The sequence below is a fragment of the Lepidochelys olivacea genome, assembly GCF_965140295.1.
Source record: "Lepidochelys olivacea isolate rLepOli2 genome assembly, chromosome: 14".
NCBI lineage: Eukaryota > Metazoa > Chordata > Testudines > Cheloniidae > Lepidochelys > Lepidochelys olivacea.
The window spans coordinates 28,954,319-29,025,446 of record NC_140424.1 but is presented as its reverse complement, the minus strand read 5'-3'; the positions used below and the strand labels follow the sequence as shown (position 1 = coordinate 29,025,446).

General features: G+C 48.2%; 2 protein-coding genes across 4 annotated transcripts; both read left to right on the top strand.

The window, feature by feature from the left end:
* The first annotated feature begins 3,660 nt into the window (after positions 1-3,660).
* Positions 3,661-8,749, top strand: LOC311531243 (uncharacterized protein). Of its 2 annotated transcripts, none has more exons than XM_084648492.1 (5): positions 3,661-3,845; positions 4,568-4,656; positions 6,299-6,395; positions 7,087-7,200; positions 7,419-8,749. In XM_084648492.1, the coding sequence occupies exons 2-5, from the start codon at positions 4,633-4,635 to the stop codon at positions 8,498-8,500; spliced, it is 1,317 nt and encodes a 438-aa protein (XP_084504618.1). In that variant the 5' UTR covers positions 3,661-3,845; positions 4,568-4,632; the 3' UTR covers positions 8,501-8,749. The 2 variants fall into 2 exon arrangements, with proteins under 2 accessions (XP_084504618.1, XP_084504617.1); XM_084648491.1 differs by having other exon boundaries at positions 7,416-8,749.
* Positions 8,750-35,059: 26,310 nt separating this feature from the next.
* Positions 35,060-43,710, top strand: LOC311531258 (uncharacterized protein). 2 transcript variants are annotated; one of them, XM_084648532.1, is made up of 3 exons: positions 35,060-35,500; positions 36,773-36,889; positions 38,793-43,710. In XM_084648532.1, the coding sequence occupies exon 3, from the start codon at positions 39,277-39,279 to the stop codon at positions 39,871-39,873; it is 597 nt and encodes a 198-aa protein (XP_084504658.1). In that variant the 5' UTR covers positions 35,060-35,500; positions 36,773-36,889; positions 38,793-39,276; the 3' UTR covers positions 39,874-43,710. The 2 variants fall into 2 exon arrangements, with proteins under 2 accessions (XP_084504658.1, XP_084504657.1); XM_084648531.1 differs by having other exon boundaries at positions 38,790-43,710.
* The last annotated feature ends 27,418 nt before the right edge of the window (positions 43,711-71,128 follow it).

Here is a 71,128-nt window from a genome sequence, read left to right as displayed (position 1 = left end):
ACCAGAGCTGCCTTCTCCGGCTTCCGGGTTGGGGATCCTGCCTTGGGAGGGTATTGGCTCCAGGGTGATGAAAAGGTCCTGGCTGCTGGGAAGAACGGATTCACCACTTGCCTGCTGTGTGTTTGCCTCCTCCTCCTCTTCCTCATCCACAAAATCCTCCTCCCTGTTGTGTGAGACTCCCCCCTTGCAGGTGTCCATGAACAGTGGTGGGGTAGTGGTAGGATCCCCCCCTAGAATGCCATGCAGCTGATCATAGAAGCAGCTTGTATGGGGTTCTGACGTGGAGCGCCCGTTTGCCTCCTTTGTCTTTTGGTAGGCTTGCCTGAGCTCCTTGACTTTCATGTGGCACTGCTGTGTCTCCCTGTTGTAGCCTCTCTCTAACATGCCCTGTGAAATTTTGGCAAATATATTGGCATTTCTTCTTTTTGATCAGAGTTCTGCCTGCACAGATGCTTCTCCCCATACAGCGATCAGATCCAGTGTCTTTCTTTTGGTCCATGCTGGAGCTCGTTTGCGATTCTGGGGGGACTGCATGGTCATCTGTGCTGCTGAGCTTGCCACGCTGACCAAACAGGAAATGAAATTCAAAAGTTCCCAGGGCTTTTCCTGTGTACCTGGCTAGTGCATCGGAGTTCAATGTGCTGTTCAGAGCGGTCACATTGGAGTACTCTGGGATAACTCCCGGAGGCCAATATCTTCGATTTGCGTCTGCACTAGCCCAAATTCAACCCAGCAAGGTCGATTTTAGCGCTACTCCCCTCGCTGGGGAGGAGTACAGATGTCGATTTTAAGAGCCCTTTAAGTCGACGGAACGGGGTTGGTTGTGTGGACGCATCCATTTTAAAATCGACCTAACACGGCTAAATTCGACCTAACCCTGTAGTGTATGTAAGCAGTGTCAGGATGAGCTCCACCCTGACATCTGGTGGTGAGGTGTGGCAAGTTGTGGAAAAGAACTTCAGGGGCTGATCTCATTTGCATAGGCACATCCACCACGCCAAAAATGTAACCCTTCTGCCCGTCAGAGTTGGCAGCAACAAGGGCCGGGTTCAATATCTAGGGGTTCCATTCCAATAACACAATGCTAGACCAAAGCCGCCATCCAACACAGACAGTGGGCCCCCTGCAGCTAACTTACCCCTATTCTGCACATCTGAGAGTGAGTCTGAGGAGGAAGACACAACCCTGGTGTATCCTGGGATGGAGACAAGATTTCAGTCTCGATCAGCTGAACCAAACGAGAGTTTTCCCTCTTCCGCCCTAAACCCAATGGCGGAACTATTTAGGCCCCTTTCTGATACCCCGGTGCTGCTGATGAGACCCCCCTGTGATGACACACACAGGTTATTGGACAATGGGGACAGACAGGTAGAGGATGTCCTGGGCACCTTGGACCCTCCAGCGTTAGCACTAGGAGTGCAGGGGCCTACGCCAGTAGCCGAGGGACCCTCCAGGGAAGCCTCTCCATCCGTCACTCAAGAGGATGTTCCCCTTACTTCGGCAACAGAGATTCTCAATAGACGAGACAGGGTGATAAGACCAGTGAAACGGTTAACTTATGATGCACCTGGGGTGACTAGTGAGGAGCCAATACATTTAGCACACAGGCTTGTGGAAGCTAAAGTGGGCTTCCTGAGGCCCTTTGGAGGAAACCAATGAGTTGGTATAAAGGGAGTGTGATTTGTCGGGACGACATAGTCCCGGCTGGGGGGAGGATGTAAGCAGTGTCAGGATGAGCTCCACCCTGACATCTGGTGGTGAGGTGTGGCAAGTTGTGGAAAAGAACTTCAGGGGCTGATCTCATTTGCATAGGCACATCCACCACGCCTAGAATGAGACCATAGCTGCCCAAATGGTCACTTTGGCTGCCGTGGGATCCCCAGTGTCTCTGTTATTGGGGCAGGAAGAATAAATTGTTATTACCCTGATTATGGGAACTGTGCTTGGAACTGTACGTGGCCTTTTGTTATGATGGAGGGATTCACCATCAACTAAGTAGCACTCGCTAGGCAAGGGCCATGGGTTCCAAAACTGTGTGAATGGAGAGAGGCTGGGGACAAGTATTAATACTTGGTGGCATGGGCCCCTTGGTGAGGGCCTTACATGCTGATTGCACTTCCTCCTCTCTCCACTGTGGAATATCAGAGCTAATTTTGATTTCATTAGAAGTCTAGTTATAGGCTGCTGAGCTCACTTTGGGCTGACAGTGCACCAGCACTGGGGCTCCCCTACTATAAGCTGAATTCACCTAAGAGCTGAAATCACTGAGTGTTGTGTTAAGTAGTGGGGGAGCCTGAAGATATATTGTGGAGCAGTTTGCGGGACGGCTGGTGAAGCAGTTTGACGCGGAGCAGTGTGTGGATGGCAGGAGCTGCTTGTGGGCCGTGGAGCTGAGTGAAGGAGTTCGTGGGGCGGCTGGCGGAGCGGAGCGCAGCTGAGCGAAGGAGTTCGTGGGGCGGCTGGCGGAGCGGAGCGCAGCTGAGCGAAGGAGTTCGCGGGGCGGCTGGCGGAGCGGAGCGCAGCTGAGCGAAGGAGTTCGTGGGGCGGCTGGTGGAGCGGAGTGCAGCTGAGCGAAGGAGTTTTGTGGGGCGGCTGGCGGAGCAGAGCGCCGCTATGGAGCTATGGGGCGGTCAGCTTCAGATCACGTAAGGTGCCTCTTACCCCCGTCCCATTTCCACCCAGGTTGGGAGGTAAAGCTCCGCCGATAAACTTTCGAACTCTGGGGCTGCCCTGACCAGGGACAGAGACTTTTGGGGCATTGGACTTTGGGTGATTTGGGGTTGCTGGACTCAAGAACCAAAGGGAAAAGGGCATGCCCCAATTTGCCTGGGGTGGGGTTGTTTTGCTCATGGGTTGTGTTATGAATCCTGTTGGTGGTGTTTCCCCAACATAATGCCACATTGTTTCTCTCTGTTATTAAAAGACTTTTTGCTACACTCAGACTATGTGCTTGCGAGAGGGGAAGTATTGCCTCTTGGAGGCGCCCAGCGGGGGTGGTATATATTTGTCCCAGGTCACTGGGTGGGGGCTCGAGCCGGTTTGCATTGTGTTATTGGAATGGAACCCCTAGATATTGAACCCGGCCCTTGTCGCTGCCAACTCTGATGGGCAGAAGGGTTACATGTAGACCAGGGCTCAGAGAATCAATATAATCCTTGGATGTAGAAGCAGGGAAATACTGAGTAGGCACAGACAGGAGGTATTGTCTCGATATAGGGCATTAGGGAGACCATTACTGGACACACTATACACTTCTTGTGTTCTCACTTCAACAAGGATGTTGACAACCTTAAAAGGGGAAAGAAAAGAACCACCAGTATTATTATAGGTCTGGAAAACTTGCCGCAGAGCGAGAGACTTACAGAGATCCATCGGTTCGTTTTATTCAAGTGAAGGTTAGGTGGTGACTTGATCCTGGTTTATAAGTACCTACATGGGGAGATTCATGGGGGTTCTTTATGCCAGCAGAAAAACGCCTCTTGCATTGAATTACTCTCCAGGAAGGGGGGGGGGGGAAGGGAATCGTGACTCATCTAGTGCCACTAACTGTGACCACCAGAGGGCCCTGGCTATTGTCGGATACTGACTAAGGACAGTTCTTCCAGTGGGTGTTTCCCTGTCTGAGGACACCAGGTTTGAGCTTCCTGGGTCAGAGGCTGCTGGTGCTGCCTCCATTGTGAGCCCGGATTCCTTTCCAGGCTGAGCCGCTGCTGCTCCCCCAGCGGGGTCTGTGTGGGGAGAGCCCTTCCCCAGCGCCCCTCTGTGCCCAGCCGCAGGGACTTTCTCCCGGAGCTGGAAGCAGCCCCGGGCTCTGCCGACACCAGCCCCTGAGCCGGAGCCTGCAGGTGAGGGGAGAGACCCGGGGGAAGGGCTGGGGCCGGGGGGGGAAAGTGACTCTGCACCAGCGGCCCCTCCTCGCCCCAGCTCCGCTCCCGGGGGGGCGGGGGTCTGCGAGTCCCGGAGCTGCTGCTCCCCCCCCGCCCCCGGCTCTGCCCCCCGAGCGCCTGCAGGAGCCGAGCCAGCGCCGGGAGAGCGACCGGGCCAGGGACCGAGTCTCCCAGCCCGAGGGGAGGGGAGGGGAGGGGGCAGGAGGGAGACAGGGGCAGCAGGAGCAATCAGTGAGGAGGGAGGTCCCGGCTCCCAGCCCTGCCCAGCCCAGCCGCGTTCCCTGCAGCACCCCGGGGCAGATTGACTTTCCTGGGACAGAGTGAGGCGCAGGGAGAGGAAAAGCCAGTTCCTGCCTCTGCCTGGTCCCCGCGCTGCTGGGGGGAAGCGCTGCCCTGGGGAGAGTGTCAGGAGGATCCCCCAAAGCGGCTCCTTCGATTCTGATCTTTTCCAGTGTTGGCTCAGGGACTCTGTTACTGGGGGCGTTAAAATGTCTCGGTGGGGTTAGTCCTGGTGGGAGAGGCCGGGTCGGCGCTGGAATAAGGTGGCTGAATCCTGTTCTCAGCACTGCAGAGTCCTGAGTGTCTGTCTGCAGGGAAAGAGCCTGTGCTGAACTGAAGAGCTGTGAAATGCACCAAAACCCCTTCTGAAATCTCTCCACTGGCCCTTCTCGCCCTGACAGGCTGCAGAACCACGTCCGCACTTTGCTCCAGATCATCCCCATCTGCTGGGGGACGGGGAAGGGACATGGCTACAGCAGATCCCGCTCAGGTAGGGGTTCTATCCAGGGGAAGTGGGTTGTGGCAGGAGAAGTAACCACCATATGGAAGGGGGAGGGTTAGTGCATTGAGTGAGGAACTTCCCCATTGGGCTGTGTTTAAGCTGAGGCAGTGTGGCCTAGTGGCTAGCATTCCTAACTGACTCTCAGGAGACCTGGCTTCTGTTCCCAGCAATGCTGCTGGTCTATGGCCTGTCCTTGGGCAAGTCACTGCCCCACTCTGAGCCTAAGTTTCCCCTTTTGTAACGTGGGGATAATGATGCTGAGCTCCTATGTAAAGTGTTGTGGGGGCGCGTAGCATAAATTTAGATGGAACAAAGGGGCCAAAGAGGTTTACGTAACCCAGTCCCTGTCTAACGTTAAACAAGGGTCAGGGCTTGGTGTACAGAGACCACAGCCTTTATTTGACCGCGGCACACTCACCACTAAACACCCTTTGAACCTTCTATTAAAGATACAGCATTTGACATGTAAAGCGCTAAATGAAGCTTTCGTTTTAATGACATCCCGTGTTCCCTTTTGCTTCAGCTGGAGAGGGTTTTAGAAGGAAAAAGCCACTTGTCTCGCAGTCTCTTACCTGATATCAGAGATGGTAATAACAGTCCTTTAGGGGGAAAAAAGGAGAAGTTAATTGAGGTGGGCTGGAGCTATTGTTAAAGTCTAATCCTATTTCACTGGGATTCCATTGGAGCCGGTACAGGTGGTGATGTCATATGGGTCCCTTTCTCTGGCCCGGGCCGGTCAGGACAGCTCTCAGGATCAGGACGAAGAGTATCCCGGATCCTGGGAAAGGGGCGGGAGGGTGGCCAGGGTGGTGAAGCTCACCCCACTAGCCTCTGTCTGTTCTTTCTGACTTGTCCTCACAAAGTCTCGTTCTTTAAGGAGACACAAAGGGAGTGGTGGGTGGAACAGCCCATCCCCACAGTATTTTGTCCACCAGTTAGGCCCAAGATCCAACACACCAATTCTGGTTCATTAGTTTCCAGCTCCATATCACCCATTTTTAACCAGCATTAGTTTCAGCAGCCATTGGATTACATCAATGTGGCATTTTCGGTTTAGACCAAACCAGTCTCAGTCTGGTTTCCTTGCACTGGTTCCAATCACCGTTTGTTATTACAGGTTTTTGTGAAGCCGTATGAACTCACGCTCACCTTTAGAGTGAATTTGCAGGCCCAGTTCTCCCCACAGAGGGTGAGGGAGGGGGCAGGGAATGGGACAGAGGTGCCCAGCTGTTCAGAGAAAGCCATAGGAAGTGGCCTCCGAACAGCCAGTTAGGTGGTGGCAGGAGCTTAGAGCCCACACGTGCATTGTCTGTCAGGCCAGCCAAGGCCCAGATGCAGCCCCCAAGTGGGGGAGGCTGGAGAGCTGGGCGCACAGGGGGCAAGAGGGAGGCGGAGTCTCTCCTGTGGAGCAAGGGGAGGTCCTGATCCAGTAACAGTGCAGGGGCAGGTCTGTGTGGGTTGTGGGAGGGGGTGATTAGGGACCGTCCTGAGAGGCTGGTGGGCAGGGGATGTAACCCAAGGCCTGTGGGAGCTGCAGCAGATGGTGAGGGAGGCTGGAAGAGGCCGTGGCTGAGCTAGTGCGCTTGCGTCTGGGCAGCAGGCACTGAGTGGTGGATGCTTGCTGTTCCAGGGGTCGGTGACCTTCGAGGAGATGGCTGTGTATTTCCCTGAGGGGCAGTGGGCTCTGCTGAATCCATGTCACCGAGTTCTTTACAGGGACCTCCTGGGTAAGGATTCCTGTCCCCTCAGGTATCAGGAGCTGGGTGTCCCTGAAGTGCCCAGGGCGGGTTCTGTTCTGGTCCCTTAATGTTCAGGAGGAACAGCCCCATAGTCCGCAGACCCCATGTGGGAGAGACTGTCCCGACACAGGACTGGAGATCCGGGACTTAATGATGGTGCTGTTCTCTCTGTAACCCGGGCTCCCAAGTGGGACAAACTCACTGTCTCCCCCACTTCCCAGGGCAGATTCCACTTCTGGGGCCTCTGCTCCATCAGGGATGCACATGTGTCTCCTGACTCTGCTCTGCCTGAGGCCCCACTGGCCAGATTTTTCCTGGTAGGTAGCTGCCTAAAGATGCAGACAGGCACTGAGTGAGATTTTCAAAATTTTCTCAGTGTCTAACTTCCATTTTGCTTCTACAGAATCCCACTAGGCCCCTGTCTGCAACTGTAGGTGCCTAAACCTCTTTAGAAATCTGGCCCAAGTTCCCTGTCTGTGCAGAACCCTGAGCTCACTTCAGGGGACACAGCATGTCTCTCCCAGATGCTGGGCTTTCCCAGTGGGCTCCGGGAGCATTTCCTTGTCTGTTCATATGAAATCTCCCTGCAGCAAAGAAAGGGGCTGGGCACCCTGCAGCAGCCTCCCCAACCTATAAACAGAGAGTGTATGTGAGCCTACTTGCTTTTTCCCCTGAGCAGGGTTTCCTGTTCCCAAGCCGAGTGAGATCTCCCGGCTGGACCGAGGGGAAGAGCCGTGGGGCCAGGATCTCCAGGGCTCTGAAGAAAGGGGAATCCTAAGAAACGGTCACACAGGTGAGGGACTGCTTTGGTCAGCTCCTAGCCCAGTTTTATGTCCTCATGGCAGATGTCACGCATGGGATTCCAACAACCCTGTCTGCTGCCTGGCTTATCCCCCTCCCCTCTCTCCTCTGGGGAAGGATTTGGGGGGATTTGGAACCTGATTTGTTTCACCTTTTTTTGCCTCAGCCTCTCTGAGGACTGACTGCTGTCTGGATTCCCTGTCCCAGCAGGAGACAGGACGGGCAGTGAGAGCGAGGAGAACTCTCAGCTGGAAGGTCCTGAGCTAGAGCAGCCACACAGGAGGATGTCGGGAAGAGCTGAAGGGAATGTTTCCCAGAGCGCTGAGCAGGGAGAAGGCTGGGAGAATCAGCACAGACTGGAGAGGCAGCTGGGAACCCAGCCAGGGAAAGGATTGGATGAATCCTGTCACAGGCCCGTGGACACCATCCACCAGAGAATCCCCAATGAAGAGAGACCCACCATCTGTGAGGAATGTGGCAGAAGCTTCAGTCGCAGCTCAAACCTGATTGTCCATCAGAGACTCCATGCCGGAGAGAAACCCTACAAATGTCTGTACTGTGGGAAAAGCTTCAGCCGGAGCTCCCACCTGATCACCCATCAGAGACTGCACACGGGGGAGAAGCCCTACAAGTGCCCCAACTGCGGGAAAAGTTTCAGCGACAGCTCCACCCTCATCACCCACCAGAGACTCCACACCGGAGAGAAACCCTACAAATGCCCTGACTGCGGGAAAGGCTTCAACCAGAGCTCCAACCTCACTTCCCATCAGAGAACCCACACAGGGGAGAGACCCTACAAGTGCCCCGAGTGCGGGAAAAGCTTCAGCGTCAGCTCCTACCTCATCAGGCACCAGAAAATTCACACAGGGGAGAGACCCTACAAATGTGAGGAGTGTGAGAAGAGCTTCAGTCAGAGCTCCAGTCTTATCAACCATCAGCGAGTGCACACCGGAGAGAAACCCTATAAGTGCATTGATTGTAACAAATGGTTCAGGAACAGCTCGGACCTGATTAGACACCAGAGAACCCACACGGGAGAGAGACCATATCGGTGCCCCGACTGTGGGAAAAGCTTCAATCGCAGCTCGAACCTCATGACGCACCAGAGGATCCACACAGGAGAGAAGCCCTACGAATGCCCTGAGTGCAGGAGGAGTTTCACTGTGAGCTCAGCCCTGATCAAACACCAGAGGACCCACCGGGAGGAGAAGACTTATGACTGCCCTGACTGTGGGAAAAGCTTCATTCGCTGCTCCAATTTTCTTACGCATCGGAGAATCCACACAGGGTAGAAACTGCCATCCCCTGATATCCCTGCCCCTCCATGCCAGCTCAGAAGGAGCTGACTGGAGCCAGGGTCGGCCTGGCTGGCAGACTCCAGGGAGCTGCTGCTCAGTGGGATCTGGGAATCTGGTTTTGGGGCACAGAGGACTGGGGCAGATGGTTATCTCTAGGAAGGGAGGGATTGTTTTGTTTTCGATTTCAAACACTTTTATAAACACATTGCAGCAGGGATGGAGGCAGCAGGAGACGCTAGAAATCTGGAGTAGAATTTTGCACATTATGAGGATTTTGTAGAATTTACCTTTCTTGTTTTGGAGAACCCGCTGGAACATCACTGGTGTCTGGAGCTGAGAGGTGAGAACCGCCTATTTATCGCCATAGACTGTTTGCTCTGAATCATAATGGTAACATATCGCATTCCAGTATTGATAATACTTTCTCCTGCTCGTTGTGCTTCATCCGTCTGGGTGGATGGCCTAATAATTTGACAGAGTTCTTCAAAGGGAGAAAGATGCACCTTCTGCAGGAGAGGTTGGTTTATCTTCCTACTGTTTTTCATTTGTTTGGAATTCATTGGATTTCACGTTGCTTAGCTGACGTACAGATGAGAAGCTTTTTATTAATCAGCTTTAGTACTCAGAACAGAATTTGAAGATGAACAAGGCAGAGTGCATGAAGTTACAACAAAAAATGTTAAGACGGGGTTAACCCCCACTTACCAACAAGTAATAAATAAAACCACAAAGGTTTACCAATCAATAGGAAACGTACTCTAGCATGGAGTGGGGGCTTTTACTACAACACTGAATCCTTAGTACAGGGCTGGATCAATTTACCAGTCAAAATTGTCATGCAGCCTCAGCTGGCGGCACCATGCCAGGCAGCTTTACCCTGCCTGTCCTTGTGATGCTGAGGATGCCTAGAAAGTAGTGGTTACACTAATAAACATGTCTGTGGGCTCTATCGATGTTCCATTTGTACCATGTGCCTGGGGAGGTTACACAAATCAACCTGGCTGTGGAAAAGCAGACTTATACTCAGAGATTCATTAAGTTTGAAAAACTGTGTGCTGAATTAATGGTATTTGAAGCATGCATTTGGATACAGACGCCCCTGAGAAAGTTTATCTATGCCCCGGTTTCACCCGATAAGTAACAAAGAATTAAACATATGTCTGCTCTGGCCCAGCGACAGATCGGTCATTCTAAGTGTTGGGAAGCGTGTCCCTGAGTTCATAGAAGCCTGTACATGATTTAAATGTATATTGTGTTCTGTGTGGCAATAGCCAGCTGTCACAGAGTCACAGGGTCTGGTCTGGTCCCAGCCTGTCATCAGCCCCGTGGGAGTGACCTCTTTAATGTGCCTAACCCAAGGACCCACACAGCTCCACAGAGGCAGGCCTGTGGCCTTCATGACTCCCAGACTGGGCCTTCGGCACCAGCAATCCCTGTCTGTGGCTCCCCACAGAGAATCCAGCCCAGCCAGAGTCCTGCAGGACACAGTGCTCTCAGTGAATATCTGCAGTGACACCAAGTGGCCCATTCAACAGAAGGTGACAATTCCTTAGTTACCTGGCGTATAGAATCTGAAAGTCCTTACGTTAGCACAGTGGGGCAAAGGTTAACACATGGTCTGTGCTAGCTACACCAGTGCAACCAGCCATCATCTGTTTTGGTCTCTGTTTCTCCTCTCTGTGTCATCCCACGTGAGAGCTCCAGACTCTTTGTAAAAGCCAGGAGTTATCCCAGTATCCTGACACCAGTTTAACCCATTGTTCTTGAGCTGGGGCCTTTGCTCTGCTTCCCTGCTGAGAGGTGGGGGGGAAACTCCTTCCTTTTGGTTTGATTCCTGGGTCTGAATGTCCTGGCATTTAAAAAAGGGTCGGTTTCAGTCCATCCTTTAATGTCCCAGTCACTGCACCCCAGTCAGCTACATGATACAACATCTCATGTCTGCTGCTCTGCCACAAAAGCCGCATTTTGAACCCTTTTTCACCCACTGGGTGGCTATGCAGAGTACAGAAGGAAACTGAGGCATGCCCAAGAACCATAACAGTATTGCAGAAAATTCCTGCTTGTCACACCAGCCTCACCCTGGCTGTCTAGGATTAACATTTAGTTAGTAAATGTGACTTGGGGATTTGTTATACTAGCTTAGCATAGAGCTACTTTGCCAGGAAGATGTTTGCGCATACCCCAAAGAGGAGCTGGTAGCCTGTAGGTGGACTGATGGGCACTCACTGCAGCTCAGTCACAGATGACGCTTTCTTAAATTTGGGTAGTTTTATAAATCATTGTTTTACCACTTGGTGAAAGTAGTAGAGGAGCTTCCAGTACACCACGACTGGGATTGCAGAGTATTTATGGTTACACCTTCTGGTGAATTGCCATATAAATAGCCCCATGGTAACCAGTATCAAAGTTACTTTAATGTGAGATATCTCTGTGAAAGGAAGAGGCTTTGCTCTGAATTGTCATTGTCCCAAGGCAAATTTAAACTGAATTGACACGTCAGTGACCAAGCAATTGTTTAAAAGTTGCCTTTTAAGAATGGCTCTTTGTTGAGCTGCCACTCACAGTCCTATAACTTTGGGTTACAAATTTTGACTGGTAAATTGATCCAGCCCTGTACTAAGGATTCAGTGTTGTAGTAAAAGCCCCCACTCCATGCTAGAGTACGTTTCCTATTGATTGGTAAATCTTTGTGGTTTTATTTATTACTTGTTGGTAAGTGGGGGTTAACCCCCATCTTAACATTTTTTGTTGTAACTGCATGCACTCTGCCGTGTTCATCTTCAAATTCTGTTCTGAGTACTAAAGCTGATTAATAAAAAGCTTCTCATCTGTACGTCAGCTAAGCAACGTGAAATCCAATGAATTCCAAACAAATGAAAAACAGTAGGAAGATAAACCAACCTCTCCTGCAGAAGGTGCATCTTTCTCCCTTTGAAGAACTCTGTCAAATTATTAGGCCATCCATCCAGACGGATGAAGCACAACGAGCAGGAGAAAGTATTAATACTGGAATGCGATATGTTACCATTATGATTCAGAGCGAACAGTCTATGGCGATAAATAGGCGGTTCTCACCTCTCAGCTCCAGACACCAGTGATGTTCCAGCAGGTTCTCCAAAACAAGAAAGGTAAATTCTACAAAATCCTCATAATGTGCAAAATTCTACTCCAGATTTCTAGTGTCTCCTGCTGCCTCCATCCCTGCAGCAATGTCCAGTAGTGATACAATATACTCAACAAGAAATTCCCTCTGCCCCAGGGGATAATACTCTCAAGTGCGACTGGAGACAAGGATACTGCCTGCAGGAGCATCTTCCAGCAGCCACGGGGTTAACTCAGTAATGCTGAGGGCTCTAGTTATTGCTAAGGAGGGAAAGCTTCTTTCTCTCATCAGTCATTGGGGTCTTGTACATTTCGAAGCCAGGCCCATTAACTACACTAGTTCCATTGTAGTTAGCTTGTTATTTCACTTTTTGAGTATAGGCAATAATCACAAAAACATATTTTAAAAAATCACTTCAGAGTCAAGACACTGTAAATACTTTGAAGCTAATTCTCTGGAATCTAAAATACCCATGTGACTGAAGATGCAACAAAAGCGATACTACCAAGAGATTCCATTTTAAAGTTAATCTGCTGCTTGTATGAACTCATGGTAATGGTGGGCGAAAAGAAGATCACAGTAATTACAGTCACTGAGGTATGAGAGAATCCAATTTGTCTACCTTGAATTGGAATATGATGGAATCACTGAGGTTAGGCCTGGTCTACATCGGAAAGTTTTCACATGTATGTTTTTCTGCTCTATCTGTACCAGTATAGCTACGGTGAAAGGATGCATCTATACTGTTTTGTTTACTGTAGCTTGAGCTAGTTCCTTTATGAATCATTGTGGTCGGAGGAAGGGGATGAGATCAAGCTGTTACTCTTACATTCAGTTTTCCCACAGTGGCTTCAGTTGCTGGAGAACCTCTTCTGTTCATGTCCCACCCATCAGTGCTAGGGGGCCAAGACAGTGCTGCAGAGCTGGGGTGAACAGCAGTGACCACAGAACTTCAGGCTGCAGAAGGCTACTTCCCTAGACATCTGGGCGGAGCTCGCCACCAAGCTGCAGTGGTGGAGAACCAACCTGAGAGTCCCCCTCAGCGTGGAGCAGTATGTGGCCATCAGCATCTGGAAGCTCCCAACTCCCGACAACTGCTGTTCAGTAGCTAGACAGTTTGGTGCTGGGAGATAAATTGCCGGGACTGTTGTCATGTAGGTGTACACTGCTATCAGGAGGGAGCTGCAGGGCTAGAACATAACACTTGCCAATGCACAGAAGGCTACTGATGGCCTTGCATAGCTGGGGTTCCCAAATTGTACAGGAGCCCTTGATCAAACCCATCTGACGATCCCACCCCCCTTACACCAGATTAGAGTTTATTGACAAGAATGGGTATTTTTCCATGGTGCTGCGAGGCCTGATTGATTGCCATGGGATGGGGTGGACAGGTCCATGATGCCAGGGTCTTCAGAAATGCACCTCTGTTTTCTGCAAAGAAAAAGAGAACTTCTGCTCCCATGGCCATTATGGGTATTGGTAGTATTGTTCATACATTCCAAGGCCAGAAGGGACCACTGTGATCATGTATAACACAGGCCAGAGACCTGCCCCCAAATACTTCCTACAGCAGAGCTATTAGAAAAACATCCAATCTCAATTTTAAAATTGTCAGGGATGGAGAATACACCATAACCCTTGGAAAATTGTTCCTTTGGTTAATTACTCTCAGTGTTAAAAAATGTACAGTGTTTTGATTCCTCCTGTCGTTCTGGGAGACCCAGCTTATCCTCTGCTTCCCTGGCTTATGAATCATTTTCCTGGAGACAAGGGCGGGAGAAAGGATCTGTTTGACTGTACCTGGAATAGCTGAAGAACAATTGTGGGGAGGGTGGTTGGAAGACTTAAGGAAAGGAGGAGATGCCTCCTGACGTGGCTGAAGGCTGCTGAAAAGTATCTGCCTTATGTGATAGGCACTTGCTCGGTTTACACAACATCTGAGAGAGCCAGGGGGAGATCCTCACCAATGGCTGGGAGGTGAAGATGATGGCACTTTCTGTACCTTATTAACAGCCAGCCACAAGTGGTCAGGGACACGGGGTCAGGGATGGGTTGTGGTAGGAAATGAATGTCCTGTAGCCAAGGAAATGAATGCAGGGTGTTTGTGTAAAGATCTGATTAAGAATTGGTGTTACTGGGGGGAGCTGCACTTCAGTGAAAGTATTCAGTTGATTTGTACATAACATTTATGGATTTAATGTAACCGTGAAAAGTGACAACCAATGGATGTGTGGCAGAACATGCCCAAAGTGTTGAGCGTACACTCATTGCTGTGCTGATGGGCTCACAACAAATGTGTAAGTGGGACGTGTTCTCCTTGTTTGGGGGTGGAATGGTGTGGGCAGGGCCTGTCATTTGGGGAAACAAAAAGAGGCTCCCAGAATCCTGTGTTCTCCACAAGTTGCAGGACATGGCTGGGTAGGGTGCTGGCAGTGACCATAGCACCACAATGTTCTCCAGCAGAGCTGTTTGCCTCTATCTGAAGGGTATAGTCCAGCATCCTTTCCTGCCTATTCTCTCCTTTGTCCAGGATCTCCCTTGGGAGCCTCTCTTTCTGCTGCAGAGACCTCCCTCTGCTCTTCTGTCTTCTTGGTAGGATACAGTCACAAAGTCTGTGAACATGTCCTCCCTTGCTTTCTTTTTTTTCCTTCAGAAGTGTGCCTGGGTTCTGAGGGGAATCACCACCAGTGCCCTCACTTCCTGTTCCTGTGCCTCAGGGCTCAGTGTACTGAAGAGAGATTGGCTGTATGGTGCAATCACCTCCTGTTTTGTGTCCTAGGCTTGGGTGCCTTCCATGCTCAGCTCCATACTGTTCTGAACCCCATGATAGCGTTTGATGGTGGCGTCCATTTAAAAAATCTGGCCCTGCTGTTCATATAGGGCAGGCCCTGGGAGCATGGGTGCAGGTCCCGTTTTCATCCCTTGTGTTCCCACAGCTCTGCTGAAGCTCCTTTGCCTTGGCACAGTGCTGGGCCATGTCTTGGGACTGACCTGTCTCCTGCAAGGGCTCTGCCAGTTGAGATGAGTAAATAAGGGATTTTTCAGTTTGAAAATTTGACAGAAAGTTTGGTTTTTGGTTGAATGGAATGTTTTTGAAATTTCTGGCAAATTGAAACATCAAAGTGTTTTTGAGCCGCGTCAAAATGAAACATTCTGTTTCGACATGACCTGAAAGTTTTCATTTTGGTTTTGACAAAACCTCAGGGAAGACCTGATTAACAAAATGGCTGAGGGGACACAGTGAAGGCAGCCTCCCTTATAACCCTTCAGCAAGTGGTTAGGGACCTCCCCAGATATGTGGTTTCAATTCCCCCCTCTGCCTGATATGGAGCAGAGATCTGAATTTGGGGGTCTCATACTGCAGGAGCGTGCTTTACCCACTGGCTAAGAGAGAGTCTGATGTGAGGCTTTCTCAGTCTCTCCTGCTGAAGCTATTCCCTTTTTATCAATAAGTAAATAGCCATTGGAGCAGGGACTTAAACTGGCATTGGCCGCACCCTTAGGTGAGTGTCCTAACCACTACCCTATAGAATCATTCTGGGCACTTCCCTGTGCCCAAAAGCTAAACAAAAATTGTCAGGCCAGGTTGAAACAAAAAGTTTCAACATTTCTAAAATTTTGATGTTTTGGTTCAGCCAAAACTATTTGAGACTGAGTTGGGGTCAACCAAAACTGCATTATTGGGGTGAGTAAATTGTTTGCATTCCCCCACTAAAATTGCCCAACTGTATCTGCCAGGCATCCATAGATCCTGGCATTCCAGAGACACTCGTTCAGATTCATAGATTCATAGAAGGTTAGGGTTGGAAGGGACCTCAGGAGGTCATCTAGTCCAACCCCCTGCTTGAAGCAGGACCAATCCCCAATTTTTGCCCCAGATCCCTAAATGGCCCCCTCAAGGATTGAACTCACAACCCTGGGTTTAGCAGGCCAATGCTCAAACCACTGAGCTATCACCCCCCCCCCCCCAAATGGGACTGAACATGTCTTCTCCTCAGAGGGCAAGGTCGTGCAGGGCCTGAGACAGGACCATGTGGAAGCATGGGGCATAGCTGCTATCATGGAAAGTTGACTCGGGTGTGTGAACATGGCAATCACAAAGGGGCACACCTGCCTATGTGCTGGCATTTACATAGGAAAGTGACATCCAGCCAAGATGACCCTGGAGCAGTAGAGGGCACATAAATTAAGAGATTGGCTGTTCCAGTGCGATACAATGCAGTATGGAAGAGCAGCTGGAGGACCTCTGGAAGACAAACTGTTAATCAAAAATATGGATGTGTCCATGCAAACCTTAATACTGATATAAATCATTCCAGAATAGAATTATGGCACTTCTAAAGAGTGTTAATTAAATTGGAGAAGTCATTCAATATATAGATTAGATAGGGGTGTATGGGGATAGATAGGTTAGATGGGGGGGGGGTATGGGGAGAGAGAGAGAGATTAGATTTGGTGGAAAAATGTGTTTATACAAAAACTAGTTTTATGTAAAATTTTGCCACATAGATCAGGGCTTATTGAGGGGATTCCCCATTTGTCTCCATCCTGTCTGTATCACTCAGTCAAAAGAGGATTCTTCATTACTGCCAGGGCCACATGTTTTCTGCAATTTCTTGGCTGCAGATTAAGCAGCAGAATCCACCCACCGTTAAAGTAATTCTGCTCCAGAATCTAAACTGTCCTTTAAAATAAATTCTGTGGCAAGCTCTTACAACTGCAAAGAACATCTTAAAAATGTGGATTGAGTGTAACTGATGCAGGTGTGTCGGCCTAAATTCACAGACCACTGACACAATAGCACTGAGCACTGGGGACTGTCCCCATCCATGCCAATAATCCCTGATGATGACATTTACATTGTTAACAGCTCATCAGTAACAGCTCATCTCCATTGCTGCTGGATGCAGGGTTAGAGATTTGGCATGGGGGGGTAAAAGAGGATAGGGAGCGAACGGGTTTCTGCCCAGATTGTTGGGTAGTGTATTGGGGCAGCTGCCCCACACTGGTATGTAAGGGGTTAAAGCAACCCTGGGGAGGCTCTGTGGGCGGTAGACAATAAGGAAATGGCTTGTAGTGCCAGCCAATTAGGAGAAGGTTTATTGGAGGAGCCAATCAGGGCCAGGTTGGCCTATATAAGAAGGGGCTGCTGAGTAGAGTAGAGGCAGTCACTCCCTGGAGTTTGAGGGAGGAAGACTAGTTGCTTAGAGAGCTGGAGTGCTATGGACAGAACAGTGCTTGGTAGGGTTACAGAGTAGGAGGACGCTCCAGGCTGATGGTTGCTAGACTGAGGCCCTGATACAAGGGCAGCGGAGAGGTGCTGGGGCTAGGGGGAAGTGGCCCAGGGAAGGAGATGGTGGAGTTGGAGGAGGGACAGTATGTGGCTGTTGGCTATAGGGTCCCTGGGATGGGGCCTCGAGTAGTAGGTTGGCCTGCCCCTCTCTCTCCCCCCCCCCCCCCCACTGGCTACGGAGGGAAGTGGCCAATGCATTAACTGTAGTCTGCCACTGAGATGAGTGGCTAGAACAGGGACTGCAGATCGCCAGTGAGGCATGTGGTAGGACTGAGGACTATCTGTCCCCTGGAAGCGGGGAAAGACTTGAGTGGGGAATAGCTGGAGGGCTGTGTCCAGAACAGAACAAAGTGGTCTGGGGAGTGATGTGGGTCCTGAATGCAGAGACAGGAGTGACAATGGGTGAGACACCACCTGAGGAGGGTGCACTGGCAACCCTGAGCTAATTCCTAGGACAGCCAGCAGAAGGCACCGTGGTGATGAGTCAAACCCCACTACAGGTAGAGAACCATATCCTTACACCCCCAAGAGAGTCCTGCCCCCTCTGAACTTGCCCACAAGGGAGATGGAAACAGGAGATGCATTTACAACCCTGTCTCTTTGGTCCCCAAACTGCTTCCTAACCTTTCCCTTGGGGAGATAGTTCCCTGCCCAGAGATCTTGCTGCCAGATCCCCTTCTGGATCTAGCAAGGCTCAGTTCCCTCACCACTGTCTGTTCCGCAGCTGGAGACACAACATGGGCTGGAACGTAAGCAAAACAAAAAGGCTACCCAGCTGTATGTCTCCTTCCCATCAGATGGGAGCAGCACCATCTCCCAGCCCTCCCACTGCCCAGCACCACCTGGGTGGAGAGCAGTGGCCTGGACTTGAATACACCGGCCTGGTGCTTCTGACTCTATACCAACACCCTACTGAAGGGCTCCATTTGATCTCCAAACTGCTCCCTGGGACTGTCCGGAGCTCGCTCTGCTGGCAGCAACATTCACTGGAGCAATGAACCTGTCTGCTCACAGGCAGAACTTTCACAGGAGCTAGCCCCAGGCTAGGGCACCCCTGCAGGAAGTGAGGATGCTGTGTGCACTGAGCGTCTGCTTCCTGGGAGGCTGTTTGGAACATTGCCATCAGCCAGGTTTCACTCCCTGGCAGAGGAAGCTCTTGCAAAGGAGGAAAGAATGGCCTAGTGGCTGTGGGGTTGGACTGGATTCACTGAGGGCAAGTCATGCCTGACCAACCTGATTGCTTTTTATGATGAGATAATTGGCTCTGTGGATATGGGGAAAGCAGTGGATGTGATATACCCTGACTTTAGCAAAGCTTTTGATACAGTCTCCCACAGTATTCTTGCCAGCAAGTTAAAGAAGTATTGACTGGATGAATGGACTATAAGGTGGATAGAAAGCTGGCTAGATCGTTGGGCTCAAGGGGTAGTAATCAACAGCTTGGTGTCTAGTTGGCAGTCGGTATCAAGCAGAGTGCCCCAGGAGTCGGTCCTGGGGCTCGTTTTGTTCAACATCTTTATTAATCTGGATTGCTCCGTCTGCAAGTTTGCAGACAACACTAAGCTGGGGGGAGAGGTAGATACGCTGGAAGGTAGGGATAGGGTCCAGAGTGACCTAAACAAATTAGAGGATTGGGCCAAAAGAAATCGGATGAGGTTTAACAAGGACAAGTGCAGAGTCCTGCACTTAGGATGGAAGAATCCCATGCACCGCTACAGGTTGGGGACTGAGTGGCTAAGCGGCAGTTGTGCAGAAAAGAACCTGGGGATTACAGTGGATGAGAAGCTGGATATGAGTCAACAGTGTGGCCTTGTTGCCAAGAAGGCTAACTGTATATTGGGCTGGATTAGTAGGAACATTGCCAGCAGATCGAGGGAAGTGATTATTCCACAGTGGTTTTGAAGGCCCGGCTTGACAAAGCCCTGGCTGGGATGATTTAGTTGGGGTTGGTCCTGCTTTGAGATGACCTCCTGAGGTCTCTTCCAGCCCTAATCTTCTATGATTCTATGAGCCCCCCGCCAGTCATTGAATGTCTCACCAGCATTCCTTTTGCTTTGTAACTAAATTCACTGATGTGAACAGGCCATCGCTCCGGTGGCATCAGCAGAGCTGGGCGGACTTACATCAGATGGATATCTGGTCATTTGGTTTGTAATCACCACCGCAGGGATGTAAAACAAAGCCATTGTGTCCATTACACCCCAGCTCTAGGGCCAGTTCCCTCTGGCAGCTCCTGGGGCTGTCTCCGCCTCTTTACCAGCCCTCACAGCCCTGCCCATCATTTCTCTGCCACCCACCATGACCGCCTTGGTAGGTCCATGTCCAGCTGTGAGAGCACCCCTTCCCCCTGCTAGTTCCCTGCCTGGCACCCCCATTCTCCTTACGGGCAGCCTGGACACCCAGCAGTGTCTTCCCCCCCCCCCCTCGACACAGAAGGTGGGGATGAGGAGACTCTAGGAGACACAGGGGGTAACTTTAGGGCTGTGGATTGTTCCCTCGGGGACCACAATATAAATAGCTGCAGGGCTGGTGGGTCCAGGTCATGGTCCCGCAGCAGGAGCAGGTTCCTTTAGGGCTTGGTGAGCCTCTGTCTGGCTCATTTGCCCAGGAGGTTTCTGTTTGTTGAGGCAGGAGGGAAGGAATCAGACCAGGTCCCCCCATGTGCTGTTTCTGTCCCCCGGGGAACCCCAGGGAGGGGACTGCATTCCCAGTGGTCACTAGAGGGCCCTGGCTAGTGCGGGGTGGCAGCGGCTGCTGTTCCTGCTCCTCTCTGCCTCTAACTCTTTGTCCACGCAGGAGATCTGAAATTTTAACTTCCTGGGTTGTGATCTCGGGCTGCTGCCGCCTCCATTGTGAGCCGGGAGCCCAGGCTGAGCTGCTGCCACTCCGCAGCGGGGTGTGTGCAGGGAGAGCCCTTCCATAGCACCCCTCTGTGCCCAGCTGGGGAGACTTTCTCTGGGGGCTGCCTCATGCTCTGCTGACACCAGCCGCTGAGCCAAGTGGCTCTGCACCAATGGCCCCTCCTCGTCCCAGCTCTTCTCCCGGAGGGGCAGGGGTCTGCGAGTCCCAGAGCTGCTGCCCTCCCTGACTTCCATCCCCGCCCAACGCCCCGCTACCCTGGCCCGATGGAGTCTTCCAGCCTGAGGGGAGAGGGGACAGGAGAGAGACGGGTGTGTGTGTGTCAGGGTTCCCTCCCCACTCTGAACTCTGGGGTACAGATGTGGGGACCCACATGAAAGACCCCCTAAGCTTATTTCTACCAGCTTAGGTCAAAAACTTCCCCAAGACGCAAGTTCTTCCTTGTCCTTGGATGGTATCACTGCCACCACCAAGTGAGTTAGACAAAGATTTAGGAAAAGGACCACTTGGAGTTCCTGTTTCCCCAAAATATCCCCCCAAGCCCCTTCACCCCCTTTCCTGGGGAGGCTTGAGAATAATACACCAACCAAATAGGTAAACAAGATGAGCAGAGACCAGACCCTTGGGTTTTTAGAACACTAAAAACCAATTTGGTTCTTAAAATAATTACTTTTTTTCTTTATTATAACATTCCTTTTTGGTGATTGACCAGTGGCTTTCCCTCTCAGACGTGTTTCTCAGCAAAAAACTGACAGGATGGAATTCTTGATCTGGTCCTTCCTGCATTAAAACTGCTCCCACACCATGCTCAGATGTATCTGTGGTTACTAGGAAAGGTTTGTCAAAGTCTGGGGCCCTTAGCACATGGTCAGACATGAGTGTTGCTTTAAGCTGGTTAAAGGCCTTTTGACACTCTTCGATCCACTGAACTGCATTTGGCTGTTTCTCTTTGGTTAGGTCTGTCAGTGGAGCAGCAATTTGGCTGTATTGCAGTACAAATTGCCTGTAATATCCAGCCAAACCTAAGAAGGATTGGACCTGTTTCTTTGACTTTGGGACAGGCCACTTTTGGATAGCATCCCCTTTGGCCTGTAGGGGGTTGATAGTTCCTTGACCCACCTGGTGTACAAGGTAAGTTACTCTGTTTAGGCCTATTTGATGCTTTTTAGCCTTAACAGTTAGTCCTGCCTCCCTTATGCGCTCGAAGACTTTTTGTAGATGTTCCAGGTGTTCTGCCCATGAATCAGAAAAGATGGTCACATCATCAAGGTAGGTGACTGCAGATTCTCCCAATCCTGCTAGGAGACAATCTACAAACTTCTGGAAGGTGGCGAGTGCATTTTGCCCCAAAGGGGAACACATTAAATTCATACAGCCCTACGTGGATAATGAAGGCTGAGCTTTCCTTGGCAGATTCATCTAGCGGTACCTGCCAATACCCCTTGGTTAAGTCCAAGGTAGAGATGAACTGGGCCCGTCCCAGTTTCTCTAATAGTTCATCTGTGTGTGGCATTGGATAGTTGTCTGGGCAAATTACAGCATTTAGCTTACAGTAGTCCACGCAAAAGTGTATTTCCCTATCCGGTTTGGAAACTAGAACCACTGGAGATGCCCATGCACTGTTAGAGGGGCGGATTACCCCCATCTTTAGCATGTCCTGGATCTCCCGTTCTATAGCAGTTTTGGCTTGAGGAAACCCCTGGTAAGGTTGGGCTCTAATTGGGCGAGCATTACCTGTGTCAATGGAGTGGTACTCCCGTTTGGTCCGTCCTGAGGTGGCTGATAACATCGGTGTAAAGCTAGTGCACAGCTCCTTGATCTGCTGTCACTGTATATATCCAAGAGTCATTGAGAGGTTCACCTCTTCCACGCTCCTGTCAGTTTTTCCTTCGTAGTAGACACCTTCAGGCCACTCAGCGTCATCTCCTTCCTGGGCTGTAAACTGACAAACACTTTTAATTCTCTGGAGTAAAAGGGCTTTAGAAAATTAACATGGTACGCTTTAGGTTTGAGGTGGGGGATGCTATGAGATAGTTAACTGCTCCCAGGTGCTCTTGGACCATAAATGGCCCATCCCACGACACTTCTATCTTACTGGCCTGGAGTGCCTTAAAGACCATGACCCCGATCCCCTACTTTGAAGGAATGCTCTCTGGCATGTTTATCATACCAGGCCTTTTGCTCTTCCTGAGCATCTTTTAGGTTTTCTCTACCTAGGGCTAAAGAGTCTCAGAGGGTGTTTTGCAGGTTGTTTACAAAGTCCAGAATATTAGTTCCTGGAGAAGGCGTAAACCCCTCCCATTGTTGCTTCAACTGTAATGGCCCCTTAACCTTGTGGCCATATACAAGTTCAAATGGTGAAAACCCTACACTGGGATGTGGTATAGCCCTGTAGGCAAGGAGCAACTGCTGCAACACAAGGTCCCAATTGTTGGAGTGCTCATTTACAAATTTACATATCATGGCCCTCAAAGTTCCACTAAACTTCTCCACCAGGCCATTTGTTTGGTGGTGGTAAGGGGTGGCAACCAAGTGGTTCACCCCATGAGCTTCCCACAGGCTTTTCATGGTCCCTGCCACAAAATTAGTTCCTGAATCTGTAAGGATGTCAGAGGGCCAACCTACCCTGGCAAAAATATCTGTTAATGCCTAGCACACGCTTTTAGCCCTGGTGTTGCTTAGAGCTAATGCTTCCAGCCATCAGGTGCCAAAATCCATGAAAGTCAGTATGTACTGCTTTCCTCTTCACGTCTTTTTTGGGAAAGGACCCAGAATATCCACAGCTACTCGCTGAAATAGAACCTCAATTATGGGGAATGGCTGGAGAGGGGCTTTGACCTGGTCTTGGGGTTTTCCCACTCTTTGGCATACCTCACAAGACCGGACATAGGTAGAAACATCCTTGCCCATTCCCTCCTTACCCCCCCCCCCCCCGTGGAATGACTTCCCCAAATGGTCTTTGGTCCTGTTCACCCCAGCATGGCCACTAAGATGATCGTGGGCTAAGCTCAAGAGCTTTACCAGGTACTTAGTTGGAACTGCCAACTGTCTCTGAGGATGCCAGTCTTCCTGGTGCCCACCAGAAAGAGTTTCCTTGTATAAAAGTCCTCTTTCTACAACAACCCGGGATCAATTAGAAGAGTTGAGAGGCGGTGGGTTGCTCCGTGCCATGGTCCAAACTCGCTGGAGGCTTTCATCTGCTTCCTGCTCTGCCTGGAACTGTTCTCTTGATGCTGGAGACATCAGTTCCTGACTGCATTGTGGACTTGGGCTTGGTCCCTCTGGAAGCGATGTTGGTGATTGGGCTGTTTCCATTGACAGTGAACTGCTCTCCGTTGGTGCACTATGTTGTATTTCAGGCTCTGGCTGAACCTCTTGCACAGGGTTAGCTGCTGCTGCCAGGGCAGGCTCGGTACTGCCCTCTGGCGTTGGAGTTGTAGATGGGGTTGCAAGCGCTGGATTCAGTGCTGGCAATGGTTCTGGTGCTGGTTGCAGCAGTTCTGCAGAAAAGGACCTAGGGGTTATAGTGGACAAGAAGCTGGATATGAGTCAACAGTGTGCCCTTGTTGCCAAGAAGGCTAATGGCATTTTAGGGGCATTGCTAGCAGATTGAGGGATGTGATCATTCCCCTCTATTCAGCATTGGTGAGGCCTCATCTGGAGTACTGTGTCCAGTTTTGGGCCCCACACTACAAGAAGGATGTGAAAACATTGGAAAAACATCCAGCGGAGAGCAACAAAAATGATTAGGGGACTGGAACACATGAATTATGAGGAGAGGCTGAGGGAACTGGGATTGTTTAGTCTGTGGAAGAGAAGAATGAGGGGGGATTTGATAGCTGCTTTCAACTACCTGAAAGGGGGTTCCGAAGAGGATGGATCTAGACTGTTCTCAGTCATAGCAGATGACAGAACGAGAAGTAATGGTCTTCAGTTGCACTGTGGGAGGTTTAGGTTGGATATTAGGAAAAACTTTTTCCACTAGGAGGGTGGTGAAATACTGGAATGCGTTACCTAGGGAGGTATTGGAACCTCTTTCCTTAGAGGTTTAAGGTCAGGCTTGACAAAGCCCTGGCTGGGATGATTTAGTTGGGGGTTGGACTAGATGATCTCCTGTGGTCCCTTCCAACCCTGATATTCTATGATTCGAAGCGCTACAAGTTTGAGTAAAAAGAAAAGGAGTACTTGTGGCACCTTAGAGACTAACCAATTTATTTGAGCATAAGCTTTCATGAGCTACAGCTCACTTCATCGGATGTATACTGTGGAAAATATAGAAGATGTTTTTATACACACAGACCATGAAAAAATGGGTGTTTATCACTTCAAAAGGTTTTCTCTCCCCCCACCCCACTCTCCTGCTGGTAATAGCTTATCTAAAGTGATCACTCTCCTTACAATGTGTATGATAATCAAGGTGGGCCATTTCCAGCACAAATCCACGTTTTCTTCCCCCCCCCCCCCCCCCCCCCGTTGGTAATTCATAAACCAGTCGGAGAACACTTCAATCTCTCTGGTCACTTGATTTCTGATCTCAAAGTGACTATCCTTCAACAAAAAAACTTCAAAAACAGATTCCAACAAGAGACTGCTGAATTGGAATTTGCAAATTGGATACAATTAACTTAGGCTTGAATAGAGACTGGGAATGGTTGATTCATTATAGATTACTTTTTATAATGAATCAACCATTCCCAGTCTCTATTCAAGCCTAAGTTAATTGTATCCAATTTGCAAATTCCAATTCAGCAGTCTCTTGTTGGAATCTGTTTTTGAAGTTTTTTTGTTGAAGGATAGTCACTTTGAGATCAGAAATCGAGTGACCAGAGAGATTGAAGTGTTCTCCGACTGGTTTATGAATTACCAACAGGAGGGTGGGGGGGGGGGGAGAAAACGTGGATTTGTGCTGGAAATGGCCCACCTTGATTATCATACACATTGTAAGGAGAGTGATCACTTTAGATAAGCTATTACCGCAGGAGAGTGGGGTGGGGGGAGAGAAAACCTTTTGTAGTGATAAACACCCATTTTTTCATGGTCTGTGTGTATAAAAACATCTTCTGTATTTTCCACAGCATGCATCCGTTGGAGTGAGCTGTAGCTCACAAAAGCTTATGCTCAAATAAATTGGTTAGTCTCTGAGGTGCCACAAATACTCCTTTTCTTTTTGCGAATACAGACTAACACGGTTGTTACTCTGAAAGGTTTCAGAGTGGTAGCCATGTTAGTCTGTATCAGCAAAAGCAATGAGGAGTCCTTGTAGCACCTTAGAGACTAACAAATTTATTTGGGCATAAGCATTTGTGGGCTAAAACCCCCTTCATCAGATGTATGGAGTGAAACATAGTAGGGAGGTATAAATACACAGCATATGAAAAGATGGGAGTTGCCTTACTAAATGTAGGCCATTTGAAATGGGCCACCTTGTTTACATTGGCCTCATTAGCACTATGAAAGTGATTTCAACCCCTTCTTTTCAACTGTTAATAAGCCAATTCAATTAAGGTGGAAGTGGGCTGTTAGCACTGACCCCCGCCCCCCCCCCCCCCACTTGGTAAGGCAGGGAGGTGGAGTACCTGTGCCCATTGGCGTAAGTAATGTCTTCACTGCAGTAATTCAGCTGCACAGTCTGTTAAGTGTAGACAAGCCCTAGGTGAGTAAACAACTCCTGTCAAATGGGGAGGAATCTGTATGTATACAGAAAGGAGATTTATTCAAGCGCTACCCTACACACATATACCTCAACACAATTTTTTTCCAGTCTATAGAGAGAAGAGTGTCTGACCTAGTAAGTCTGTACCTGTCATATATAAAGTTTACAGCCAAAATGTTTAACATGTTAGAGCTATTGAAAATCTGAGAACTTTTTAAAGTGATGAAATTTTTGCTTAAATTTCCCCCGCCCCGCTCTCCCCAGTTCAGCCCCTTCTCAAAAACAGGCTAAGTGTTGTTTACTGAAAAGTTTCTAAAACAAATTCACCCATCAACAGAAATTGTCAACCTTAAAGATGAACATAAAATTTGCCAGACTGGATCAGACCCAAGGTCCATCTAGTAATTCTGAGCATGTTATAAGCAAAGGAACTGGTCCCTTTAGGCTGAAGTTGTGCAGTCAAAGAGCAGAATCTAAGCAGCTGCTTTGGGGGATCCCCCGATACTGTCTTTGTCTAACTCACTTGGTGGTGGCAATGATACTGTCCAAGAACAAGGAAGAACTTGTACCTTGGGGAAGTTTTTAACCTAAACTGGTAGAAATAAACTTAGGCAGTCTTTCATGTGGGTCCCTACATCTGTACCCCAGAGTTCAGAGTGGGGAGGGAACCCTGACATAGTGGCAGTGTGGTGGGATCATTTTGAACCAGAGCACAGGTTTTTAAAAGAGAACATTTTTTCTTTTGGCTGATTGAAAACCAGGGAGGTTTTTTTTGTTTTGTTTTTAAACTGAGAGCAGCTGGAAATCCCCCCCCCCCCTCCCCCTGCTTTGCCTGGAGGCAGAGGAGTTAAGTTACAGCAAGGGAATTCACAAGCTGTTGGGGTGTTTTTTGGTGTCGTCCCCCCGCCCTTCTTTCTAGCTCTGGGGTTAGGCTAGGCTAACCGCAGGGAGGCTAGGATGACAGAAAGTGAGGTCCAAAAGAAACTAGAATTAGCCAGATTGGAAGCTGAAGAGAGACAGACAGAACATGAATGACAAAGGGCCTTAAAGCGCTTGGAGTTGGAAGCGGAGGAGAGGAAACAGGCAAAACACTTGGAGATGGAAATGGAGACAAAATGTTTGAGGCAGAGGCGAAACATTTGGATACAGAATTAGAGCTGAAGCGCTTAGATCTGGAAAGGGCTAAGCTGGGTCTACCAGATAACCCTAACAATCCTTCTCCAGGTACTGCTCCTCATTCCAAAAAATTCCCCACCTACAAGGTAGGTGATGATACAGAGGCCTTCTTAGAAAATTTCAAAAGGGCCTGCCTTGGGTACAGCATCTCCACAGACCAGTATATGGTGGAACTGAGGCTGCAACTCAGTGGACCCTTAGCAGAGGTGGCAGCTAAAATGCCTAAGGAACACATGAACAGCTACGAACGTTTTTTAAAAAAAGGCCAGAATTAGAATGGGGCTAACACCCGGGCATGCCCGTTGGTAGCTCAGAGCCCTAAGGTGGAAACCAGACATGACATTTTCCCCGACACGCCTACCACATTGTAAAAAAAATTGGGATGCCTGGATATCAGGAGCAAGTGTTTAAATCTCTGGAAGATCTGTCCTTCCTAATGCAAATGGAGCAGTTCTTAGGGGGTGTTCCTGAGGAAATAGAAAGGCCCATCCTAGATGGGAAGCCTAAAACTGTAATTGAGGCGTGGGAGATGAAACCAAATGGGTGGAAGTAGTGGATGACTCATGAGCTAAAAGCCATATGCTTGTTAGCTAAGGCTGTAGAGCAGACTCATTAATCTCTCTAAGTGGTCTTGGTGCCAGTAGATGGGACAGAACCCCACACCCAGGAGATATGTGGGTTACATAGCCTAAGGGGCTTGTCTATGTCTACACTAGCATTTTTGTTGGTAGAACTTTTGTTGATCAGATGTGCGGAAACCTCCTCTTCCTCACCGCCCCCCTCCAGGACAGACATAAGTTTCGCTGACAAAAGCACCAGTGTGGATAGCGCTATGTCAGCGAAAGATGCTCTCCCACCATCATAGCTACCGTGGCTTAGAATCATAGAATATCAGGGTTGGAAGGGACCCCTGAAGGTCATCTAGTCCAACCCCCTGCTCAAAACAGGACCAATTCCCAGTTAAATCATCCCAGCCAGGGCTTTGTCAAGCCTGACCTTAAAAACCTCTAAGGAAGGAGATTCTACCACCTCCCTAGGTAACGCATTCCAGTGTTTCACCACCCTCTTAGTGAAAAAGTTTTTCCTAATATCCAATCTAAACCTCCCCCACTGCAACTTGAGACCATTACTCCTCGTTCTGTCATCTGCTACCATTGAGAACAGTCTAGAGCCATCCTCTTTGGAACCCCCTTTCAGGTAGTTGAAAGCAGCTATCAAATCCCCCCTCATTCTTCTCTTCTGCAGGCTAAACAATCCCAGCTCCCTCAGCCTCTCCTCATAACTCATGTGTTCCAGTCCCCTAATAATTTTTGTTGCCCTTCGCTGGACTCTCTCCAATTTATCCACATCCTTCTTGTAGTGTGGGGCCCAAAACTGGACACAGTACTCCAGATGAGGCCTCACCAATGTCGAATAGAGGGGAACGATCACGTCCCTCGATCTGTTCGCTATGCCCCTACTTATACATCCCAAAATGCCATTGGCCTTCTTGGCAACAAGGGCACACTGCGGACTCATATCCAGCTTCTCGTCCACTGTCACCCCTAGGTCCTTTTCCACAGAACTGCTGCCTAGCCATTCGGTCCCTAGTCTGTAGCGGTGCATTGGATTCTTCCATCCTAAGTGCAGGACCCTGCACTTATCCTTATTGAACCTCATCAGATTTCTTTTGGCCCAATCCTCCAATTTGTCTAGGTCCTTCTGTATCCTATCCTATCCCTCCCCTCCAGCATATCTATCACTCCTCCCAGTTTAGTATCCTCCGCAAATTTGCTGAGAGTGCAATCCACACCATTCTCCAGATCATTTATGAAGATATTGAACAAAACTGGCCCCAGGACTGACCCTTGGGGCACTCCACTTGATACCGGCTGCCAACTAGACATGGAGCCATTGATCACTACCCGTTGAGCCTGACAATCTAGCCAGCTTTCTACCCACCTTATAGTGCATTCATCCAGCCCATACTTCCGTAACTTGCTGACAAGAATACTGTAGGAGACCGTGTCAAAAGCTTTGCTAAAGTCAGGATACAATACATCCACTGCTTTCCCTTCATCCACAGAAGCAGTAATCTCATCATAAAAGGCAATTAGATTAGTCAGGCATGACCTTCCCTTGGTGAATCCATGCTGGCTGTTCCTGATCACTTTCCTCTCATGCAAGTGCTTCAGGATTGATTCTTTGAGGACCTGCTCCATGATTTTTCCAGGGACTGAGGTGAGGCTGACTGGCCTGTAGTTCCCTGGATCCTCCTTCTTCCCTTTTGTAAAGATTGGCACTACATTAGCCTTTTTCCAGTCATCTGGGACTTCCCCCGTTCGCCCACGAGTTTTCAAAGATAATGGCCAATGGCTCTGCAATCACAGATGCAAATTCCTTCAGCACTCTCGGATGCAACTCGTCCGGCCACATGGACTTGTGCACGTCCAGCTTTTCTAAATAGTCCCTAACCACCTCTATCTCCACAGAGGGCTGGCCATCTCTTCCCCATTTTGTGATGCCCAGCGCAGCAGTCTGGGAGCTGACCTTGTTAGTGAATACAGAGGCAAAAAAAGCATTGAGTACATTAGCTTTTTCCACATCCTCTGTCACTAGGTTGCCTCCCTCATTCAGTAAGGGGCCCACAGTTTCCTTGGCTTTCTTCTTGTTGCCAACATACCTGAAGAAACCCTTCTTGTTACTCTTGACATCTCTGGCTAGCTGCAGCTCCAGGTGCGATTTGGCCCTCCTGATATCATTCCTACATGCCCGAGCAATATTTTTATACTCTTCCCTGGTCATATGTCCAACCTTCCACTTCTTGTAAGCTTCTTTTTTATGTTTAAGATCCGCTAGGATTTCACCATTAAGCCAAGCTGGTCGCCTGCCATATTTACTATTCTTTCGACTCATTGGGATGGTTTGTCCCTGTAACCTCAACAGGGATTCCTTGAAATACAGCCAGCTCTCCTGGACTCCTTTCCCCTTCAAGTTAGTCCGCCAGGGGATCCTGGCCATCCATTCCCTGAGGGAGTCGAAGTCTGCTTTCCTGAAGTCCAGGGTCCGTATCCTGCTGCTTACCTTTCTTCCCTGTGTCAGGATCCTGAACTCAACCAACTCATGGTCACTGCCTCCCAGATTCCCATCCACTTTTGCTTCCCCCACTAATTCTACCCGGTTTGTGAGCAGCAGGTCAAGAAAAGCGCCCCCCCTAGTTGGCTCCTCTAGCACTTGCACCAGGAAATTGTCCCCTACGCTTTCCAAAAACTTCCTGGATTGTCTATGCACCGCTGTATTGCTCTCCCAGCAGATATCAGGAAAATTAAAGTCACCCATGAGAATCAGGGCATGCGATCTAGTAGCTTCTGTGAGCTGCCGGAAGAAAGCCTCATCTACCTCATCCCCCTGGTCCGGTGGTCTATAGCAGACTCCCACCACTACATCACTCTTGTTGCACACACTTCTAAACTTAATCCAGAGACACTCAGGTTTTTCTACAGTTTCGTACCGGAGCTCTGAGCAGTCATACTGCTCCCTTACATACAGGGCTACTCCCCCACCTTTTCTGCCCTGCCTGTCCTTCCTGAACAGTTTATAACCATCCATGACAGTACTCCAGTCATGTGAGTTATCCCACCAAGTCTCTGTTATTCCAATCACGTCATAGTTCCTTGACATCACCAGGACCTCCAGTTCTCCCTGCTTGTTACCAAGGCTTTGTGCATTTGTATATAAGCACTTGAGAGAACCTGTTGATCGCCCCTCATTCCCAGTATGAGGCAGGAGCCCTCCCCTCACAGACATTCCTGCCTGTGCTTCCTCCCGGTATCCCGCTTTCCCACTTACCTCAGGGCTTTGGTCTCCTTCCCCCGGTGAACCTAGTTTAAAGCCCTCCTCACTAGGTTAGCCAGCCTGCTGGCAAAGATGCTCTTCCCTCTCTTCGTAAGATGGAGCCCGTCTCTGCCCAGCACTCCTCCTTCATGGAACACCATCCCATGGTCAAAGAATCCAAAGCCTTCTCTCCGACACCACCTGCGTAGCCATTCGTTGACTTCCACGATTCGACGGTCCCTACCCAGGCCTTTTCCTTCCATGGGGAGGAAGGACAAGAACACCACTTGCGCCTCCAACTCCTTTATCCTTCTTCCCAGAGCCACGTAGTCCACAGTGATCCGCTCAAGGTCATTCTTGGCAGTATCATCGGTGCCCACGTGGAGAAGCAGGAAGGGGTAGCGATCCGAGGGCTTGATGAGTCTCTGCAGTCTCTCCGTCACATCGCGAATCTTAGCCCCCGGCAAGCAGCAGACTTCTCGGTTTTCCCGGTCAGGGCGGCAGATAGATGACTCAGTCCCCCGGAGGAGAGAGTCCCCGACCACCACCACCCGCCTTCTCCTCTTGGGAGTGGTGGTCGTGGAACCCCCAACCTCAGGACATCGCATCTCATGCCTTCCAACCAGCGGAGTCTCCTTCTGCTTTCTCACCCCAGACATATCATCTGGTCTACTCTCCGCAACGGTACCTGTGGAGAGAACATGAAAGCGGTTAGTTACCTGTGTCTGCGTTACTGGAACCCGGACATTCCGCTTACCTCTTCTGGAGGTCACATGTTGCCAAGCTTCTTCACTGGCTTCTTGGCTCCTCTGTGCAACCTGCTCTATATCTTTAGAGCTTTGTGCCCCTAGAAGCCTATCCTGAGTTTTGTCCAGAAAATCCTCCGTTTCTCGTATGCAACACAGGGTCATTATCTGTTGCTCCAGACCTTCAATCTTCTCTTCCAATATGGAGACCAGCTTGCACCTTGTCTGTACGAAGTCGTTTCTGTCCTGTGGAAGAAAGACAAACATGGCACATCCAGTGCAGGTCACAACAGCTGAACCCCCCCCCCCCCTTCCATATCACCTTCCTACTATGAGCTTCCTCAGAGCAGTTTGCAAGACGTAAGCCTCACTGGGCTCACTCCAGGTGAACTCCCACGCAAACTCCTGCTGTGTGCTGCTCTGCTGGTTCGCCGCCGCTCAGCTGGTTCGCGAAGCTCTGGCTATTTTTAAACAGCCAGGCTTCCCTGACGCAGACAGACACCCTAATGCCCGCCCCCTGCAGGCTAGCAGCCAATCAGACACTCACTCAGGCTCTCACACTGCCCTCCCAGCAAACACACGCTCGGATACTTCCTCAGCAAGCAAACACACACACACTCGGATACTTACCAGTTCCAGGCAAACTCCTGCTGTGTGCTGCTCTGCTGTCCCCCGCTGCTCAGCTGGTTCCCCACCGCTTGTTAAGGGTGGTTTAATTATGCTGGTGGGAGACCTTAAAGACCTTAAAGTGGCATCACTATAGCCCTCAGGTATGAAAAGCTGTGGAGTCTGAAGCTTCTGTGCAGGGTTCCTTGTGGGTTTCCTGGATTTCAGGAGAATCAGTCTCTCTAATCCCCAGAACCCACGAGTCCCCTCCACATCCCTCCCACCGGACAGGAGACTAACTTGCAAGTGTAGCCATGCCCTTAGAGCACATTAAAGCAGCCCCAGGCGCCCTGACTAATGACACATCCACACTGGCAAGGCACGTAGAGTGCCTGGACTCCGTGGCTTGAGTGCTCATGGTAATCCACCTCGACAAGCTTACCGCTCCCCGGCTGGAGCGCCAGTGTGGATGCCCTGTTCTATTAATGCGCTCTGATCAGCCTCCAGAAGTGTCCCACAACACCTGTTCTAGCCACTCTGGTCATCACTTTGAACTCTACTGCCCTGCCCTCAGGTGACCAACCGTCAGACCCGCCCTTTAAATTCTCTGGGAGTTTTGAAAATCCCCTTCCTGTTTGCTCAACAAGGCACAGAGTGCTCTCAGGGACTCTTTCCAGGTGACCATGCCTCCACACCCCAGGTGATCCCCAATATGGAGCAATGGCAAGGTGCTGGACCTCATCAGTGTTTGGGGGAAGGAAGCTGTCCAGTCCCAGCTGCACTCCAGCCATAGGAATTGCACTATCTTCGGGCAGATATCAAGGGACATGATGGAAAAGGGACATAACCAGGACGCACTGCAGTGCAGGGTTAAAGTGAAGGACCTGTGGAATGCCTATCACAAGGCACAGGAGGCAAACCGCCGCTCTGGTGCTGCCCCTGTGACCTGCTGTTTCTACAAAGAGCTGGACGCAATACTTGGGGGCGACCCCACCTCCACTCTGAAGACCATCATGGACACTTCAGAGCCCAGCGAGGGTGCTGAGGAGGAGGGAGACAGCCCTGCATCCCTAGATGTAGGCAGCCAGGAGCTGTTCTCAAGCCAGGAGGAAGGTAGCCAGTCGCAGCGGCTGGTGCTTGGGGAAGAACAAAAACACCCGAAGAGGTGCCCAGTAAGCAGCTTTTATTTTGGGAAGGAAGTTGTTCAGTGCGGGCTCTTGGGGTGAGGAGGGTTAGGGCTGCATGCATGCCTAGATGCGGAACAGGGTGTTGATGTGCTCTCTCACATCACAGTAATTGGTCTCAGTGATCTCTTCAAAGGTCTCACGCAGAAGCTGGGCAATCCGCTTGGGCAGGTTCCTTGGCAGACCTACTGTGCTCCTTGTCCCAGTAAGGCTAACATGTCCATGCCACTGTGCCGTGAGGGGGACCATTGCTGCACACAGGCAAGCTGCATATGGGCCAAGTCGGAAGCCGCATTGTGGTAGAAGACCCTCCCTTGCTTCCCAGGTCACCCTCAGCAGTAAGATGTCTTTCAGGATGAACTCCTGTGGAAAATGTGGGGACAGCGTTCAGTATAGTGGCGCTCTGCAGCTGTTGGCTCTCCCCAAGGCACAGAACCGAGGACAGTACGGCCATGAAACAATCAGTCCCCCTTGCCCCTGTGCTTACTCACCATTTTGGAGCTCCTGTGGGTTATGTGCGATCACTTTAGGATGGGCAATTTCTGCTATTGTGTAGACTGTGCTTGTCTACTTTAAGTACGGCCGAATCATTGCTCTGTCTGGTGTGACCAATGCTGCTTCTGTTAAGTGTTGCATTTTGGCTTTACAGATGCAGCCTTGAGCTTTCAGCCATCCTTGTTATCACTGGCTGAAAGACTCTAAAGAATCAGGAAGCGGCCATGTAGAAGCAAAGAGGACGTGCTGCATGAAGTAATGCAGTAGTCCCTTAATGAAAATCAAAAAGTGCATGATGGCAGGAGAGTGAAAGGAGGGTCTGCCAGCAGAATGTGGATTGCTGGCACGAAAGCACAGAGCGGCTGCTAAACATTATGGAGAGCCAAGCGGACTCGATACAGGAGCTCATAGCAATGCAGGCAGAGCACTTCCGTGCCCACACCCCGTGCCCACACCCCCTGCCCCCACCCCCTGCCCCCACCCTGCAGCCCTTGTCCCAAAACTCTTTCCCTTGTGCCCCTATGTCACCTCCAACCCACTTTCTCCCACATCCAGGTTCTTATCACTACCAGCCACTTCCAGCAGCCGTAGCTTCACCACCCAGCCCTGCAAATTACCTACTGCACTCAACTCCCATCACCATGCATTTTAGCCAGCCAGAAGTGCAGCACTCATTGCACACCACTCGAAACAGGAAGGCTGAGTATGATAACAGGACACATGCAAATCTGTGAGTGTACCGTTCCCCATCCGACCCCCTTGCCCTTTCTGTTTCCCAAGCAGTTGTTTTTCTTTTCAATAAATGAATTTTCTTTTAAATAAATGGCTTTTTTGGCTTTGAAACCATTCTTTACTATGGAAAGCAACAGGCGCTGCAAGTCAGTGTAGCAAACACAGATTCCTACTAACATTAGAACCACTGCACTTCACTCCCATGTAGGGCACCAAACATTACTAGTGGCTTTGAGCCTCAAATTGCTCCCTCAAGGCATCCTTAATCCTTACAGCCCCATGCTGGGCCCCTCTAATAGCCCTGCTTTCTGGCTGTTCAAATTCAGTCTCCAGGTGTTGAACCTCTAAGGTCCATGCCTGAGTGAATCGTTCACCCTTCCCTTCACAAATGTTATGGAGGGCACAGCACACGGATATAACCGTGGGGATGTTGTCATTAGCCAGGTCCAGCTTCCCATACAGACAGCACCAGCGGCCCTTTAAATGGCCAAAAGCACACTCCACAGTCATTCTGCGCTGACTCAACCTGCTGTTGAACCACTCCTTGCTGCTGTCAAGGCTCCCTGTGTAGGGTTTCAAGAGCCATGGTATTAAAGGGTAAGCGTGGTCTCCAAGGATCACAATGAGCATTTCCACTTCCCCTACAGTGATCTTCTGGTCTGGGAGGAAAGTCCCAGCTTGCAGCTTCCTGAACAGGCCTGTGTTCCAAATGATGCGTGCATCATGCACCTTTCTGGACCAGCATTAATGTCAGTAAAATGCCCAGTGATCCACAAGCGCCTGGAGTACCATAGAGAAATACCCCTTCCAATTAACATCCTCGGAGGCTAGGTGGGTTGGTGCCAGAATTGGAATATGCATCCCATCTATTGCCCCTCCTCAGTTAGGGAACCCATTTGTGAAAGCCAGCCACAATGGCATGCATGTAACCCAGAGTCCCGGGTCTTCTGAGCAGGATGCAATTAGTGGCCCTGCAAACTTGCATCAACACGATTCCAGTGGTCGACTTTCCCACTCCAAACTGGTTAGTGACCGATCGGTAGCTGTCTGGAGTTGCCAGCTTCCAGACTGCAATAGCCACCTGCTTCTCCACCGGCAGGGCAGCTCTCAGTCTCGTGTTCTTGTGCTGCAGGGTGGGGGGCGAGCTCAGCACACAGTCCCATGAAAGTGACTTTTCTCATCTGAAAGTTCTGCAGCCACTGCTCGTCATCCCAGACTTGCGTGACAATGTGATTCCCACTGCTCAGTGCTTGTTTCCCGAGCCCAGAAGCAGCGTTCCACTGTGATGAACATGTCCGTGAATGCCACAAGCAATCTCATGTCGTATGCATTATGTGAGTCAACATCATCGTCGGACTCCTCACTGTCAGTTGGTAGCTTAAGGAGTAACTCGACTGCCATTCATGATGTGCTGGCGAGACACATCAGCATATTCCTCAGCAGTTCAGGATCCATTCCCGCAGACCGAAAGGGAAGACAGTACAAAAAACGTTGAAAGAGGGTGCCAAATGTGGACAGAAGCACAGGGATTGCTGAGATGCAAAGCGATGCATCATGGGGCGTTGGGACAGGACCCAGAATGCCCCACCCAAGCCACAGTACCAGAATGGGAAGAGGTGCTCTGTGGGATAGCTGCCCATAATGCACCACTCCCAATACCTCTGTGAGTGCCGCAAACGTGGCCACGTCAGTGCGCTTGCAGCTGACAGTATGAACACACTGTAGCACTTTCCCTACTGCGCTTTCTGAGGGCTGGTTTAACTCACAGCGCTCTACATCTGCAAACGCAGCCATGCCCTAAGGGATGTTACGATAGCATAGAGCGTCTCCACCGGATGTGCTGAGGTTGTAGTGGTACAGCTGCAGCACTGTACGTATAGACATGGCCTAAGGGCTGGTCCACATTAGAAAATTAGATCAACCCAGCTACACTGCTCAGGGGTGTGAAAAATTCACACTTCTGAGTGACGTAGTTAAGCCAGCCTAAATCCCCGTGTAGACAGGGCTACTGTAGTGATTAAGTGTAAACATTTAATACAATGAGGGGAGGGGTTCTCCCTTCACTATAGTAAATCCAACTCCCCAAGAGGCAGCAGCTAGGTCTGTGGACGATTTCTTCTGTCAACCTAGTGCTGTCTGCTTGGGGACTTAGGTCAGGATAACTGCATTGCTCGGGGGGGGGGGGGCGGGAATTGTGCATTTTTCACACCTGTGAGTGAAGTAGCTGGGTCAACCTAAGTAACATATTCCTGTTCTGGCCTGTGTTGTGGAGGCCTATGGGTGGGTGGGGGCACATGTGTGAGGGGGTGCAGAGGTTGTAATCTGTCGTGGAAACTTAGTTGCAAACCACAAACCTAGAGAGTGTAGCAACCTGCTCAGTTCCCCCAGGGAATAAATTAGGACTGTTCCCTAGGCAGTGGTTGAATCCTTGCTCCAGACCAGTGTGTCATGGGATCTTGTATGATTTATAGCCCAGTCCCTGTAAGGTGGGGCTGGGGAGAGGAAGAAGCCTCTCTCGGGGACTACTCATACCCTGGGTCTGGAAGTACACTGACCTTAATGAACAAGATCAACCCTTGTTCCTGTTCCTCCCTACCCCCCTGCAGCAGGATTTCCAATTTCCAAACTGGATGTGATCTCCCAGCTGGAACTAGGGGAGGAGACTTGGGTCCCTGATCTCCAGGGCTACAAGAAAAGGGAGATCCCGAGAGATACCGACACAGGTGAGGATTCTGCTAAAATGACATAGTTTTTGTATCCTCATGGCAGACATCACTCTGGGGGTTTCACCGGTTGTGTGTGACCCTGTAGCCCCTACCCTCATCTCTAGTTGGATGGGATGAGGAGGTAGAATTGGTCCCTGGCTCACTCTCTTCTGGGAAAGGGTGTGAGGTAGAAAGAGGTAATTTTAATTGGTGGATGCTAATGCACTTAATTTTAAAAATTATTAAAAATATGTAGAGTTGATAAACAAGCAATGTCAGGTCAGCTTTTACTAATTGCTTGTCTTCTGCCAACTCGGGTGTGGCTCCCACTACTTTTAATCATAGGGGTTCTTTGACATTGTATTAAGAGTTGGGTGAAATCTTGTTATGGGTTGAGTTAAAACTCTATTGAGATTGTAGGGATGAAGTTACCCTTCAGTCAACAGAACTGTAAGCATAAGCCCTACCTAAGACAAAAGGTGCATGTGAACCCAACCAGGAGCGTCTGGCTAAGTATTGTTTTGGGTAGGGGAGTGTGTGTGTAGGAACAAAAATCACACAAGAACAGGCTGAAGTCAGGTCAACACCTAAAACTTAGGTCACCTTAGCTATATTGCTCAGGGATGACAAAAATTTCATGCATTGTGTGATGTAATTATGTTGACCATACATTTTCTCCATATTTAAAGAATGAAGACAGTAGTGTGTTTACAAAAGAAATCAATTTCAATCAGGATATTTCTAGAATTCTTTGTGTGGGTTTAACTGAAGTTTTTCTTTGTAAACATGATGGCTATAAAAGACTTTGTTTAGAACTGTGATAGCACATCTTAAGCATTACTTATTTTTGAGGTTTTCTGAATAAAAACATCCTCCTATTCTTTTTCACATCCAGGACTCTTTCTCAGCCATACATATCTGATAAAATCTCTTTTCTGGTGATAAAGATCATATCTATACCACATTGGCATCTTGTACAAGAGGGAAGTGTTCTGTTTCTTCATGAAACACTCTTATGGGTTTGGCTGCTTTTTGACCAAATGGTTTCTAGATTTACAACCTACCATTTGCAGGATATTGTAATTACAGACTCTTAACAAATATTCTCTACAAAGCAGGAATCACAATAACTAACACACATACATCTTTCAGAGCATGGTAGAAAATAGTGTATAGAACAGGGGTGGGCAAACTTTTTGGCCCGAGGGTCACATCGGGGTGTGAAACTGTATGGAGGGCTGGGTAGGGAAGGCTGTGCCTCCCCAAAGAGCCTGGCCCCACCCTCTATCTGACCCCTCCCACTTCCCACCCCCACTGACTGCCCCCCTCAGAAACCCCCACCCATCATAGAATCATAGAATATCAGGGCTGGAAGGGACCTCAGGAGGTCATCTAGTTCAACCCCCTGCTCAAAGCAGGACCAATCCCCAATTTTTGCCCCAGATCCCTAAATGGCCCCCTCAGGGATTGAACTCACAAGCCGGGGTTTAGCAGGCCAATGCTCAAACCACTGAGCTATCCCTCCCCCCTGCTCCTTGTCCCCTGACCGCACCCCCGCTCCCATCCCCAGAACCTCTGCCCTATCCAACCGCCCCCTGTTCCCTGTCCCGACCATCCCCCCTGCCGAACCTCCGCCTCATCCAACCACTCCCTGTCCCCTGACTGCCCCCTGGAACCCTCTCTCCCTTATCCAAGCCCCCAGCCCCGGTACCCTTACCATGCTGCTCAGAGCAGCATGTCTGGCAGCCAGCTGCACCACCCGTGTGGTGGTGTGGCTGTGCGGGAGAGGAGACAGCAGGGGAGTGGCTGGGTTTGAGGGATTCATCTCCTAATATTTCAGTCTCCCCATCAGCTATTTCGGTTGGTTCCCTCCCCTCAATATGCTGAGTGACTCCTGTCTGGTTTCACTCTGTCCCAGCAGGTGACTGGACAGTGAGTGAAAAGGAGGAGGAGACCCCTCAGCAGAAATGTCCTGAGCCAGTGAAACCACACAGGGTGGTCCCAGGAAGAGGTGAAGTGAACTTTTCTCAGAGTCCTAAGCAGCGAGAAGCCCATGCGAGTCTGCAGGCCAGAGAAGATACAGTGTAAATCCTCTCAAAGGAGCAGAGGATCCTCTCGAAGGAACAAGAAAATCAAAGAAGCTGTTCAACAGAGAATCCCCACTGGAGAGGGACCCTACATGTGCGGAGACTGTGGAAGAAGCTTCCCTTGGAAATCCATTCTTCTTACTCATCAGAGAATCCGTACAGGAGAAAAACCCTACAAGTGCCCTGACTGTGAGAAATGCTTCAGCCAGCGCGGAAACCTCATTGCACATCCACACAGAAGAGAAATTCTATACATGCAGTGACTGCGGGGAAAGCTTCAGTCTCAGCTCAGACCTCACAAAACATCAGAGAAACCACATGGGAGAGAGACCCTATAAGTATCCCAAGTGTGATAAAAGCTTCAAATGTAGCTCATCGGTTATCAGACACAAGAGAATCCACACAGAGGAGAAGCCCTATAAATGCCCCAACTGCGGGAAAAACTTCAGCCGGAGCTGGTACCTTATTACCCATCAGAGAAGCCACACAGGAGTGAAGCCGCACGCATGCTCCCTGTGTGGGAAAAGCTTCCACCAGAACTCGCACCTTATTTCACACCAGAGAACTCACATGGGGGAGAGCGCCTATAAATGCCACCAGTGTGAGAAAAGCTTCCATCAGAAGTGGAAACTTATTAAACATCAGAGAACCCACATGGGCAAAAAGCCCCACAAATGTCCCGAGTGTGGGAAAAGCTTTGGTCAGTGCTCACACCTGGATTCAAACCAGAGAACCCACACGGGTGAAAAACCCTGTGAATATCCCAAGTGCAGGAAAAGCTTTGGTTGGCACTCCAATCTTATTGCACATCAGAGAGTCCACACAGGAGAGAGATCATATAAATGCCTGACCTGTGGAAAAAGCTTCCAATACAGCTCAGACCTCAGCAAACATCAGAGAAAACACATGGGATAGAAACCCTAAAAATGCAATGAGGGCACATCTCAGAGCAGACTTTAATACATATCAGAGAATCTACACCGGACACAAACCCTAGAGGGCTCCTGGCTAGGGATGGGATGGATAACACCTTTGCCGATTCCCATGAATCTGAGTGTCAGGCCAGGCTGGAGTGGCCAGGTAACAAGGACGTGTAACGGTTATTAAAGCAGAGAATAAAATCACATTCCTGGAAGGGAGTCCAATAGAGCAAGAGACTGAGACGTTGTGATGGGATTTGATTCTCACTTCTCAAGGAAGCTTTGAGTGCCCCCTCTTCAGCTCCTACATTTAAGTTTGGTACTAGAAACCTAGAACAATCTTTACTTTGTAACTTCTGGTTTATTCTTCCCAGTGTGTTATTTAATGGAATTGATACATACAGGAGTAATGTTGGACTCAGGTTCAAAACATCCTATCTTGGGCTCTGAGCACTGAGTCAAGGCGATGGTTTAATTGTGATTTTTCTTGCTTTGAACAAGGAGGAATGAGGTAGATCCCAGTTCCTCAAATGCTCAGAGTCCTTTATCTGGAGAGGACAAGTGTGTGAAAATTTATCTTTGTGGGGTGAAATGGGCCTCCAGGAAAGTCTCTTTAAGGGTTTATTTTATACTGTACAATCTAGCAGCTGAAATTACACTTGGATTCTGCTTTTTATTCCCCTGTAGTTACTATGAATTCACAGATATAGAAGGTTTAGGTAGATGACTGAGTTACTGATATCTGCCAGTCAAGTTACATACATACACTGTCATGGGTCTGCAGTTCTCCTTTTCAATACATGTATACACTACAGAGCCCCCATAATGAGTAGGTGAACTGCATGTCCCGTTTACTTGTTCCTATTCCATAACAACAGCCATGCTAGGTCAGACCAAAGGGGCTGACCACAAGGCTGAGTAATCATCCCTTGTACATTTAGAATCTAGGTCCATTAAATGCACTGTCGTTCCATTGTAATTATCTCGCTGTTTCTTTCTTCTTTTTTTATACAGGAACTTAAAACACACAAAAATATCAGAGTTCACTTCAGAGTCAGGACAGTGAAAAAACATAGAAGCTAATTCTCTGTACTCCAAAAATATCTCATCAACTGAGTTTGGAGTGGGAGTGTTAATATTAAAAGATTCCATTGTAAAGTTAATTGGCTGTTTGTATGAACTAGTGGTAAGGACAGGTGAAATGAAGAACGCAGTGAAATTGAAACCACAGGTTTACATTTGAATTTGAATTTTAGGCTGATAGACTCATTGAAGTTAGGCCATGTCTGCATGGGAAAGAGTTTTCTGGTGTATGTTTTTCTGCTCTAACTGTATCAGTATAACTATCATGAAAGAGTGTATTCACTTCTCTTTGTATATGCCACTTTTAGCTGCTTCCGTTCTGAATTGTTGCTCTTCACTTTAGCCAAAATAACTGTGCAGTATCCTGAGCAGATACCCCAGGACACAATGTTTCACCACTGGGCTCTCTGCATTGTGGGATTTTTTTCATGGTGCATTGTGGGATGCCTACCACAACCAACTGGGACTTGGGGTCAAACTAACAAACTCCCAGGATTCCTCTTCTGGCATCCCATCATTCATCCATTTTTTTTTGTCCCTCACCAGTGACATTTTCAAACTGCAGTAAGGCAGCGTGAGGAAGCTACTGTTGAGGCCATGGTCCTGACAGTTCCTAATATGAACAGGCTGTTCTGTGTGTACGGGCAGTCATGCAGCTGGACAGCTTCAGATGGGTGGGAGACAGCCAAGGCAATATGGCTAGCAGAGAAGAAAGAAATAGAGCAGTTACTTTTACATGACAGTTTCCTGAGGGGACCACTGAGGGGACTAGTCTGCCAACTAGCACTGGCTGATGGGACGGGATAGCACTGCAGAACAGGGAGGAACAGCCATGGTGGCAGAACCTCAGGATGAAATTCAGCATAGACAAAGGTAAGATGCTGCACTGGGGGAAGAAAAAACAAATACTGAATGGGGAATAACTGGCTTGGCAGCAGCACTGCTGAGAAGGATCTGGGAATTGTGGATCACATCCCCAGCATGAGTCAACAGTGCAACTCTATTGCAAAAAAAGGAAGTCAATTTTAGGTTGCATTAGCAGAGGCTGTTAGGATATAGATATTCAGGCCTGTCTGTAAAGGCCTATCCTCTAAGAATTTAGGTGTATTCTTATCACTTAGCTAGTTATAGAGGTATAAAAGAAAGAAACAAAATCACTGTCTGCCGGTGTAAGGGCCTTCTCTTACTGTGACAGTCTGAGGCCCTGTTCTTAGGCTAAGGCCTTTGGCTAAGCAGCAGAAGCAGCCATAAGCTGGGAAGCGAATGGTCACATCCTCACATTCCAAACTAGTCACATTGAAATAAGGCAATCTGGGGCTGTTAGAAAGGTGATCCGATCTATCACCTCTAGAGAAAGGGAAAAGCTAGAGGATGTAAAAGGAAGTTTAGTTTGATAGTTTTCTGTTCGGTAAGAACTCACATCAATAGACACAGCTGGGAAACCCTTATGTCTTTATAGATGTAGTTGTGAAATCCTCACTTCTGTATTGTTTTGTCATTATAGTTCCCACTTTGCTATTGTTTGTCTGTATAATCTCTGTCTGGTTCTGTGATTGTTTGTCTTCTGTATAATTAATTTTGCTGGGTGTAAACTAAGGTGGTGGGATATAATTGGTTACATAATCATATTACAATATGTTAGGAATGGTTAGTTAAATTTCAGGAAAATGATTAGTTAAGGTATAGCTAAGCAGAACTCAGGTTTTACTATATAGTCTGCAGTCAATCAGGAAGTAAGGGGGAGGGGAAATTGGAATCATGTTTTGCTAAGCGGGGGAATGGGAACAGGGACACAGGTGTAAGGCTCTGTGGTGTCAGAGCTGGGAAGGGGGACACTAAGGAAGGAAACTGGAATCATGCTTGCTGGAAGTTCACCCCAATAAACAATGAATTGTTTGCACCTTTGGACTTCGGGTATTGTTGCTCTCTGTTCATGCGAGAAGGACCAGGGAAGTAAGTGGGTGAAGGAATAAGCCCTTTAACAGAGGCATAGCATGTAAGTCACAGGAGCCAATAGTACCGCTCTACTCGGCGCTGGTTAGGCCTCACCTGCAGTACTGTGTCCAATTTTGGTTATCAATGTATAAAAAGGATGTATAGAAACTAAAAAGGATTCAGAGGCATGCAACAACAATGATCAAAGGGATAGAATGCAAGTCATATGAGCAAAGGCTGAAGGAACTGAGTATTTTTAGTTTAGTTAGGAAAAGAGGAGATTAAGGGGGGACATGACAGCAGTCTTCAGATATTTGAAAGGGTGCCATAAAAAAAATGGAGAAAAGTTGTTCTCTCTTGCCACAGAGGGCAGGACAAAAGCAATGGGTTCAAACTACAGCATAGCTGTCATAAATATAAAGGGAAGGGTAAACACCTTTTAAAATCCCTCCTGGCTAGAGGAAAAGCCCTTTCACCTGTAAAGGGTTAAGAAGCTAGGATAACCTCGCTGGCATCTGACCAAAATGACCAATGAGGAGACAAGATAATTTCAAAAGCTACAGGGAGGGAGAAAAAAACTCTCTCTCTGTCTGTGTGTGTGATGCTTTTGCCAGGGACAAAACAGGAATGGAGTCTTACAACTTAGTAAGTAATCTAGCTAGATATGCATTAGATTCTGTTTTCTTTAAATGGTTGAGAAAATAAGCTGTGCTGAATGGAATGTAGATTCCTGTTTTTGTGTCTTTTTGTAACAAGGTTTTGCCTCGAGGGATTCTCTGTGTTTTGAATCTGATTACCCTGTAAGGTATTTACCATCCTGATTTTACAGAGGTGATTCTTTTTACTTTTTCTTCTATTAAAATTCTTCTTTTAAGAACCTGATTGCTTTTTTCATTGTTCTTGAGATCCAAGGGTTTGGGTCTGTGTTCACCTATGCAAAGTGGTGAGGATTTTTATCAAGCCTTCCCCAGGAAAGGGGGTGTAGGGTTTGGGGAGGATTTTGGGGGGAAAGACGTTTCCAAGCGGGCTCTTTCCTGGTTATATATCTGTTAGACATTTGGTGGTGGCAGCGATAAAGTACAAGGGCAAAAGGTAAAACAGTTTGTACCTTGGGGAAGTTTTAACCTAAGCTGGTAAAAATAAGCTTAGGGGGTTTTCATGCAGGTCCCCACATCTGTACCTCAGAGTTCAAAGTGGGGAAAAAACCTTGACAATAGCACATTTAGATTAAATGTCAGGAAAAACTTCCTAGCTGTAGGAACAGTAGGACAATGGTACAGACTGGCTAGCGAGGTCATGGAAATTCCTTCACTGGAGGTTTTCAAAGGAGGCTGGATAGCCATCTGTTCTGGACGCTTTATCTCACATCTTGGCAGAGGGTTAGACTAGATGACCTTTGCAGTCCCTTTTAACCCTATGATTTTAACACAAGCACTCCAGGTGAATACACGCAGCGCTGACACAAGCAGCCAAGTATACACATGCCCAAGCAATGTATAGACTTTGGAAGCTGCATGCCAATGTAACTTGTGTTGACCAAAGTTTGTAGGGTAAATGTGGCTGTATATGATAGACTCAAGAAACAATCTATTTAGCTTAACAAAGAGAAGGTTAAGGGTAACTTAATTACAGTCTATAAGTGCCTACATGGGGAATAAATATTTGATAAGGGGCTCTTCAGTCTTGCAGAGACAGTTATAACACAACCACAGAATCCATAGTATTGGAAAGGACCTCAAGAGGTCTTCTAGTTCAGTCCCCTGCACTCATGGCAGGACTAAGTATTGTCCCTGACAGGTGTTTGTCGAACATGCTCTTAAAAATCTCCAATGATGGAAATTCCACAATCTCCCTAGGCAATTTATTCCAGTGCTTCACCACCCTGAGAGTTAGGAAGTTTTTCCTAATGTTCAACCTAAACCTCCCTTGCTGCAATTTAAGCCTATTGCCTCTTGTCCTATCCTTAGAGGTTAAGGAGAACAATTTTTCTCCCTCCTCCTTGTAACAACTTTTTCTAATCAAGTGGCCAGAAATTAAAACTAGTCATTCAGACTGGAAATAAGGCATACACTTTAATAGTGAGAGTTATTAACCATTGGAACAGTTTACCTAGAGCCATGGTGGATTCTCCATCACTGGCAATTTTAAAATCAAGATTGGATGTTTTCTGCTAATCTGCTCTAGGAATTATTTTGGGGAAGCTCTGTGGCCTGTGTTAACAGGATCAGACTAGATCAGGGGTTCCCAAACTTGGTTCGCGGCTTGTTCAGGGTAAGCGATACACTTTTTGTTTACCTGAGCGGCCACAGGTACGGCCGCTCGCAGCTCCCAGTGGCCGTGGTTTGCCATTCCTGGCCAATGGGAGCTGTGGGAAGCAGTGTGGGCCGGGCCACCGCTTCCTGCAGCTCCCATTGGCTGGGAACAAAGTGTCTTGCAGCCCGCCAGGGGCTTACCCTGAACAAGCCATGAACCAAGTTTGGGAACCCCTGGACTAGATGATCACAACAGACCCTTCTGGCCGTGGAGGGAATCGATGAATGAGGAGACTCCAGGAGCCCGCCTGGGGGAGGGTAATTTTAGAAAGACTGGGGACTGTTCTTGCTGGGACAACAAAATAACTCCAGGGCTGACAGTGCTTGGAGCCCTAGAGGGAAACAGGAGCCACAGTTCTCTGGGCCTCTCACTTTGATTTATTAACTCTGGCTGGTCCAGGGCCGGCTCTAGGTTTTTTGCCGCTCCCCCAAGCAAAAAAATTTTTGCTGTCCTCCCCCCTTTGTTTTTGGCTTTTACAAATGTTTGCACTTTGCAAATATTTTTTGACTGTTTAAAATTTTAAAAAAATGAAAACAGAGAATTTGTAGTTAGTGAAATAAAACAATTTCCTATTAGTATACTCATTTAATTTTAAGCATTGAGAAATGTTTGAGAAATACTTGTCTTGGTCTAATCAACTGTGAATAATTTACATTCTGAGTCCAACTTTTCAGTATAAGTGAATCTGACTTCTCTCAAAGCTGTATATGTGTTTGTGTATCCCTTCTGCCCATCAGAGTTGGCAGCAACAAGGGCCGGCTTCAGTATTTAGGGGTTCTGTTTCAATAACACAATGCAAAACTGGCTCAAGCCCCCACCCAGTGACCTGGGACAATTACATACCACCCCCGTGGGTGCCTCTAAAAGGCAATACTTCTCTTCTCGCAAGCACGGAGTCTGAGTGTAACAAAAGCCTTTCAATAAAGGAGGGAAACAGTGCGGAATTATGTTGGGGAAACACCACAAACAGGATTCATAACACCAACCATGAGCAAAAGACCCACCCTCCCAAGTAAGTTTGACAGTGTCCTTTTCCCCTCAGGGTCTTAAGTCCAGCAACCCAGTAGTCCACCCCCCCCCACACACACACACAGTTTCTGTCCTTGGCAGCCCCCACAGAGTTCAGAAGTTCATCTGGAGAGTTTACCTCCCAGCCTGGGTGGAAGTGGAGGGGGGTATGGGGGGTATCTTACATGCTCCTCTGCTCAGGTCGAAGGCCAAGTGCCACACCTCTCCATGGAGTTCTACTGCAGTCTTCACCACCAGCCATACCTCTCCGCCAGCCACCCAGCTATCCACTCTGCTCTCCTGCTGTCCACTCATCTCCACCAGCCACCCAGCTATTTGCTCCTCTCTAGCCATCTTGCTGTCTGCTCACCAACTTATCTTCAGGCCCTCCCCCTTAACACAGCTCTAAGCAACTTCAAGCTCTCAGTGATTGTTAGCTGGTAGTAAGGGAGCCTCAGTACTGGTGCACCACTAGCCTAAAGTAGGTCTAATGCTTAGACCTAAATAGCAGTGATTTCAGCTCTTCAGCATTTAACAAGACTCCTAATGAAGCCAAAATTAGCTCTATCGGTACACTGAGACAAGAAGTCAAAGTAGCATTCAGCATACACTCTTTCAATTCCTTGAGTTTTGGAACCCGTGTCCCTTGCCTAGCGAGTGCTACTTGGTGGAGGGCGAGTCCCTCCGTCATAAAATGCCAAGTACAGTTCTACTGTCCTTGATTCACATAACCAGGATAACAACAATTTCTTACTCCAGTGCCCCAATAACAGAGAGACTGGGGATCCCACAGCAGCCAAAGTGACCATTTGAGCAAGCAGTCCATCATGCTAGGCAGGGTGGGTGTGCCCATGCAAACGAGATCAGCCCCTGAAGTCCTTTTCCACAGCTCACCACCAAATGTCAGGGTAGAGCTCATTCTGACTCTGCTTACATTTGAAAGACTAATTTTCCCCATCTACTAAATATATTCTCCTGTTTAGCACTTTCTTTACCAAAGTGACAGAATCTGCCAACCGGTTCTATTGCTGTTCCAGTGCCAGATTTCCATGCTACGCTGAGCCAGTCCTTCTGTAGGGAGTATTTCTTGCTAGTATGGTACAGCAAAAAAAGGTAAAGCAGACACAAAATCTGTGGAGGTTCCTTTGCTCTGGCAGAAGAGGGGGGAAAAACCTGGCAAATCTGGTTCACCACTGAGATCAGACTGATTGATTGCAGTAACAAAGCCAAGTAAAGTTTAACATGGATTTAAGGTTAACAGTATGGCCTTGTAAAAGACCATTTGAGTTTTTTGACTACAGTCTCTGGCTTTTGTCCTTTTGGGGCACAACCTGAAAGTTACTTATCATCTCTATTTATTTTTTGGAGTTCTGATCTCAGAGCATAACTTTTTGAAGAATATATTGGTACATCTGTAAAAGAATTTACAGCTAGAGTGGAGAAGGCAGCAGCAGGGGCTGTGCACAAGGCTGCTCAGCAGGGGGAATTATTGCTCCAGCTGTTTGGACAAAGACACAAAATCCTAAGAAGGGAAAGGGTGGAGGATTCGGCAGCCCAGGAGCGGCGGCTGCATTGTCAGGAGCCAGGCTCTTGCGGACTGAGCTGGCAGGCTCGGAGTGACTGGGATTCCTGCCCCCCTCCCTCCCACGGTAGGCTGAGGCTGGGCAGAGGAGTCAGGCACCTGCCCAGGGGCGGGCTTGGCTCAAATGCTGCAGCCCCAGCTCCACTGGAGAGGGGAACCGTCGGATCCGCTTCTTAGCTGGGCTCCCCGCTCTGGCGGCCAGGGGATACTCCCGGGAGGGGACCGGCCGCCCCCGGCACGTGCCTGGATGGAGCTGGTGCTGCTGCCCCGGTCTAGCTGCCATCTGCTCCTCCAGTGCACAGGCCTGTGCCCGTGTGCAGCCACCTGACAGGAGCAGCCCCTGGGCACGGGCTTGTGCCCAGGCCGTGCTGGTGCAGCTGCCCAGCGTTAGCCCATGGGCCGAGCCGCTGCCCGGAACTAACCAGCCTCCTGCGCTGCCCATGTGCTTCAGCCTGCACCCGGGCGACAACGACGACGATGCAGCTGCCTGGGACTAGCCACCTCCTCCCCTGGCGGATGCCTCCAGGGAGCGGGCGTAGTGTGCAGCCGAGCAGGGGGCTGCCAGGGCCGCCGGAGCCACAGATGGTGATCGCGGCAGGAACCGTGATGCTGGTTTATTACTTTGAGTACATGGACACCTTCACGGTCAACGTGCAGGGCTTCTCCTGCTAGGCGGACTCCTACCCAGGGCCGGTGCAGTGGAATAAAGTGCTCTGCGCAGAACTGTGCTACTCATGCTCTACTGAGCATGCTCAGTACATCTGCTGAAGCCACTGCCCCTCACACTGCCCTTATTATCCTTAAGATTCGGCGGACTGCTTTTGACAGGGGTTAAAAAGGGCAAAGGGGGCCAGTCGGAGTAGGGGGGTGGCCAGGGTCTGAGCAGGGGGCAGAAATTGACTGGTCGGGGGGGGGGTCAAGCAGTTTGAGGCAGGATTAGGAGAGGGGCTAAAGGGCAAAATCAGGGCTGGGGGGAAGGAGCAGGAGTTAAGCTTGGGGTGAGGCACTGGCAGAGGGTGTCAGAGGGCAAAACCCGGCACAGACAGGGGCAGAGGGTGTAACAGTTACTCCAGTGGGATTGAGACACCAGTTTGCAAAAATGGCGGGGGCAAGGGGGCTTTTTTTTATTTCCCCTCTCACAGACAGCACCTCTCAGCATGGGCTTCCCAGGGCTGGGTTCTTAAAGGCACAGGCATCCCAATGCCTAGTCAATGCAGCTCCTCTTTGTATGTCTACACTACAAAGTTCAAAGCACTGCAACGGGTGCCAGTCCTCCTGGTAATCCACCTCGATGAGGGGATTAGCTCCAAGCACTGGGAGCTGAGCCTGTCCACACTAGCGCTTTAAAGCGCTCAAACTTGCTGCCCTCGGTGGGGGGGGGGTGCTTTTTCACACCTCTGAGGCAGCAAGTTAGAGTGCTTTAATTTGCCAGTGTAGATAATCCCTGAGATTTAATTCAGTGAAACATTTTACATATACCCCTTCAGAAACAAAGAATCCCTTGTCACTGTATCTGATTGCATAGAGTCTCCTAGCAGTTTCCCAAGTTGTCTTATCTGCAGCTGGTATTCCCTGAATTCCCTGAATTTTTAAATTTAATTTTTTCTTCTCATTTTAGAACTGACTGAATTTGTGGCCTACCATTAAAACTTTGTTTTGAGTCACTCCACCAATGGGCATTGCATTTTAGCAACTGTTATTTTGCCTCTCAGTCGAGCTCTTAGTGTTTTTCTGCATGCCATTGTGTACAACTTGAATCTCAAATATTCAATAAAGACATATACTTTATACTATCTATATACTATACTATACTTTATACTATATTTATACGTATACATATACGTATACTATCTCCTATAATGTCTTTCTCCCTTGAAAAAAATCTATTGTAATTTTTGCATAAAATTAAAACTGCCATTGTGGGTCAGACCAATAGTCCGCCTAATCTAGTATCCTGTCTTGTGACAGTGGCCAATGCCAGGTGCTTCTAAGGGAATGATCAGACCAGGCAATGACTCAGTGAACCATCCCATTGTCCACTCCCAGCATCTAGCAGTCAAAGGACAGTTTAGGGACATGCAGAACATGGGCCTGCATCCCTGATAGTCTTGGCTAATAGCCAATGTACTTATCCTGAGGGACTGATCTAATTCTTTCATAGAATCATAGAATATCAGCGTTGGAAGGGACCTCAGGAGGTCATCTAGTCCAACTGCCTGCTCAAAAGCAGGACAAATCCTCAATTAAATCATCCCAGCCAGGGCTTTGTCAAGCCTGACCTTAAAAACTTCTAAGGAAGGAGATTCTACCACCTCCCTAGGTAACGCATTCCAGTGTTTCACCACCCTCCTAGTGAAAAAGTTTTTCCTAATATCCAACCTAAACCTCCCCCACTGCAACTTGAGACCATTATTCCTTGTCCTGTCCTCTTCTACCACTGAGAATAGTCTAGAACCATCCTCTCTGGAACCACCTCTCAGGTAGTTGAAAGCAGCTGTCAAATCCCCCCTCATTCTTCTCTTCTGCAGACTAAACAATCCCAGTTCCCTCAGCCTCTCCTCAGAAGTCATCTGTTCCAGACCCCTAATCATTTTTGTTGCCCTTCGCTGGACTCTTTCCAATTTATCCACATCCTTCTTGTAGTGTGAGGCCCAAAATTGGACACAGTACTCCAGATGAGGCCTCACCAATGTCGAATAGAGGGGGACGATCACGTCCCTCGATCTGCTTGCTATGCCCCTACTTATACATCCCAAAATGCCATTGGCCTTCTTGGCAACAAGGGCACACTGCTGACTCATATCCAGCTTCTCGTCCACTGTCACCCCTAGGTCCTTTTCCACAGAACTGCTACCTAGCCATTCGGTCCCTAGTCTGTAGCTGTGCATGGGATTCTTCCGTCCTAAGTGCAGGACCCTGCACTTATCCTTATTGAACCTCATCAGATTTCTTTTGGCCCAATCCCCCAATTTGTCTAGGTCCCTCTGTATCCTATCCCTGCCCTCCAGCGTATCTACCACTCCTCCCAGTTTAGTATCGTCCGCAAATTTGCTGAGAGTGCAATCCACACCATCCTCCAGATCATTTATGAAGATATTGAACAAAACCGGCCCCAGGACCGACCCCTGGGGCACTCCACTTGACACCGGCTGCCAACTAGACATGGAGCCATTGATCACTACCCGTTGAGCCCGACAATCTAGCCAACTTTCTACTCACCTTATAGTGCATTCATCCAGCCCATACTTCTTTAACTTGCTGACAAGAATACTGTGGGAGACCGTGCCAAAAGCTTTGCTAAAGTCAAGAAACAATACATCTACTGCTTTCCCTTCATCCACAGAACCAGTAATCTCATCATAGAAGGTGATTAGATTAGTCAGGCATGACCCTCCCTTGTTGAATCCATGCTGACTGTTCCTGATCACTTTCCTCTCATGCAAGTGCTTCAGGATTGATTCTTTGAGGACCTGCTCCATGATTTTTCCAGGGACTGAGGTGAGGCTGACTGGCCTGTAGTTCCCAGGATCTTCCTTCTTCCCTTTTTTAAAGATTGGCACTACATTAGCCTTTTTCCAGTCATCCGGGACTTCCCCCGTTCGCCACGAGTTTTCAAAGATAATGGCCAATGGCTCTGCAATCACAGCCGCCAATTCCTTTAGCAGTATCGGATGCAACTCGTCCGGCCCCATGGATTTGTGCATGTCCAGCTTTTCTAAATAGTCCCTAACCACCTCTTTCTCCACAGAGGGCTGGCCATCTATTCCCCATGTTGTGATGCCCAGCGCAGCAGTCTGGGAGCTGACCTTGTTCGTGAAGACAGAGGCTAAAAAAGCATTGAGTACATTAGCTTTTTCCACATCCTCTGTCACTAGGTTGCCTCCCTTATTCATTAAGGGGCCCACACTTTCCTTGGCTTTCTTCTTGTTGCCGACATACCTGAAGAAACCCTTCTTGTTACTCTTAACATCTCTGGCTAGCTGCAGCTCCAGGTGCGATTTGGCTCTCCTGATTTCATTCCTACATGCCCGAGCAATATTTTTATACTCTTCCCTGGTCATATGTCCAACCTTCCACTTCTTGTAAGCTCTTTTTTTTATGTTTAAGATCCACTAGGATTTCACCGTTAAGCCAAGCTGGTCGCCTGCCATATTTACTATTCTTTCGACTCTTCGGGATGGTTTGTCCCTGTAACCTCAACAGGGATTCCTTGAAATACAGCCAGCTCTCCTGGACTCCTTTCCCCTTCATTTTAGTCCCCCAGGGGATCCTACCCATCCGTTCCCTGAGAGAGTCGAAGTCTGCTTTCCTGATGTCCAGGGTCCGTATCCTGCTGCTTACCTTTCTTCCCTGTGTCAGGATCCTGAACTCAACCAACTCATGGTCACTGCCTCCCAGATTCCCATCCACTTTTGCTTCCCCTACTAATTCTTCCCGGTTTGTGAGCAGCAGATCAAGAAAAGCTCCCCCCCCCCAGTTGGCTCCTCTAGCACGTGCACCAGGAAATTGTCCTCTACGCTTTCCAAAAACTTCCTGGATTGTCTATGCACCGCTGTATTGCTCTCCCAGCAGATATCAGGGTGATTGAAGTCTCCCATGAGAACCAGGCCGTGCGATCTAGTAGCTTCTGCGAGCTGCCGGAAGAAAGCCTCATCCACCTCATCCCCCTGGTCCGGTGGTCTATAGCAGACTCCCACCACTACATCACTCTTGTTGCTCACACTTCTAAACCTCATCCAGAGACACTCAGGTTTTTCTGCAGTTTCGTACTGGAGCTCTGAGCAGTCATACTGCTCCCTTACATACAGTGCTACTCCCCCACCTTTTCTGCTTTGCCTGTCTTTCCTGAACAGTTTATAACCGTCCATGACAGTACTCCAGTCATGTGAGTTATCCCACCAAGTCTCTGTTATTCCAATCACGTCATAATTCCTTGACATCACCAGGACCTTCAGTTCTCCCTGCTTGTTTCCAAGGCTTTGTGCATTCGTATATAAGCACTTGAGATAACCTGTTGATCGCCCCTCATTGCCAGTATGAGGCAGGAGCCCTCCCCTCACAGACATTCCTGCCTGTGCTTCCTCCCGGTATCCCGCTTTCCCACTTACCTCAGGGCTTTGGTCTCCTTCCCCCGGTGAACCTAGTTTAAAGCCCTCCTCACTAGGTTAGCCAGCCTGCTGGCAAAGATGCTCTTCCCTCTCTTTGTAAGATGGAGCCCGTCTCTGCCCAGCACTCCTCCTTCATGGAACACCATCCCATGGTCAAAGAAACCAAAGCCTTCTCTCCGACACCACCTGCGTAGCCATTCGTTGACTTCCACGATTCGACGCTCCCTACCTAGGCCAATCCTAGGCAGAAGAGAAGAATGAGGGGGGATTTGATAGCTGCTTTCAACTACCTGAAAGGGGGTTCCAAAGAGGATGGCTCTAGACTGTTCTCAATGGTAGCAGATGACAGAACGAGGAGTAATGGTCTCAAGTTGCAGTGGGGGAGGTTTAGATTGGATATTAGGAAAAACTTTTTCACTAAGAGGGTGGTGAAACACTGGAATGCGTTACCTAGGGAGGTGGTAGAATCTCCTTCCTTAGAGGTTTTTAAGGTCAGGCTTGACAAAGCCCTGGCTGGGATGATTTAACTGGGAATTGGTCCTGCTTTGAGCAGGGGGTTGGACTAGATGACCTTCTGGGGTCCCTTCCAACCCTGATATTCTATGATTCTATGATTCTATGAGGCCTCACCAATGTCGAATAGAGGGGAACGATCACGTCCCTCGATCTGCTCGCTATGCCCCTACTTATACATCCCAAAATGCCATTGGCCTTCTTGGCAACAAGGGCACACTGTTGACTCATATCCAGCTTCTCGTCCACTGTCACCCCTAGGTCCTTTTCCGCAGAATTGCTGCCGAGCCATTCGGTCCCTAGTCTGTAGCAGTGCATGGGATTCTTCCGTCCTAAGTTCAGGACTCTGCACTTGTCCTTGTTCAACCTCATCAGATTTCTTTTGGCCCAATCCTCCAATTTGTCTAGGTCCTTCTGTATCCTATCCCTCCCCTCCAGTGTATCTACCACTCCTCCCAGTTTAGTGTCATATCCCACTGTATTTTGGGAAGCTTTGGTTTGGCAGTGTATGCTGGGTACCAAACAGGTCAGACAGGGGTGGCTGTGGCCCTGGGATCCAACTTCTTGTAATGCATTGTTAATCATTCACTAATTTTATATGTATCCCATACATAAACATATACATAATGTTCACACCTTTTTTTTCTAAACCCACAAACCTGCCTGCCCCTCCTCAGTGTCTACCATCTCACACATAGTGGAAGCTGCCCCACTATAGGCACAGACACAACTTTTTTTGTATAGTGATGTGCCCTGTGAGGGTTAATGTGTATACATTAGATTCCAGGGCCTTGTACTGTCCAGAAACATATGTAGCAGCGAGGATCGTACTACCTGCAGCAGCGACAGGTCCTACTTTGCTAAAAAAGGCCATCTGATGTAGCTAATTGCTACAGATAGCAGTCTCACATACCTACTGTGTGAGAAACTGCTATCTGTAGGAATTAGCTTCATCACGCACACACATCAGTGTTACAGGTAACACATCCCTACAGATTGCAGTTTCGTGTGTGTGTGTGTGTGTGTGTGTGTGTGTGTGTGTGAAAATGCTATCTGTATTACAGGGCTACCTGCAGCAGCAACAGGTCCTACTTTGCTAAAAAAAGGCCATCTGATGTAGCTAATTCAAGCAGTCTCACATGTTAAACCAAACTGATAGTTTTCTTTAACAGTGTAACAAGCCTTGTGGATGGTGGGAAGTGGTCGATATGGTCTATCTTGCCTTTAGTAAGACTTTTGATACTGTCTCATAAACAAACTATGGAAATGCAACCTAGATGGAGCTAAAATAAAATAGGTGCAAAACTAGTTGGAAAACAGTTCTGACAGTAGTTATCAGTGATTCACAGGCTGAAAGGGCTGAGTCAGGCTGAAATGGCATAACAAGTGGGGTTCTGCAGGGATCAGCTCTGGATAAGTTTCTATTCAAAATCTTAATCAATGATTGAGATAATGGCATAGAGAGTACAATTATAAAGTTTGTGAACGATAACAAGCTGCACACATACAAAATTGGAAATGACTTCTTAGGAAGGAGTACTGAGGAAAGGGATCTGGGGGTCATAGCGGACCACAAGCTGGCAGTATTGTGTCCAGGTGTCCAGTTCTGGGCACCACATTTCAGGAAAGATGTGGACAAATTGGAGAGAGTCCAGAGAAGAGAAAAAAAAATTAAGGTCTAGAAAACAAGACCTATGAGGGAAGTAGCATCTTTTTACAAAAGCTGTTCCTTACAATCTATGCATAAATAACTGATATAGATAGCAGATTTCTACATGTAGCAATTTCACATACACTACAGGGCAAGAAACTGCTACCTGTAGGCATTTGCTACATCAGTAGCAGTTTACTACAGTAGCAGTTTCTTACAATCCGTTATGTATCAGTAACTGCTACCAGTAGTACATTCCTACATGGAGCAGTTTAATACACTACACCTGGCTCTAGGTTGCTGCCCCTGGAAATGTGCCACCCCAAGCACATGCTTGCTTTGCTGGTGCCTAGAGCCGGTCCTGGGCTGGTCTCTCTGTTCAGGAAGGAGAGAAGGGTTCTGGCTACTGTCTGGCAGAGCTGGGGTTAACACGGTGTGATGAAAGACTGCTTGCAAGTTGATTATTATTATTACTGTTCTTGCTTCTGCTGCTCAGTAGATGGGGGTTGAACTTCCTGGGTCAGATGCAGCTGCTACTACAGCCTCCCTAGCCTCGTCCTCTATTGTGTGAGTCAGGAGCCGGAGCTGAGCTGCTGCTGCTCCCCAGCGGGCTGTGTGTGGGGAGAGCCCTTCCCTAGCGCCCCTCGGGGCCCAGCCAGAGGGGGAGGAGGCTTTCTCCGGGGCTGGAACCAACCCCGGGCTCTGCCGATGCCAGCTCTTGAGCCGGAGCCTGCAGGTGAGGGGAGAGACCCGGAGAAAGGGCTGGGGCCAGTGTGATGACACAAATCTCAACCCTCCCCTTTTGCAACTAGGTTCAGTTTCTGCCACGCAAAGTGACCATCTTGGCTACTTCTTAGGACTTGCTACTGCCTGGCCAGGGTTGCAAATCAGGAGGGATGGGGTTTTGGTGGAAACACTCACAATTTGCTTCCTCCTTGCTAATGTGCCAAATTGATTTTACCACCTGGTCCAGGGGTTGCGAATCAGGAGGGATGGGGTTTTTGTTCGAAAACAATCACAATTCCCTCCCTCCTAGCTAATATGAGCAACTGATACATGAAAAGGGAGGTAAGGTTTGGGGTTACCGAGCATGCCCATGAGCCCAAGGTGATACCACAGTGGGCCCTTTGATTTTATTCACTGGCTTCCTCCTTGCTTATTTCCAATGACTTGGCTGCCCATGCACCTGTCACTGATCCAGGGATGGTTGCAAATCAGGAGGGATGGGGTTTTGTGGTCAAAAACACTCACAATTTGCTTCCTCCTTGCTGCTTTTATAATTTGCATTATACACATGGACACAAATACTGAGAATATTTTTTTCAAATGAAAAACATTTATTATTATGTAACCCTTCTGCCCGTCAGAATTGGCAGCAACAAGGGCCGGGTTCAGTATCTAGGGGATCCATTCCAATAACACAATGCAAACCGGCTCGAGCCCCAACCCAGTGACCTGGGACAAATATATACCACCCCCGCTGGGCGCCTCCAAGAGGCAATACTTCCCCTCTCGCAAGCACATAGTCTGAGTGTAGCAAAAAGCCTTTTAATAACAGAGAGAAACAATGTGGCATTATGTTGGGGAAACACCACCAACAGGATTCGTAACACAACCCATGAGCAAAAAACCCACCCCAAGCGAATTTGGGCATGCCCTTTCCATTTGGTTCTTGAGTCCAGCAACCCCAAATCACCCAAAGTCCAAAAAGTCCAATGACCCAAAAGTCTCTGTCCCTGGTCAGGGCAGCCCCAGAGTTCGAAAGTTGATCTACAGCGCTTTACCTCCCAACCTGGGTGGAGATGGGGGGTGGGGGTGGGAGAGAGAGAGGTAAGGGGCACCTTACATGATATGAAGCTGACCACCCCACAGCTCCATAAGCCTTTGCTCCGCTCCACCCCACCAGCCGCCCCAGGAACTGCTCTGCGTCCCACAAGCACCTCCCACCATCCCACAAGCAGCTCCACCAGCCTGTCCACAAGGCATTCCAGCCCTCCTTGCAAACTGCTCCACAATCTATCTTCAGGCTCCACCACTACTTAACACAACACTCAGTGATCTCAGCTCTTAGGTGAATTCAGCTTGTAGTAGGGAAGCCTCACTACTAGTGCACCATTAGCCTAAAGTGAGCTCAGCAGCCTGTAACTAGACTCTTAATAGAATCAAAATTAGCTCTGATAGTCCACAGTGGAGAGAGGAGGAAGTGCAATTAGCATATAAGGCCCTCACCAAGGGGCCTATACCACCAAGTATTAATACATGCCGCCCGCCTGCCTGTATTCATGGAGTTTTGGAACCCATGTCCCTTGCCTAGCGAGTGCTGCTTAGTTGATGGTGAGTCCCTCCATCATAACAAAAGGCCAAGTACAGTTCCAAGCACAGTTCCCATAATCAGGGTAATAACAATTTATTCTTCCTGCCCCAATAACAGACACTGGGGATCCCACAGCAGCCAAAGTGACCATTTGGGCAGCTATGGCCTCATTCTAGGCGTGGTGGGTGTGCCTATGCAAATGAGATCGGCCCCTGAAGTTCTTTTCCACAACTTGCCACACCTCACCACCAGATGTCAGGGTGGAGCTCATCGTGACTGTGCTTACATCTATAGTCTGTTATATAAATAAAAAAATTTCTTTTGGTTGCGTTATGTTTTGAACAAGAGACATTTAAACATAATGGGTTTGGGTTTTTTTTTTTATAAAGAAGGGAACTATGCACAATTTTTGTAGTTGTACTTTTTCTTCTCATCAGTCAGGTAGTCTTGATTGGTTCCTTCTGTAATGCAGGGCACATGTGCCCACCTCTTGCAAGAATCACACTGGACCTTTGATAAGTAACAACTGAGAAAATGAAATCACAGAAGTTATAAGGTTACACATACTTTGCATTCACTCATGCTATTCCTTCCACATGTACCTAACATATGCCTATCAGCATGATGAAAATGTTTACTGATGTGGAATTTTTACAAGAATCATGATCCTTAGGCAGTTTATGGCATTTATTTCTCATACAATTGTATGTTTCTTACCATTGTGCAATCCTCACTTTCCTTTCCACAGTTGACAAGGTTGCAGTATGGGCAGTAGTCCTCCACGCTTTCTTAAAAATAAATACAGCGCTATGGAATGATGAATACATTATGACCAATGCTGAAAATGCAAATCTTGATTTATTAATTAATGTCAATATTTTAATCCAGTCACTGGTTTGAATATATCTTTTTCTTTTTTGTGAGTCATATTTTCTCAAATTTTTACTTTACTGCACCTGTATATAAAAATACCAATTTCATTCAACTGGTCGATCAATAACAACCATTCACCCCATTCAAATTTTTGTGTACTTAAAGATATTATTGATTCATAGTCACCACTGCAGAACCAAACCTGTGAGATATGCCACTTCAGGGATATTAAGATAATTGTCTGTTACGTGACATAATTCCACTCTTCCTGTTATCTTCACATGTACCTAATGAGTCCACAGTACATGGTAGAAAGTAATTACCTGACTCCTTCATTAGAAGAATTGCTATATGTTTTCTAAACGCAGTATTAGCCTCTTGTGTTGTTTCTACTGTACTGATGTCTTTTTGCTGCAAATACGTTTCTGCAAACTAACAACACTGGTATTTAGAATAAACATCATAATGACCAGAGGTGAAAGTGGGCGGGTCCAGCATACCGGTAAGAACCGGCCACCGGTTCCGGCCCCTACACGGCTGACGTTACACTTCCGCTCTGGCAGTGCGTTATGCTTTAACATCCTTTAACACATTCCTCCCTCCCCCGCCACATCAGCGGCCCTGCCAGAGGGTCCAGCAACGCTGTTGCATGCTACTGGCAGCGCCGCCGACAGTGTGGGAGCAAAAGGGGCCCTGATGTTCTGGCAATTTACAAGAGCCTGTTGCTCCTGGTCACTGCAGCAGCAGCTGTCAGGAAGGACTGGCTGGTGGAATCTGGCCCCCCAGCACCGCACCTTCCACCGGAGCCACCATCCCTTCTGGGGGCCACAAGCCCACCCCACACACCTTGGCAAGGATGCCAGTGCAGTGCCCACAGGTAATCTCTGGCATTTACTTTCACCTTGGATAATTACACACACATAACAAATGATAATGGCAATTTGGTGTTCAATACCTTTAAGATGAGTGGTCCACAGTTGTGGCCATAACTTTGTCTGGGATGCTGAACAATTTTACTATTCCAATCAGATGAGGATTTTCTAGTTAATCATTTGATGAAGTTTCTGAAATTTTTAGAGAGTACATTAGCGGACTGCATAAATGAGCTTCTTTCCTTTTTTTTTTTTCCCTCTGGTTACTGGATATAGATACAAATCAATTCTATCTCTTTTTAATTAATCATAGAATCATAGAATATCAGGGTTGGAAGGGACCTCAGGAGATCATCTAGTCCAACCCCCTGCTCAAAGCAGGACCAATCCCCAATTTTTGCCCCAGATTTCTAAATGGCCCCCTCAAGGATTGAACTCACAACCCTGGGTTTAGCAGGCCAATGCTCAAACCACTGAGGTAATGATTGAAATGACTTATTGCTCACATATATACACACTTGCTTTCATATGATTATCTCACTCTTACATAATGTATCACCTGATTTGCTGTGCCCCATGTTGATAATAACACCTTCTCAATCATGCAACATGCTACTGTTTCGTGTCCACATTTTGTGAAGTCGTTCCCCAGAGTCAAATCACACAAGTTCACTCAAAGTCCATTACTAAGCATATTTAGTACAAGTACTTGCTGTTTCAATTTTTAGTTGTAGCTAACAGGAAAATATTACTCTCACTATTGTTGCCGGCACCCAGTGCCGAGAGGCTGAACAACAGCTTGAGTTGGTTCGTTACCCGGTGTGCTGCACCCAATAATCACAACGGGGTGGAGAAGCAGAAAAGTTTATTTGAAGCTTCAAAAAGGTACAGGGAGATTTGAATCTCAAATCCTGTACAACAGAGCAGGAAGTTACACAGGCTTTTATACGTCCTTTTTCCCAGCATACTTATCCAATAGCAAGCTGCTCCAAGTATCCATATAGCCAGCCAATCCAGTTCCCAGCTAGTTCCCTGTTTCTCTGTATCATTTGTTAAACTATACATAAAGCTGCTTTATTCAGCATTGTTCTTCCATATCTCCCCTGTTTGGCCTTGCTTAGTTTCAGGCAGTCTGACTCTGCAACATATTGTTGCAGATTCTCAGCATAACTGCTGCGAGTGCCTCCAGGCAGGAGGGGGGGCCAAGGACACCGGGGCCTAGTGCGAGGGGGCTTCATCGACACTCGTGGTCTTCCATCCCCTCGAGTTGTGTGAGGGAGCTTCATCGACACTCGTGGTCTTCCATCCCCTCGAGTTGTGTGAGGGGGCTTCATTGTCAAGAGTAACAAGAAGGGTTTCTTCAGGTATGTTGGCAACAAGAAGAAAGCCAAGGAATGTGTGGGCCCCTTACTGAATGAGGGAGGCAACCTAGTGACAGAGGATGTGGAAAAAGCTAATGTACTCCATGCTTTTTTTGCCTCTGTTTTCACTAACAAGGTCAGCTCCCAGACTGCTGCGCTGGGCATCACAAAATGCGGAAGAGATGGCCAGCCCTCTGTGGAGATAGAGGCGGTTAGGGACTATTTAGAAAAGCTGGACGTGCACAAATCCATGGGGCCGGACGAGTTGCATCCGAGAGTGCTGAAGGAATTGGCGGCTGTGATTGCAGAGCCACTGGCCATTATCTTTGAAAACTCGTGGCGAACCGGGGAAGTCCCGGATGACTGGAAAAAGGCTAATGTAGTGCCAATCTTTAAAAAAGGGAAGAAGGAAGATCCTGGGAACTACAGGCCAGTCAGCCTCACCTCAGTCCCTGGAAAAATCATGGAGCAGGTCCTCAAAGAATCAATCCTGAAGCACTTGCATGAGAGGAAAGTGATCAGGAACAGCCAGCATGGATTCACCAAGGGAAGGTCATGCCTGACTAATCTAATCGCCTTTTATGATGAGATTACTGGTTCTGTGGATGAAGGGAAAGCAGTGGATGTATTGTTTCTTGACTTTAGCAAAGCTTTTGACACGGTCTCCCATAGTATTCTTGTCAGCAAGTTAAGGAAGTATGGGCTGGATGAATGCACTATAAGGTGGGTAGAAAGCTGGCTAAATTGTCGGGCTCAACGGGTAGTGATCAATGGCTCCATGTCTAGTTGGCAGCCGGTATCAAGTGGAGTGCCCCAAGGGTCGGTCCTGGGGCCGGTTTTATTCAATATCTTCATAAATGATCTGGAGGATGGTGTGGATTGCACTCTCAGCAAATTTGCGGATGATACTAAACTGGGAGGAGTGGTAGATACGCTGGAGGGGAGGGATAGGATACAGAAGGACCTAGACCAATTGGAAGATTGGGCCAAAAGGAATCTGATGAGGTTCAATAAGGATAAGTGCAGGGTCCTGCACTTAGGACGGAAGAACCCAATGCACAGCTACAGACTAGGGACCGAATGGCTAGGCAGCAGTTCTGCGGAAAAGGACCTAGGGGTGACAGTGGACGAGAAGCTGGATATGAGTCAGCAGTGTGCCCTTGTTGCCAAGAAGGCCAATGGCATTTTGGGATGTATAAGTAGGGGCATAGCGAGCAGATCGAGGGACGTGATCGTTCCCCTCTATTCGACATTGGTGAGGCCTCATCTGGAGTACTGTGTCCAGTTTTGGGCCCCACACTTCAAGAAGGATGTGGATAAATTGGAGAGAGTCCAGCGAAGGGCAACAAAAATGATTAGGGGACTGGAACACATGAGTTATGAGGAGAGGCTGAGGGAGCTGGGATTGTTTAGCCTGCAGAAGAGAAGAATGAGGGGGGATTTGATAGCTGCTTTCAACTACCTGAAAGGGGGTTCCAAAGAGGATGGCTCTAGACTGTTCTCAATGGTAGCAGATGACAGAACGAGGAGTAATGGTCTCAAGTTGCAGTGGGGGAGGTTTAGATTGGATATTAGGAAAAACTTTTTCACTAAGAGGGTGGTGAAACACTGGAATGCGTTACCTAGGGAGGTGGTAGAATCTCCTTCCTTAGAGGTTTTTAAGGTCAGGCTTGACAAAGCCCTGGCTGGGATGATTTAACTGGGAATTGGTCCTGCTTTGAGCAGGGGGTTGGACTAGATGACCTTCTGGGGTCCCTTCCAACCCTGATATTCTATGATTCTATGATTCTATGATTCTATGACACTCGTGGTCTTCCATCCCCTCGAGTTACCTAGTGGCCATGCCCCAGTGTCCCCAACACTATTGTTACATTCCCTTTAAAAAAAATTTCAGCGGAACAGTTCATGTCCACTGTAAAAGTAAATATCTAATAAATCACCTCCAATTCCTCAGGCATGTTCTTTCATATCTCATCACACCAAGGGGTCAATTATTAACAATTCCGTTTTTTTTTATCAAGGCTATCTGTAAGTGTAAATATATTCACAAATTATACTGGTAATGCGATTATTTCAAAAATTTTATACTGATTTATCAAAAATCATTATGCAATTAACATATTCTCATTTGTAATGTCTCAGTAACACACCAGAGAAAAGCATATTGTGCACTCATTGATCAGTTCAATACAGACTGTATTCTTCCAAGTTACATTATCAACGAAACTTGAACAGGAGCATTTTATTTTGAACATTCACATTCCACTTTCCTTTGCATGCACTGAACTCACTGAAAACCCGCAACACGGGAAATTATATCAGTGTTACCATAGTTGTGTTACAAATCTCTTATTTAATACCACATTTATTGCCCATAATCCAGAAGTACAATACAAAACATCTCACCGCAAGAACTCAGTTACCTGGTGTGTGGTAAGGAAGTAATAATATATAATTTTGAAGTAATTCACTCTGTATTTATTTAAAAAAAATTAGAAAAGCAATTATAGTTTCCAGTGAAGCAAATCATGAAATGTACATTATACTGTATTTCCCAATTTCATTAAATGTATTACTATTAGAGTACTCCTCCACATCAAAACATAGCATTGTATTTGCTGTTTCACACTGTGTTTAACTCACTGAATGAAATTGTGCTTTGCTCATGCTATGTATGAAAGTGTGTTAGCATTTACCTTCACTTTCATTTGTGGAGCTCTGCCTGAGAGAATGACAGTGGAAACTACTGATGAGATGGCTTGTACCTGTTAACAGTCAACAAAGTTATTAATGCATTAATAATTCTGGCACATCAAGAACATAATGAATTTAATATAGACAGACATGCAAGGGATCCTTAGTGTTACAAATCAGATATGTAAGAGAGTCCTGTAAAAACAAAAAGATTTGTAATCAATGTGCTCTGTCTTACTTAATGTAAAAACTGACTAAGCTGTTCGCATACTTGTGTTTAATTAATGGACCCACTGAACTGTACAGCAAAACTGTACAGCCACTAACTGTGGCTCTCAGTTATTCTAGTATTGTACGTCCAATATGCACCTCCAAATACATTTCAGTAAATGTTTGGCAGCAGTAAATACACTGAAATGTTGCAATTTCAGGTTTATGTTGATATTTCAAGGGTATTTGGACTTAAATATGTTGTGCCACCTTTTCACGTGATTGTTTACTTATTGAATCAATGTATACTTTCATGTACCATCACAGTAAGTAGCCTACCTTTCCATCTGCTTTCTCAACCACTCAGCTCAAATATGCATCAATAACCTACAACACATGATGAAAGAAAAGGCACAATTTCAATAATATTTGATGAATCAATGCCGTTAACAAATACATGATTAGTGGTACTTAAATGTACCTCATCACTTATCCAGCTTCTCGGTTTCAGGCAATGAAATGAAGAGCCATGCAATTTTATGTTTCTCACTTTGGCCTCCAGTCTCTCTGTATGTTTGCCGGTCATTACAAATTTGACTAGGAAAAAAATATTAACACATATTACATGCATGGTAATACAGTTTCCTTTTTCTCTGTTTTACTACTGTGAATGCCTCCACTTTGTACATGAAAACCTTTAACGTAGTTCCTTACTTTATGAAGTATGTTAATCTATTTAAGAAAGGTGCGGTAACCAATTACCTTTCAGAATCCATTGCTTGTCTTCCACCTCGTCCATAAGCATGTCATCAAAATTGTCATCAGCATCACTTGTATCATTGTTTGAAACATCTTGCCCTATATAGTCCTCTTCTTCCGTTGCTGTGACCTCGATGGTTTTCACTGTGCTGTCGTGAGATACAGTGCCATTCACATTTCTAATCTCTTCTGAGGGTGTTTCTGGTTCAGTGTCACCAACTGCAATTTCAGTACGGATTTTTCCCTCTGATGTGCTTTCAGCAGCTAATGTGGGTGGTTCTTTACATGGTTTTAAGTGTGCGATACTGTACATGGTTCCTAACCGTTTCCCTGAGATGGTTTGTAATTTCATTCTCTTACCTTCAACAGTCGTAATTTTGTATGGTCCCCGATACCTAGGTTCCAGTACTCTCCTTTTCTTGTTCTCTTTCTAGCGTTCAGTAACAGAACAGAGTCCCCAACATCAAATGTTATTTCCCCATATTTAGAAGTCTTTCTTTTAGCATAATGTCTTTGTTGTTTTTCTTGTGCTTTAGAAATGTTACTTAGGGCCAGTGCAATGTCAGCATCATGTCTTGATTTCATATTTGTGCTGTACTCTTTGCAGAAATCTTCCCCGAACGTATTCATATCTGGGATCTTTGTAAACAAATGGAGAAGGGGTTGTATTTGTAAAATGAAGACACACTGAATGCCATGTGTACATGAAAGGTGCTGGTAATAACATACACTTACCGTGTAATTCTCTGAGACTTCTTCTGGAAACACTGGGTCAGCACAAAACATTAGTCGAAAGGGTGAAATTTTTGTTGTTGCGTGTACTTTAGTTCACAAAGAAAACAAAATGGGGTCAAGTAATTCATCCCAATTTCTCCCATTGTCATCAACCATCTTCTGCAATGCTCTGCAACAAATACTCATTGATTGGTTTGTTTAAAAAAAGAAAGTCTCATGTACGGTCTTGACTGAAACAGATCATACATAATCAAAAAGGTGTAATACATAATGAAAAAGACTTTCCATGTAACACATTGCTTTTGAAGATTTTTTTGTGAGTTGCATCTTCTTGCATAGCACACTGTACTTGCCATTAGTACTGTAATATTCCCACCCATTCACTTACCTTTAGATGGATTTATTAGCTTTTTCAACCAAGCCATTGGTTTGTGGGTGGTACGGGCTGGTGAAGCTATTCTCAATCTTTCACAAATATACAGGTTAAACTGAAAGAAAATAAGTTACACCATAAACTTACATATAAACTTGTGTTAAGGAATGTTCCTTTGCGTATTTGCCATTGCTTTTATGTGTAATTAGCAACAGGAATAGCCCATCTTTTAATATTTGTTTTGGAAACAAGTAGTTGTGTGTTTCTTTGTTAGATATGAAGACACCGAAAAATAATTTTGTAGCAACACTGACAATGACCAACAGCAGTTTATGATTAAAAGTATGGTGATTGTTTGAGATCAATGGGTGACCTGAGAGTGAGTTTGACTACATAGTACAAATAACCAGAAAAAAAACAGTGATTACCTTATTATTGAATTCCGGACCAAGATCTGTCAGTATCCACTGTGGGCATCCACGTCGAACAATCATTTTGTACATGCCCTTTGCCGCCTCAGATGCTGACTTACTTCTAAGTGGAAAGGCTTCCACTCATCTTGAAAGATAATCTATGGCTGTCAGTATATACTGATATCCATCCTTTGTTACTGGTAATGGTCCTATTAAATCCATTCCCACCAATTCCCAGATCCGAGTGACCTACATACAAGGGTACCAGTTACAGTCATAATACACGTGTTTCTTACTAAATGTTCTCAATAAACCCATAAGTCATAAGCAGAGAATGTAAAGCTCATTTTTAAATACAGAAGAAAAAGAAAGAAAGAAAAAACAAACAAACAAAGAGAAGTACAGGAATGGGTAACAATACAAGAGTAAAGCTGAAGAAATATCCCCAGCCGGTGCAAAGGCGCATTAGAGGTAATTGCTGCACTATGCTTTGCCACTTGTATGTATTGGACTCGTTTGAAAATCAAAGCCTCATTGTATCGCAAGCAATAACAATGGATAACGATAAACAATAATGTGTCTGATTCCAAAATTCACCTTTATGCTTTCTGGCAAGTCAGACATCGTGCAACCTATTTTTGATGGAACAATATGATGATATTAACATTTTGTTATGGAAATAGTATTGCAAGGGAACAGAGTTCAACCTTGCACACCAAATATATTTTTATATTTCTTTTATACATTTTGAACTTCTATTTCAATTGTAAATAGCATTCTTCAGGATTTAGTTTCATTACTTTACATACCCAATTGGCAATGTCTTTGGTCATCCCTGGCCAATAGTATTTTGATGTCAGCATATTCCTCATTTTGAATATTCCTAGATGTCCACCCAATAGATTGTCATGATACCTTTCAAAGAGCTGCAGGGCTTCTTTCATGGTATGCACAACGACAACCTTTCTTCCTTTTGCAGAATGGAACAATGTCCCCCCTGTTGACCATAGAAGATGGAACATGGAGGATGATTAAGGTTTCTCGGGGCCCTGGGCCAGAGCAATTGTTGGGCCCCTACCCACCCTGTCTGAATTGTTGGGCCCCTACCCACCCTGTCCGCTGGTTGCGCCACCTATGGCCATATCCCTTTCATCCTCTTCCCCAGGATCTCACCCATGTTCCACCTAAGCTCCCCACTATTTTGCCTGCCCCACAACTCCTTTGTTCATTTCCCACCACCCTGCTCTCCTCCACAGCCCCAGGACTGGAGAAGCTCTGTCCCTGTGTCAGAGCCCCAGGGCTGTACCAGGGAGTGAGAGCTCCTCCAGTCCCAGGGCTGCGGCAGGGGTTTGGATGCTGCAGTTCTTTAGGGGACCAGGAGCGGGGTGCTGAATACACTTACTGAATATTTGTGACTCAGCTTCTACACACAAGCAATGACGTGTGAACATGGGATTGTAAGGGCTGGATTCACAGGCAAGATAAATGCAGCAAAAGGCAATCCTAAAATCTGTGAACTGTTATGAGACTTCACATAGACAAATAGTGATAAGAGACTCTTTTAAATACTCAAAATGTGTGACGCAGAGTTTGATGGAATGTAGGGAAATTATTTCACTGGATAGAGTCTCCTGTAGCAATAAAATAGTACCGGGGCAGCAGGTTTTTATATTTTTGGGGGGCCATTGAGAAATGGTCCAAGGGAGTTTTGCTGTGGGAGGGGGCTTGGGGTCAGTACTGCGTTTACAATGGTGCCAATGGTGCCATGGCACCAGGCCCACCCTGGGAAGGGGCCCATTACAAACCCCCTCTAACCCATCCACGTAGCCGGGTCTGGCCCCTCACCTGGGGCACTCCAGCACACAGGCCTTGCTGTGTGAGCAGCTCTCAGCCAGCAGGTTCCACGTGCCTGTAGGAGGCTCATCACCCAGCAGCTGGGGGCCACCATGTGGGCTCGGTAGGGCTGCTGGCCACGGGGCCCAATGGGTGTGGGTGGGATCTCGGGAGTCACGTCCCAGGGATCTGCCCCGCTCCCCAGCACTGCTCCAGCTCTGAGCTGTCGCCGCTGCCTGGGACCTGTGGGGCCCCACCGGCCTCCCCGGGGGAAGAGCCACATGGGACTGATGCAGAGGCTGGGCCAGTCTCAGCCAGTCACAGGGGACAGTGTGGGGGGGCTCAGCTGGGTGGGTCCTGCCAGGCAGGTGGGTCCTGAGGGAGCCTGGCCCGGGTAGGCTCTGCTCCTGCTCCAGCCTGGCTGATTGCACCACTTCCAAAGGGCCAGAGTTATCCTGCCCCAGGACCAGCTCTGGCTGCGCTGCCGGCTCAGTCTGGCAGACACAGTCACCTCCCACCAGGGCCAGCTATTGTGGCTGGGGGTCAGGGTGTGGCAGAGTAGGTCTCTAGTGGGTCTGGGAGGGTGCTGGGCAGTGCGGGGTGGGGAGATCTGTGTGTGTCGGGGTGCTGGGAAGTGGTGGGGGGGTCTGTGCGGGATACTGTGCAGTTGTGGCGGTGGGGGGCACTGGGCAGTGAGGGGATCTGTGAGGGGGGCTCTGGGTGGGGAGGTGCAGGGCACTGGGCAGTTGTGGGAGGGCTGTGGGGGGTGGTCGGCGGGGGCACTGGGCAGAGAGAGGAGCTGTGGGGGAGTTCTGGGTGGGGGGCTGTGCTTGGCATAGTGGTCTGTGGGAGGGCATTGGACATGGGAGTTTGTGGGGGTCTCTGGGTGGTGTGGCACTGGGCGTAGGGAGTCAGAGAGGTGCTAGGCAGGGGGGTAGCATGGTGCAGCATGGGCCCGCCCCCAAGGGGAAGAAGCATGATGGCAGTGCAGGGCCGGGCTGGCCAGTGTGCGTCTGGCAGCTCCTGGTTTGTAAACAGTGCCCTTGTACTGGGCTGGGTGGAGCGGGGCTGTCCCTGCCATGCCATGACCCATCTCCCATTGCCCCCGGCCAGCCCCTTGCTCTGAGGACTCTGCCCCCCTGCCCCATGTCCCCATTGCCCCCATGGGGGCCCACAAATATGTTTAGCACCAGGCCCACAAAACGTTAATTCACCCCTTTTTGGGTTGCAGGCTCTGGGATGGAATTGGGGTGCAGGAAGGTTGCAGGCTATGGGGAGTTTGAGTGAGGGGTGCAGGCTCTGACTTGGGCAGGGGATTGGGGTACAGGAGGGGGTGCAGACTTGTGGGCTCTGGGAGGGAGTTACCAACTCAGCACGTTATGTAAGAGAAAGGAGTTGCAGTGATTTCATATAGACATAGAGCCCTGGTCTACACTAGGACTTTAGGTCGAATTTAGCAGCATTAAATCGATGTAAACCTGCACCCGTCCACACGATGAAGCCCTTTATTTCGAATTAAAGGTCTCTTAAAATCAATTTCCTTACTCCACCCCTGACAAGTGGATTAGCGCTTAAATCGGCCTTGCCGGCTCGAATCTGGGGTACTGTGGACACAATTCGATGGTATTGGCCTCCAGGAGCTATCCCAGAGTGCTCCATTGTGACCGCTCTGGACAGCACTCTCAACTCAGATGCACTGGCCAGGTAGACAGGAAAAGAACTGCGAATCTCATTTCCTGTTTGGCCAGCGTGGCAAGCTGCAGGTGACCATGCAGAGCTCATCAGCACAGGTGACCATGATGGAGTCCCAGAATCTCAAAAGAGCTCCAGCATGGACCAAACGGGAGGTACAGGATCTGATTGCTGTATGGGGAGAGGAATCCATGCTATCAGAACTCCGTTCCAGTTTTCGAAATGCCAAAACCTTTGTGAAAATCTCCCAGGGCATGAAGGACAGAGGCCATAACAGGGACCCAAAGCAGTGCCGCATGAAACTTAAGGAGCTGAGGCAAGCCTACCAGAAAACCAGAGAGGCGAACGGCCGCTCCAGGTCAGAGCCCCAAACATGCTGCTTCTATGATGAGCTGCATGCCATTTTAGGGGGTTCAGCCACCACTACCCCAGCCATGTTGTTTGACTCCTTCAATGGAGATGGAGGCAATAAGGAAGCAGGTTTTGGGGACGAAGAAGATGATAATGATGATGAGGTTGTAGATAGCTCACAGCAAGCAAGCAGAGAAACCAGTTTTCCCGACAGCCAGGAACTGTTTCTCACCCTGGACCTGGAGCTAGTACCCCCCGAACCCACCCAAGGCTGCCTCCTGACCCAGCAGGTGGAGAAGGGACCTCCAGTGAGTGTACCTTTTAAAATACTGTACATGGTTTAAAAGCAAGCATGTGAAAGGATTACTTTGCCCTGGCATTCGCGGCTTTCCTGGATGTACCCCCAAAGCCTTTGCAAAAGGTTTCTGAGGAGGGCAGCCTTATTGCGTCCTTCATGGTAGGACACTTTACCACTCCAGGCCAGTAGCACATACTCGGGAATCATTGTACCACAAAGCATTGCAGTGTATGTTTGCGGGCATTCAAACAACATCCGTTCTTTATCTCTCTGTGTTATCCTCAGGAGAGTGAGATATAATTCATGGTCACCTGGTTGAAATAGAGTGCTTTTCTTCAGGGAACACTCAGAGGAGCCCATTCCTGCTGGGCTGTTTGCCTGTGGCTAAACAGAAATGTTCCCCGCTGTTAGCCACAGGGAGGGGGGAGGGTTGAGGGGGTAGCCACGCGGTGGGGGGAGGCAAAATGCCACCTTGTAACGAAAGCACATGTGCTATGTATGTAATGTTAACAGCAAGGTTTAACCTGAAAGAGTGTAGCCACTGTTTTATAAAATGTGTCTTTTTAAATACCGCTGTCCCTTCTTTTTCTCCACCAGCTGCATGTGTTTCAATGATCACAGGATCTTCTCCTTCCCAGAGGCTAGTGAAGATTAGAAAGAAAAAAAAACGCACTCGAGATGAAATGTTCTCTGAGCTCATGCTGTTCTCCCACACTGACAGAGCACAGATGAATGCGTGGAGGCAAATAATGTCAGAGTGCAGGACAGCACAAAATGACTGGGAGGAGAGGTGGCGGGCTGAAGAGAGTAAGTGGTGGGCTGAAGAGAGGGCTGAAGCTCAAATGTGGTGGCAGCGTGATGAGAGGAGGCAGGATTCAATGCTGAGGCTGCTGGAGGACCAAACCAGTATGCTCCAGTGTATGGTTGAGCTGCAGCAAAGGCAGCCGGAGCACAGACTGCCACTGCAGCCCCTGTGTAACCAACTTCCCTCCTCCCCAAGTTCCATAGCGTCCACACCCAGACGCCCAAGAACGCGGTGGGGGGGGGCCACCGGCCAACCAGCCACTCCGCCACAGAGGATTGCCCAAAAAACAGAAGGCTGTCATTCAATAAATTTTAAAGTTGTAAACTTTTAAAGTGCTGTGTGGCATTTTCCTTCCCTCCTCCACCACCCCTCCTGGGCTACCTTGGTAGTCATCCCCCTATTTGTGTGATGAATGAATGTGAAGCAACAATGACTTCATTGCCTCTGCAAGCAGTGATCGAAGGGAGGAGGAGA

Coding starts and splice junctions, on each gene's coding strand:
- LOC311531243 (XM_084648491.1), top strand. CDS start 4,633: ATGGCTACAGCAGATCCCGCTCAG. Junction 6,396..7,086: donor TCTTTACAGGGACCTCCTGG/GTAAGGATTCCT, acceptor TCCCCTGAGCAG/GGTTTCCTGTTCCCAAGCCG. Junction 7,201..7,415: donor CCTAAGAAACGGTCACACAG/GTGAGGGACTGC, acceptor TCCCTGTCCCAG/CAGGAGACAGGACGGGCAGT.
- LOC311531258 (XM_084648532.1), top strand. CDS start 39,277: ATGGGAGAGAGACCCTATAAGTATCCCAAGTGTGATAAAAGCTTCAAA.